Raw genomic sequence first — 72,089 nt, forward strand, 5'->3', positions numbered from 1 at the left:
ACTGCAGCGAGTCATGGACTCTTTGCTCACAACAGGAGAGGAAACTGAGCGCTTTCCACATGCGCTGCCTCCGACGCATCCTCGGCATCACCTGGCAGGACAAAGTTCCAAACAACACAGTCCTGGAACATGCTGGAATCCCTAGCATGTATTCACTGCTGAAACAGAGACAGACGCCTGCGTTGGCTCGGTCATGTCGTGAGAATGGATGATGGCCGGATCCCAAAGGATCTCCTCTATGGAGAACTCGTGCAAGGAAAGCGCCCTACAGGTAGACCACAGCTGCGATACAAGGACATCTGCAAGAGGGATCTGAAGGCCTTAGGGATGGACCTCAACAAGTGGGAAACCCTGGCCTCTGAGCGGCCTGCTTGGAGGCAGGCTGTGCAGCATGGCCTTTCCCAGTTTGAAGAGACACTTTGCCAGCAGTCTGAGGCAAAGAGGCAAAGAAGGAAGGCCCATAGCCAGGGAGACAGACCAGGGACAGACTGCACTTGCTCCCAGTGTGGAAGGGATTGTCACTCCTGGATTGGCCTTTTCAGCCACACTAGACGCTGTGCCAGAACCACCTTTCAGAGCGCGATACCATAGTCTTTCAAGACTGAAGGTTGCCAATACACAGGCATATTTGTTCATAGGTATAAATAAACGCCAAAAAAGGCTTCATGATATGATTGTACATGCAGCTACACAGCAAGAATCCTGATTACACACATACATAGAATCAATGTCAAGGTTACTTTTTTGCCCATCAGTAATGCAAGCATCCAGGAAAAACATGTTCTACCCTCCCCCACCCAGAAACACCCCCTTACCATTTTACTCTCCACCTTCCTTCCATTTTATTCTCCACCTTCCTTCCATCATCTGGCACTCCCCTCCCCTCTGCTGGTGGCTGATCCTTTGGATGCAGTGTTGGCAGGATGGCGCAGGCACAAGCCTCCCTGCTGGCACTGTTTACTCACTGTGCGATGCAATGTACCTTACGGTACATTTGCTACACATTACACCAGGGCAGTGGCTGCTGTGCCAGCAGATCATCACCTTAGGATTGCACTCTGAGGCTGAGAAGGAGAGGCTTCTCTAAGGTCACCTGATGAGAATACATGGCAAGGGTCAGATTTCAACCAGGGAAGTTCTGAATCACTGCTCAGGGTATAGCAGTGTATTTTATCTCCAAGCCTTGAAGTGACTTTTTCCCCAGCTCAGCATTCAACTTTGGGTCTTATTCAAACCACTGCAGTGATAACATTCCAGGGGCAAATATTTTTAACCAACTGCCTCTATTCTGTAAACTGGCCTGCAGGCCTGCGCAGTCTATCTGTGCTTCCTTTAGCAAAATCACTGGCTTGAGTGACAATCATGTACTCTGTTGCCCTAATTTGATGTCGTTGCAAAGTTATGTTCTCCCGAAACAGAGTAGAAGCTACTCCTGTTACTGATTTCTTTTCCATTTCATGCCATGGTGATGACTATTTGGTTGCCAAGGCAACCATGCCATACCAATGCTGTATCCTTTCCTTGCATTGTTGCAGCTGCAATAACAATGAAGAGCTTCAGCAAATGAATTATGGCTGCCAATCATACCAAACGAAATAAAGCCTTTATAAGACAGCACATCTGTTTCCAAGAGTGCAGGAGCTGGGACATGCAAAATAGTTCCAAGTGCTGAAGTCTTCCTTTCCCCGTTTCGATACTGGCGGTCACTCTCTTTTATAACGTAGGAAATTGTCTGTGGTCAATTAAAAACTTTAAAACAGTTCCTGCAGTTGCTTGGCATTATTACTGTTGTTATGAGACTCTCTTTATGATTGTCTTTAACTGTACCTATAAATCATACTAATTTAGATCTGTCAGGCAGAATATGCTCAAATTTAACTCTAAACAAGGCACTGCCAGGTATTCATTCTCAGTGTCCTTCTGGAAGAACATTGTTTAAGGTTGAAACCATTACTTTGCATCTCCAATCTCCTGCAGTCTCAGAGTCCAATCCTGGGCTTGGCGCAGTGGCTTCCCGCCGGTGCACACTGTCACAAACTTGCTGTAAGCCACATTTGCGAGGCTTACTGCCTCTCATCCTGCAAATCCCTCTTCCAAACACACCTTTTCTATGAATCCTGTGGCCCCAACCCCTTCTCCTTGTCCCTTAGTCCCAAAGCCTAAGTACAGGTGCATGAAATAATCACATAGTCATCCCTAACACTGCTTTTCTGCCCTTCCTCTGCTATTGTCTACCTTGTGTCAATTTTAGATTGTGAGCCCCTTGGGGCAGGGACCTGTGTCTTCTTCTGTTTTATAGCATCATGCACAGCAGATTTGTCCCAGGGATATCAGCTGTGATTTCATCATCTCAAATCTATTTGTGGTCAATGTCAATGTCCAAAAGACCGAAAGCTGTTACCTGCGCCTCATCTCCCTGCTACGTAAAACTAGTATCGCATAGAGAAGCCCCCTCCTTGTTTATGTCCCAAGGGCTCCCTCAGATCTGAAACTAGGCCTAACTTTGTCAGATAACCTTGGCTGATGGGCAGATTAAAGACAGTCTTTTTTTAGTGATCCCAAGCTGTTTAGGGCATTTAAGGTAATAACCCACACTTCTGAAATGGACCCATAGTCAGTAGAGATAGAACAGCATGCTCCTCATACCTGACACCAGCAGAGCTCTTGCAGCATCATTTTGCATTACATGACATGAATGCCCTTCTAAGACAGTTTCATGTAGGGCAAGTTACAGTCATTTCATTCAGACCTGCGTAACTATGCTGGTGAACCAGTCCCAACTGAGCAGAAGCATTCCTGACCACAAGCACCACCTGGGCATCCAGAAGCAAGGCTGGACTAAGGAGCACTCCCTAACTGTGGACATGTCAAGGGGAGGGCAGAACAGGACAACACTTTATCACCGGATTGGTTAGCTTCTTTGTCAAGAGCGCTTCTTCCTTGCCTGGATTACAGTCCAAGGCTTCCGAAGTAGCTAAGACATAACTGGATCATCTGTTTTGGGGGAACATTTTTTAAGGGAAAAAAAATTAAGCTTGATGGAAGCTTTTTCTGTATAGTACAATAGTTTTTTTTCCTTGAACAGTTGACTAAGGGCGCAACCCTAACCCCTTATGTCAGTACTTTCCAGTACTGACATAAGGGCAATGCAGCTCTGAGGTAAGGGAACAAACATTCCCTTATTTTGAGGAGGTCTCCATGAGTGACACCCAACTACAGGATGCAGCACATGTCCCATTGGCACCGCTGTGCCAGAGCTGGAAAGCACTGACATAAGGGGTTAGGATTGCATCCTCAATTTCCTAAATGTAGACTGAGTCATTTTGTATTGCAAAGAAAGAAATCATAGAGGAATAACCTCTGAACATGTTCTTCTCATCAGATGGTCCACAGCTGTTTTGCTCAGAGCTAGTCTGACACAATGTTATTTTGTTTTCTCTTCTTTCAGAGGAAGCTAACAACCTTCAGACACCTCTCTTCTCATGTTAACAAAGCGGATGGGTCCTAAAGTGAGATTTATATATTTCTGCTGGGAGTTGAGTGTTCTCCCAATGAATAAAGAAAACTTCAGAATGCAATAAAACCCCCATCCTTTCATTTCAAAACATTTTTGTTTTCGCTCACTTAGCTTTTGCCCTTGGTGATAATGTATCTAGCCGTTGCTGGACCTCCTAAACTCAAATCAATAAAAGTGGGGAGCTTGTCCAGACTTTTAGAAAAGACAAGCATTTCGATTCATCCTATAACATGAAAAGGCAGAAAGTTGAAGGGTATATCAAGATCAGTAACTGCACAATCTGGAGCTGATGATTTCACAAGGTGACACACTGATATTGCTGTTGTATAAATGGGGACATAAGTTTTGTGAGAGAATGAAAAACAAGACTCTTGCCTAAATTCATGCCACAAGTTGAGGGCTGAAGTTCACCCAGGTTCTAGAATACCATCAAATGCATATTACCAGTTCAACCACCAAAAAAAAGTGCATTTGGATGGAGGCACTTCCAAGTCTTGCTTGTCCATGAAGTGGTCTAAGACAGTCACCTCATGTAGCGGACTGGTGAGTGTAGCTTTACCACCATTGCACCTGCCTCCACCGTCTACCATTGTGTCCCTTGTTCCTCCTCCCACACTGGCTTTTTTAGTAAAGGAGAGGGATGAACAGAAAAGAAAGGGTGGAGAAGAAGAGAGGTGGCTGAGTGCTTCTCCTTAGAGATGCTCTCAGTGAGCACAGGCAGCAAATAGAGTGGAGCTCTTTGCATGCTGATACTGAGCCAGGTTAAGGAGGAGGGTGGTAGCAGGCAGAGGTGGCATTTGCACCCTGCATCAGATGCCTGGGGTTCTTCAGCTTCCTCTGGGCACTTCTTTCTAATATCTGAAGGATATCACTTATGTTCTGATGCAGAGACAGCTCATGTATAACCCAATTTGAGTTTCCCTCTGGATATTGCAAAGCACTACATTCGCCTAGCACAGCTTCACTTAAGCTTTTTTCACTATTTTAAAGCTTCTTTCAGAGAGAAGTAATGATATCTTCAGGACTTCTGCTCTTTCTCAGAAAAGAGAGCAAAATGCCTAAAGTCCAGTGATGATGAATAGCTTGGTTGGCTGCAACATCCTCTCAAGGGTAGCAGTGTGCTAAGGATTTTATTATATATCAGGTGGAGAGGTGAGATGTGGTAAATGGTTATCTATGGGCTGATAGAATGAATTAGAATGACTGAAGCTCCATGCTGGTCCCACGCACAGTTTGAATTGATATACATGGATATGTATGTACATTGGCAGGGATGGGAAAGTCCAGTGCGGCTTGACTTGAGTTGAGTCTAGCGTCACTGCTGCCCTGCAACTCAAGGAAAACATTAACCCTTCCCTGCCACCTGAAACTTCCCTGCTACTCGCCCGGTCTGAATGATAGGCCCACAAGGGTTTTCACACCGCGAAAGCAGTAAGCAAGCATACCCAGACAGACTCGGGTCTGCATGTGTGGGGACGATTGTCAAGTCAAGGGGCGTGTTTTTCTGAGTCTTCCACGTGTGCGACGCATGAGTCCTCGAGTCAGCAAATAAAGTGCATTTTTTGCAACTTGAGTCCGAGTCATCCGAGTTGAGTTCCCAACCCTGTACATTGGCCTGTGCGCTGATGAGATGTGAATTGAAATGTTTAATTATTACTTCTAATATGTGAAATGCTAAGATTTGGAGTCCTGTAACTACCCACTAAGATCTAATTATTTCTGAAACAATATGAACATGAAGAAATCACTCTGAACACCACCTACACACCCATTTTTCAGTAAACTCATGGGATAACATGGTGCTTACTTTGTTGTGTTATGTACAAATGAAATGTAATGACTGTTGTGTGACCCAGAGCAGAGAAATGCTAATATTAATATTTGTATTAATATTCAGTATTTGTAATAATTAGTATTTTTGTACTTGAAAGCATTTCTCTCCTAGTATTAGAGGTATATCTAACTGGGTATATGTGTTTGGTACTGGTAATTCTCTCTGATCTTTAAATTCTATCTCTGTGTTGGCAACCTTCAGTCTCGAAAGACTATGGTATCGCGCTGTGAATGGTGGTTCTGGAACAGCGTCTAGTGTGGCTGAAAAGGCCAATTCAGGAGTGACAATCCCTTCCACGCTGGGAGCAAGTGCAGTCTGTCCCTGGTCTGTCTCCCTGGCTATGGGCCTTCCTTCTTTGCCTCTTTGCCTCATGATAGAGCTGCAACCCTTTGGCTGGTAAAGAGTTGTATGGAACCTTGGATGAGCAGGCACACAAAACAGCATACACCAGCAGAGTTCTTTGAATGCAGTGGTTATATTTCAGAGCAAGGGTTATCACAAGTAGAATAATCAGTAAACATTCCTAGTCAGCACGATGAGCAGTCAGTCCATAAACAACAAATCCAAATCAGCTTTCCAAGATACACAGTCAAAATTCATTCCATGGTCAGTAACAACATGTATATACTCACATCCAGCCTCCCACATTACTGGCAGCAGTTCAGTAGTCTCCTACTACACTCCTACTGCTGCACTGGAGGCTCAACAGACCAAACATTAAGTAGTTGGAGTGGCCAATTGGTGTAGGCTATGCCACACCCAGGGTGAGGCAGTCACAGGTGTTTGCTGATCCTGCTGACTCCAGCAATCTGCACCTGTTCCTGAACCACCTTGTTGGCTGTGTTTCTGTCTTACCCAGAACATAGACCTGACACCTCAGACTGTTGGCCAAGTGTCTCTTCAAACTGGGAAAGGCCATGCTGCACAGCCTGCCTCCAAGCGGGCCGCTCAGAGGCCAGGGTTGCCCACTTGTTGAGGTCCACTCCTAAGGCCTTTAGATCCCTCTTGCAGATGTCCTTGTAAAGATTATATTTTCCAAGTAAATGCAACAAGTGTATTTTTGGGCCACTGATCTTCTTACATTGGAAGAGCTCCTAAGAAATACAATAAATGGCAGCTTGGAGACAAAGCTGTAAAAAGCAATCACACCCATCCATAGTATTTGTGAGGCCTCAAGGCATAAAGACCCTGCTTTCCTGGGGACAGGGACTGTTTCATAATTTAAAAAACAAACTGTTGCCAAGAACAGAGGGAAAGCAATTAAAGCCTTCTGTTGAATAAATGATGCCTCTTCAGGCACTTGTACTGTGTTTGGGCAAGTAAATGATGCCTTCCTCTAGCACACTCATATGGAAGCTTATTCCATTTGTAAGCATGGTTCAGAAGAACCTGGTTAGTACTTGGATGGGAGACCACCTGGGAATACTGGGTGCTGTAGGCTTATACCATAGTCTTTCGAGACTGAAGGTTGCCAGCCACCACCCAGAAGAACCACACCGTTAGGAAAGGAGACAAAGTTGGAAAAATAACCTTTTGGTCTTTTCTGATGGGCAGCCCAATCCTGAGCTACCTGGTGCGCAGGGCTGTTGCGGCACCAAAATGGCTGCCACGGTATCCAGCTTGCAACCAAGCAGCTGCTGGCGGCTCGTCAGAGGGAAGGGGACTTTTGCAAGAGAAGGGAAGCAGCTCCGCAATGGGACTATTCGATTCTACTGCAGCTCTGGAGCTGCCATAAAATCAAAGAGTCCTGTGTTGGACTGCGCAGTCCCACACGGGGCTCAAAATCTGGTGGAGTGGAGCTCCGTCTCTCCTGCCCCCTTCCTCCCTGCTCCCTTCCCCACACCACACCTCCTGTCTGCCCTCCACCTGCCTTCTCCTGCCTCCCCCACCTCAGAACAGCTCCTATCCACTTCACCTCACAGTCCCGCCAATAGGCAATCCAGGGAACCACCAGGTGGCGGAATGCTGGCCCAGCACTGGAACTGGCCCAGTACAAACTCGTGCATCTTCTTATGAACTTATGGCATGTTAGCAACAGTACGTACCAGCAGTGAGCCGGCTCACAGGGCTCTGTATCAGGCCCTTATATAGGCCTGGTCCAGTAGTTTTCTGCACCATCACACAAGTGTTGGTGGGATGCAGTGGCATAGCAACAAGAGGGCAGGAGGTACAGCCCACCCTGGTACCAGGCAAAAGAGGATGCCAAAGGATGCCTGTGCGCCAGACTGGTAGGAAAGCCAACAGCACTTGCCTCAGTCACTCACCTGCATGTGTGTCTTCTCTCCCTCGGTACATGTACCTGGCAGCTTCGTCCCTGCACATGCTCATCCTCTGGCAAAGTGGAAGCTTAGCAATCTGGAAGTTGCCAAGCCTCAAAACGTCCATATTCATATGGACACTACCAAACGCCTGGGTTTCCAAGCTCCACACTGGGTTAAGATACCCCTAGCAATGCCGCTGGTTGAAGGTAACCTGTCTCCCTCAGACCCAGCAAACCCCAGGTATATTCTTGGATTAGGAAACAATGAAGTTTTCTTGTCATTGTATTTATGTATGTTGTGTATTTATTTATTTTAGAGGTTTATACTTCACCTCTCAGATGAGGCTTACAATAAAATAAGAACAATGTAAGAGCACATATAGAATAATAGATCACAGCAATTAAAATGTATTAAAAAGAACACAGCTGATTAAAGCTGTGGCAAGGGGCACAACACAGAAACCCAAAGCATGTTAACAGTGTCTGAGAGAACACAATAGAGTTTGCTTGATGCTGAAAAGTCAGGAATGATGGCACCAGGTATACTTGTCTTGGGAGGGAGTTCCAAGGTTTGGGAACCACCACCAAAAATGCCTCCCCTCTCTAGTCACCACCTGCCTCATCCATTATGGTGGGGCAGCTGGAGAAGTACCTCTGAGGTTTATCAGTGTCAGGCAAGTTCATAGGCAAGCAGCCCTAAGTAGGTTAGGGCTTTATGGAACAATCCTATACTTACCTAGCTCCAGCGCTGAGCACTAGGAGCGGAGCCCCCGAGGGAGGTGGAGAGAGCAGCAGACTGCCACTGTATCCTAACACTCCCTCCCCGCCGCCAGGGTAAGAAACCCAACATGGGTCTCCTTGGTTCTGTGCCTGCTCAGTAGTGGGCACAGATTCAAGGAGACCCATTGGGGCCACCTGGGTGTTACGCTGAGTAAGGGAACATTTGTTCCCTTATCCTGACGAGACCTGATGCTGCTTCCCTGACCCCCACAGGGCACAGCAGTCACCATTTTGGCACTGCTGTAACCCTGGGTGCTAGAGAAGGATAGGATTGGGCTCTTATTTCTCAGCATCTATAGGTGTGTTCAGATCTAGTAAGATCTTGTGAGCAAGGTAGAAAGAGAGAGTAAAGTCTCCTGGTTTTAGAAGTAACCTCCTGGTTTTAGAAATAGTCTACCTCAGAATGCCAGGTGCAAGGGAGTAGCAATAGGTGCAAGTATCTTGTTGTCTTGTGTGCTCCCTGAGGTAGCTGCTGGGCCATTGTGAGATACAGGAAGCTGGACTAGATGGGCCTTTGGTTCTTAGAGCAATATGTAGAACTCTTGTTGCATGCAGTCATCTCATTAATTCTTTGAAAGATCAGGATCATTAGTACTTGTCTGACAGATATACTTGGTCATACCTTTTCCCCATTTCAACGCTTCAGTGAGAGAAAAGTATTTGGAAAGGATTTGAGGTGTCTGAATTTTTCTCTGAGCACACTTCTGAGTTCCAGTAATTTTAAGGACATGCTCTGCAGCCCTGCTGTGTTGTTTAAACTCTTCCTGCTTACAGTGGATCCTCTTGTGCAGTGGCCCGCCTGGAATCTGTAGGGCTTATTTTTCATTCCCGTGGCTTTGTCCCCCTAGGAGAGCAACACTTGGCCCCATGAAATGATGTACCTAAGCCGTCACAGTAGGAGCGCACTGTGCCTGCATAATAACCTTTAAATCACAATTTGTTAAATGTGCTGCGGTGTTCTACTTCTGTGCAGGAGTTATAAAAATGTTTTTAATCAGGTTTGGAATAGATAATGATTATGGGCTATGCAAACACATCATGCTTTTTGCAGCCAACAAAGCAATTTTGCTGTTGCAATCTCTGCTTTCAGCTCCTTTGATATCACCTCCAGTTATTGGGAATATGTTTTCCACAGCTGTCCCAGTGGCTTAGCAGCAGGAGGCAAATTCTGCTTTAAAACTTTGTTGCACCCAGGCTAGATCATTAGTGGCAATGGATTGCAAAGGCAGACAACGGCATGGCAGTTTATCATCACGAATGGACATTCTTATTCGAACTGTATCTTAAGTAACTTGTCATAGGACCCCACTTTTACCATGAGTGCATTTACTTGTATTTGCTTGTCCTTCAGATCTGTAGGACTCTATAAGGAGGTGGGGCTACTGGTGGCTCAGACACCATGACCACCTAAGCTCCCTCAGTGCAGGTTTGCTTGGCCCTGCCATGTTCAGCAACCTCCCAAAGCTAACAGGAGCTGCTGCTGTGCTGGAGGGCAGGACTGGAATGCCCCATATGATGCAAATGTGCCCGAGCCCCATGTAAAGCAAATGTGCTCAACTAGAAAAGGCCATACAAGTCTGCTCCTAGGAGAGGTCTGGGAGGGTGGAACCATATTTTTCCCCATCCTTTACCTACATAAGAATATAAGAACATAAGAACAGCCCCACTGGATCAGGCCATAGGCCCATCTAGTCCAGCTTCCTGTATCTCACAGCGGCCCACCAAATGCCCCAGGGAGCACACCAGATAACAAGAGACCTCATCCTGGTGCTCTCCCCTACATCTGGCATTCTGACTTAACCCATTCCTAAAATCAGGAGGTTGCGCATACACATCATGGCTTGTACCCCATAATGGATTTTTCCTCCAGAAACTCGTCCAATCCCCTTTTAAAGGCGTCTAGGCTAGACGCCAGCACCACATCCTGTGGCAAGGAGTTCCACAGACCGACCACGCGCTGAGTAAAGAAATATTTTCTTTTGTCTGTCCTAACCCGCCCAACACTCAATTTTAGTGGATGTCCCCTGGTTCTGGTATTATGTGAGAGTGTAATGAGCATCTCCCTATCCACTCTGTCCATCCCCTGCATAATTTTGTATGTCTCAATCATGTCCCCCCTCAAGCGTCTCTTTTCTAGGCTGAAGAGGCCCAAACGCCGTAGCCTTTCCTCATAAGGAAGGTGCCCCAGCCCCGTAATCATCTTAGTCGCTCTCTTTTGCACCTTTTCCATTTCCACTATGTCTTTTTTGAGATGCGGCGACCAGAACTGGACACAATACTCCAGGTGTGGCCTTACCATAGATTTGTACAACGGCATTATAATACTAACCGTTTTGTTCTCAATACCCTTCCTAATGATCCCAAGCATAGAATTGGCCTTCTTCACTGCCGCCGCACATTGGGTCGACACTTTCATCGACCTGTCCACCACCACCCCAAGATCTCTCTCCTGATCTGTCACAGACAGCTCAGAACCCATCAGCCTATATCTAAAGTTTTGATTTTTTGCCCCAATGTGCATGACTTTACACTTACTGACATTGAAGCGCATCTGCCATTTTGCTGCCCATTCTGCCAGTTTGGAGAGATCCTTCTGGAGCTCCTCACAATCACTTCTGGTCTTTACCACTCGGAAAAGTTTGGTGTCGTCTGCAAACTTAGCCACTTCACTGCTCAACCCTGTCTCCAGGTCATTTATGAAGAGGTTGAAAAGCACCGGTCCCAGGACAGATCCTTGGGGCACTCCGCTTTTCACCTCTCTCCATTGTGAAAATTGCCCATTGACACCCACTCTCTGCTTCCTGGCCTCCAACCAGTTCTCAATCCACGAGAGGACCTGTCCTCTAATTCCCTGACTGTGGAGTTTTTTCAGTAGCCTTTGGTGAGGGACCGTGTCAAACGCCTTCTGAAAGTCCAGATATATAATGTCCACGGGTTCTCCCGCATCCACATGCCTGTTGACCTTTTCAAAGAATTCTATAAGGTTTGTGAGGCAAGACTTACCCTTACAGAAGCCATGCTGACTCTCCCTCAGCAAGGCCTGTTCGCCTATGTGAACACCTAATTGTGATCCCATCCCCTTATCTCAGATGACATTGACCAAGGGCCCAGAACATCTATCTGGTGATCTGACTGCTCTCACTAGGACTCAGCTCTTGTTAGGATTGGAGAAAGAGACCTTTTGAGATAGACCCCAGGAGGCCAGTGATTCCACCCTTGTGGAGGAAGCACCTCCTATTGGTAAACCCATGTCAGTACCCACAGGTATCCTGTGTGATCTTCACCAAATAGACCAGTCAGACCCATCCAGTAAGAAGGGCTGCAACCAGGAGGGCCACATCTGGAGCCATGCAGAGATGTCTTCCACGCGGATTCCCATTTGTATCAAGGACATCAATAAAGCCCTCTGCTAACAGCAGCTTTCGGTAAGCTTCTCTCCTTGTGCATGCAGGACAAAAGAGTGCCCAGGCAGCCCCATAAACACCTCCAACCCCTCTGACAGAAAACTTCCCCCCTGGGATGAGGTGGGCTCTCTAAGGGCCACTACAGATTGGATTAAACCTTGAGTTATAGTGGATATTTCAGTGATAGTACCCTGCAGGTGCATTTCAAAGCAGTAATGGTGTTGAATGAAACTCCACCCAAAGTTTTCAAAGAGCCTGATGCCATGCTGTACTTCTCTAAGGCAGTAATACACAGAATTGGGCATCACAATCTCAGTGCCTATGCAAGGGCCTTGTTCCTGTGCTCTAGCACTGGGAATCATTGCCACCTCCACCCTAGACATATGCTACTGCATCGATTCTCCAATCAGCTCCTGAAATTCTTAGCTAGGCCACATATGCAGTAAGGAACCTGCACCTCGATGCACCCTGGGGAAAAGGTCCATGATGCTGCCCCCCTGCACCACGCCCCCCCCATACTTACCCAGTGCAACAGAGGTTCACATGGTGTTAGGGATGACTTAGAAAGCTTTCTGAGGCTTTTGGATAACTGGAAGTACTGTTTAAGACCGTGTCAGAAGCCTCTGACAGCTTCCTGTCTGGTCCACAAGGCTACAGGGATGTGGCACTCAGGGCATTCGCCTCCCTGCCCCCCCCCCCCCGCCCAGGCCTGACACTGAACAAAATAAGGCTTATTTTGGTTTAGGAAGTATCAATTCTGAGTCCATGTGCAGATTCAACATATTGTCAAGGGTATCCTTGGCTGGATGAGTACAATGCATCCAGCATTTTTGTAATCCGGGAAAGTTGAGGGTTATTGATTGTTTTGAACATTAGAGAATGTCATTTTGAAGTCCTTCAAAACTTATTCCACACAGTGCAAGTGGGACATCACTGAAGGCACTATCTTGAGTTACCCAAAGTAGGATTTTGCATTGGCTGAGACACACAGAGCTCACCCTGTTTAGAGGCAGCACAAGACTGAGATATTTGGTATGTATTTGTTCTCCTGACATGAGCATGTGATGTATGTCTTCTTCAGTATGTTCATTATCACAACATGCACAAAATAACATTTATTATAACAAAATAAATGTTATGTATGATTACATGTCTATCAGCTCAATCCAATTTAAATCCCCGCACAGTCATGCAGCAGCGCTAGCATGGAATACACTGCATCTTGCAGGAGATTTTTGGCTGCTGGAGGTCTTCTCATAGTAAGGGGACATTTGCTGCAGTGTAAATCTCAGCAACCGTAATGGGTCAACTTGGACCTGTGCCAGGGATATTGCTGTTGCATGTCCGCATTGATTCATGCGGGCAGATCAAGCCCAGGAAGCGCATCTGATCTTTCCTTCCTCCCACACTTGATCTGCCTGTCCCCACCCCAGTTGCTGCAAAGCACTTTATGGTGCTTTTGCAGCAGCCTGCACCCAGTGGACCATGTGTTCTACTGGGGCAGACCTTAGATAGGATTGGGCCATAAGGCTGGTGTCAGTGTCACACAGGGCGCAATCCTCTCCTGTGCTGGAACAGGCAAGCCAAGAGGCGTGTGCTTTATCCAGCACAGGATAGGGGCCCAAAGTGGCTCAGCCAGAGGTAAGGGGAAAAGTCTCCTTCTGGGTAAGGCACCCTGGCCCCAATGGGTCTCCTCGGACTTGCGCCACCTCCTGAGTTGGCACAAGTCCAAGAAGAGTGGAATGGCTTGATGCTGCTCCGAACTCCTTGGGAATGGGGGTTGGGATCCAGCATAACTGCTGGATCCCAGCCCCGCCTCCCTTTCCCCACCCACCCACCCACCCCCGTGTCTGCCCACTGCCCACTCCCCCCCCCACCAGCTCTAGAGTTTTGCGTCGGCTGAGCTTGGCAGGAGCAAGACCCAGTGCCTCCATCGGCGCATTGGCTTGTGCCAGCCCCTGCAGGCCTTGCTGACTCACGAGGAGGCGCAAACGTGCCTTACGCATGTTTGCGACCCTCCTGGGCTGGTGCAAGCAACTTGCACTGGCCCAAATACCTCTCTGGATTGCGCCCACATTTGCTTATTATTATTTAGTCACAATTTTTAGAGCAAAACACACAATAAAACTGACCGTGTGATATTCCCTATTCAGGTTTAGTTTCTTATCACGTGGTTGTTTCAAGGGCAAAGTCAATCCAGTCTAATTTTCTCAATTGCTAAACAAACACTGAATGGCAATCTGGGAGAAAGATGCAATTATCCAGCTATCAGTAGCTGGAGGGCAAAAAAGTCAAATGTAAAGACCTGTCCTCTTGTGTGTGTACCATATGAGATTATGCCTTCACATTCATTTCTTTATGCAGATATGAATGCATATCCACATCTGATACCTGTGGCGCTGTGGAAAGCTTCTCATCATGCCTCTCCCACAATACTGTACTGTGCACAAAGTTCTCTAGATTGAGGTAAATGGAGTCATGTCTGTAATAACCACAGCAATTTCTGAGTTATATTTAGTGGGATATTTCTACACAAAGTAGATTCAGTGCTTGAAGTATGTAAGTTTTACCTGCTGACAGAAGTTTTGCTAAAATGCTTGGAAACAGACTTTCTAAGGAAAAAATGGTCCCCTTTTTCTACATCAGTTTATCTGATTTAAAGAGCTGGAGCTGAGACTTCATACACTAAAAATCCTCAAGAGTTATGTTTGTAAGGCCTGTTCGCTTTTAGACTGCATCTTGTACCTGCTTGAAGTACATCTCCTTGGAAAGTTTGCCCGTGTGTGAGAATTCTTTTCAGCTTCAAATATCTGTTTCTCTTTTTTTCCATGCTTTGCATTTCAAGGATAGCAACTGTCTTTAGTTTGGCTCCAAAGAGACATCTTCCCCAGGCCTCTGCCTGAATGAGATAGAGAGCTCTCCAAAAGCATTAAAAAAAAATAAAATTCAGTAATCCAATATCACTGCAATTGTAATTCTGTGCACACCTCTTAGAGAGGAAGTCCCATTGAACTCAGTGGGACCTACATCTGAAGGGGATGAAATGACAAGTCATTAATGCTAACATCTGCTTGCTTTGTTTTAGAGTTCTCTTTTTTCTGTTCTCTCTCTCTCTCTCTCTCTCTCCCTATGTAGAATCCAGACTAAGGAATTTTGTGGTTATCTTGGAAATTCAGACATGTGTTTTCTCTTTCCCCTGCAGTTCCTGATGGAAAATAGCTGCATGTTTTTTCTTTGTGTTTGAAAACACATGGAGATGCTCTCTGATGTGATCTTTCTGGGTAGAATCTTTTACTTGATTTTCTAAGACTAAACTGCAGCTACTCTTGCTCCCTGTATGTGTGTGAATGTTGCAGAGAAATGAAACTCTCTCCAGGTAGCCTATGCTGTATTGGCTGAGATAGTGTGTCATGCAGGCAGAGCCCTAATCTTCCGCATGGTTCTGCTTGCTGCTGTTGAATAATTAAAGGTCCACTCACCATGATAAACAGTTTGTCCCTTGCCAGGGCAATGCCATTTTTTAAAAAGTTTTGCTTTAGGGGATTTAGTCAGATGGATTAGGGGAAAACCTGTAGTGCTTGTAGAGGATTAGCCAGGCTCCAATCCAATTTGATAACTAGGATGCCAAAAAAGATGGTTAATGACTAAAAGATGAATCGTCTGTGTTTATTGGAAGTTAAATTATCTGAAATTACATGGAACAGAGTGCTTTAATATGGGATTTAATGAATACTTGGCTTGGGCATTACAGGGTCCCCTCCCCCCCAGTGAATTTAATGAAGGATGAAAGGTGCCAGATGGACAGCTGCAGACCCCCTCCCCAGTTTGCTGTCTGGTTAGCAGATATATTAAAAGCTGTAACAGGCTAACTGTTTTGACAATTTTTCTCTAATATTTCAGCCATGAGATGGAAGACAAGAGAGCATAGGATAGCTTATACTGTTTCTCAAACATTTGCCCCAGTTTTATTAAAGATGGCACAGTCCATGGTTCAACCAACTGTGCCACTATTTCCATTATTCAAAGAGGTTTTATATTTGTCTCAAAAAGCAGCCTCCCTTGTCAATCAATTTCTGAAATTCAGGAGAGTTTCAAAAGCTGTTTGGAATATAGTATGGTGTGGTGATGATGGTCAGTCAAAACTGTTTTCTAAGAAAACAAGAATAATAAAATCTTTTAAGCCCTCATGTTAGCCAAAGCAGCTCTTCAGATTCCTGCCATGCTATTACAATGTTGTCGGCTGGTTCTAATGAGATTTAAAATTTGGTTATAGATATTTATGAGCTCAATAGTTCCAAGGTTTTATGTTTTCTACCAGCAAATTTTGAAAATGTAAGGCTTTATTAGTCACATGGCATGTAGTTTAATTGGGCTAAGCTTGCATTGATTTATGACCTGAAAGCAACCAATCTCAGTTTTATAGAGACATGAAATACAGAGAGATAGGTGTGTAGAGATAGTTGTCCTCATATCATAAATTGAATTTCATGAAGTCACTTCAGCTTTCATTTTGTTTATCTGTGCAAGATATACATTTGACGTTGACAAAAACTCTAAGGGCCAAACTACAGCAAGTCCTCACTTAAAGCTGTTGATTAGTTTTTGGAAACTTTAGCTTTAAGCAAATTGACTCATATCATAGGTTAATTGATATATGTAAATAAGAGCTAAGTTCCTTCAGCATATATCGGGTTACAAACATATCACCAGATGTCTAAAGAAAGACCCAAAACACTTCTAATATTAAACACTGAAATAAATGTGAGTTTTCTGGGTCAGAGAAAACCCACGTAGACATGGGGAGAATGTGTAAACTCCACACAGGCTGGGAATCAATTTTTTCCTCAACAACTGTAAAATAAAATGACTTGTAACAAAATGATCTGAAGTGAGGACTTGCTGTACAAATAATGTTTAGTGCTTCACCTCCCTTGATGTGGTTTTATGTTCCTGGATGAAGAACCACCAAAAACACAAGCAAAGAGTAAAGCTACAACCATAGTTTCTGGATATTTAAATCCAAGCCGGGGAGGAAGTCACATTTTCTTTCACTGAGTAGGCCAGGACCTCAAAGGTAGCGTTCTCTGAAGTGCTACCTGTTCCACACGCAGGGCCAGCTAGGCAGGCGGAGATCAGGGGTCTCAATGCATGGATGAGACGGTGGTGTAGGGAGGAGGGGTTTAGATTCGTTAGGCACTGGGGAACGTTTTGGGACAAGCGGGGCCTGTACAAGAGGGACGGGCTCCATTTGAACCAGAATGGAACCAGACTGCTGGCGCATAACATTAAAAAGGTGGCAGAGCAGCTTTTAAACTGATCCCTGGGGGAAGGCCGACAGGAGCCGAGGGGCATCCAGTTCGGGACTCCTCATCCCTATGGGATGAGGATGGGGAGGTTAGAGAACAACAAGACAAAGGCAGGGTAGGAGAAGAAATTGGCAAAGGTAGCGTGATGGGATGTGATAGACGGTTTGGCACAATGAGAGGATGCGGGGACAAAGGAGCGAATAAGCAGCCCATCCTGGGGCATTCCGTGTATAAATGCTTTTATGCGAATGCCCGAAGTCTATGAGCAAAGGTGGGAGAACTGGAATGTCTGGTGACAAGGGAAAATATTGACATAGTGGGCATAACGGAAACCTGGTGGAATGCGGAGAATCAGTGGGATACCGCAATCCCGGGCTATAAACTCTACAGGAGGGACAGGCAGGGGCGTGTTGGAGGTGGGGTGGCCCTTTATGTTAAGGAAGGGATAGAATCCAGCAAAGTAGAGATTGAAGGTGGGTCCGACTCCACCGTAGAATCTCTGTGGGTTAAATTACCAGGCTTGTGCAGCGATGTAATACTGGGGGCGTGCTATCGTCCTCCAGACCAGAAATCAGATGGGGACCTTGAAATGAGGAAACAGATCAGGGAGGTGACAAGGAGGGACAGGGTTGTAATCATGGGGGACTTCAATTATCCTCATATTGACTGGGTCAATTTGTGTTCTGGTCACGATAAGGAAACCAAATTTCTTGACGTGCTAAATGACTGTGGCTTAGATCAGCTAGTCATGGAGCCCACCAGAGGACAGGTGACTCTGGATTTAATTTTGTGCGGTACGCAGGACCTGGTTAGAGATGTAAACGTTACTGAGCCATTGGGGAACAGTGATTATGCTGCGATCCGTTTTGACGTGCACGTTGGGGGAAGAATACCAGGCAAATCTCTAACAAAAACCCTTGACTTCCGACGGGCGGACTTCCCTCAAATGAGGAGGCTGGTTAGAAGGAGGTTGAAAGGGAGGGTAAAAAGAGTCCAATCTCTCCAGAGTGCATGGAGGCTGCTTAAAACAACAGTAATAGAGGCCCAGCAGAGGTGTATACCGCAAAGAAAGAAGGGTTCCACTAAATCCAGGAGGGTGCCCGCATGGCTAACCAGCCAAGTTAGAGAGGCTGTGAAGGGCAAGGAAGCTTCCTTCCGTAAATGGAAGTCTTGCCCTAATGAGGAGAATAAAAAGGAACATAAACTGTGGCAAAAGAAATGTAAGAAGGTGATATGGGAGGCCAAGCAAGACTATGAGGAACGCATGGCCAGCAACATTAAGGGGAATAATAAAAGCTTCTTCAAATATGTTAGAAGCAGGAAACCCGCCAGAGAAGCGGTTGGCCCTCTGGATGGTGAGGGAGGGAAAGGGGAGATAAAAGGAGACTTAGAGATGGCAGAGAAATTAAATGAGTTCTTTGCATCTGTCTTCACGGCAGAAGACCTCGGGCAGATACCACTGCCCGAACGGCCCCTCCTAACCAAGGAGTTAAGTCACATAGAGGTTAAAAGAGAAGATGTTTCAGACCTCATTGATAAATTAAAGATCAATAAGTCACCGGGCCCTGATGGCATCCACCCAAGGGTTATTAAGGAATTGAAGAATGAAGTTGCAGATCTCTTGACTATGCAACTTGTCTCTCAAAACGGCCACGGTGCCAGAAGATTGGAGGATAGCAAATGTCACGCCTATTTTTAAAAAGGGAAAGAGGGGGGACCCGGGAAACTATAGGCCGGTCAGCCTAACATCCATACTGGGTAAGATGGTGGAATGCCTCATCAAAGATAGGATCTCAAAACACATAGACGAACAGGCCTTGCTGAGGGAGAGTCAGCATGGCTTCTGTAAGGGTAAGTCTTGCCTCACGAACCTTATAGAATTCTTTGAAAAGGTCAACAGGCATGTGGATGCGGGAGAACCCGTGGACATTATATATCTGGACTTTCAGAAGGCGTTTGACATGGTCCCTCACCAAAGGCTACTGAAAAAACTCCACAGTCAGGGAATTAGAGGGCAGGTCCTCTCGTGGATTGAGAACTGGTTGGAGGTCAGGAAGCAGAGAGTGGGTGTCAATGGGCAATTTTCACAATGGAGAGAGGTGAAAAGCGGTGTGCCCCAAGGATCTGTCCTGGGACCGGTGCTTTTCAACCTCTTCATAAATGACCTGGAGACAGGGTTGAGCAGTGAAGTGGCTAAGTTTGCAGACGACACCAAACTTTTCCGAGTGGTAAAGACCAGAAGTGATTGTGAGGAGCTCCAGAAGGATCTCTCCAGACTGGCAGAATGGGCAGCAAAATGGCAGATGTGCTTCAATGTCAGTAAGTGTAAAGTCATGCACATTGGGGCAAAAAATCAAAACTTTAGATATAGGCTGATGGGTTCTGAGCTGTCTGTGACAGATCAGGAGAGAGATCTTGGGGTGGTGGTGGACAGGTCGATGAAAGTGTCGACCCAATGTGCGGCGGCAGTGAAGAAGGCCAATTCTATGCTTGGGATCATTAGGAAGGGTATTGAGAACAAAACGGCTAGTATTATAATGCTGTTGTACAAATCTATGGTAAGGCCACACCTGGAGTATTGTGTCCAGTTCTGGTCGCCGCATCTCAAAAAAGACATAGTGGAAATGGAAAAGGTGCAAAAGAGAGCGACTAAGATGATTACGGGGCTGGGGCACCTTCCTTATGAGGAAAGGTTACGGCGTTTGGGCCTCTTCAGCCTAGAAAAGAGACGCTTGAGGGGGGACATGATTGAGACATACAAAATTATGCAGGGGATGGACAGAGTGGATAGGGAGATGCTCTTTACACTCTCACATAATACCAGAACCAGGGGACATCCACTAAAATTGAGTGTTGGGCGGGTTAGGACAGACAAAAGAAAATATTTCTTTACTCAGCGCGTGGTCGGTCTGTGGAACTCCTTGCCACAGGATGTGGTGCTGGCGTCTAGCCTAGACGCCTTTAAAAGGGGATTGGACGAGTTTCTGGAGGAAAAATCCATTATGGGGTACAAGCCATGATGTGTATGCGCAACCTCCTGATTTTAGGAATGGGTTAAGTCAGAATGCCAGATGTAGGGGAGGGCACCAGGATGAGGTCTCTTGTTATGTGGTGTGCTCCCTGGGGCATTTGGTGGGCCGCTGTGAGATACAGGAAGCTGGACTAGATGGGCCTATTGCCTGATCCAGTGGGGCTGTTCTTATGTTCTTATGTTCTTATGAGTAGCACTTCCTGTAGCACTGGGACTTGTAAGTTTGGGTCCTGCATCTCGGTCTGCATCTAATGCCTGCATATGTTACTTGTGCCAGGTTCCTGTTCAGATGTTAACAGGAAGTGTGACCTGCACTTTAGGGAACATCTAGAGCTGTCCTGAAACTCCTGGTTAAATTTTGGGGAATGTTTGTGATCCTTATAAGGAGAAAAAAGTTTATACCCCTTGAAGAAATTAGTCTGTATTGCAGTTGAGTTGCTTCTTTCTGAAAAGAGAAAACATTTTTGTGACGAGATGTTATTGTCAGAACGCGAAAGTGAGTAGCAGAGCATGAAAGCACAAGATGCTAGGTGCATAGTGCTGTATTCCTTTAAGACATTTCCTTTGAATTTGACTTGTCAAAGTAAAACAAAAAAACTACTAAATGAGAAAGTAGTTTCCATTGATTTGAGATGACAGCAAAGAACTATATACATTAAAAGGGTTATTTTAATGTACCTGAAAGACTGTTTAATTGAACCTGTGTTATGGCTGGTGAAGAGAGTGCAGGCCAATCAGTTGTTGGGAAATGGTAATTTATCAGCCTTGTGCTGATAATTTTCTGAGTGCATGGAGGGGGAGATTTCAATTGCAGTGCTAGTCCCACTTGCCTGCCCACCCAACCTTAACAATTGGATGTGTGCGTTGTAACATATGCACATAGACAGCAACTGAGTGATCGGTACACCCAATTTTCCCACTGTATGTGTCAAATAACTGCGGTCTAGTAACTAACTTGCCTAGTGGTAACTAAGCAGATGCTCTGACCCATATGCAGAGGTCAGGTGCACAAAAAGTTTGAGATCTACTAACGTTGTCAAGACCACCCCCTCTCTACACATACATTGAACAGTTGCCTAAGGCTCGTACATTTGTAATTTGAACACATAATGGAACAAACCTTATTAGACAAGGAAGATCTAATTTATGGCCCAATCCTAGGCAGCTGCTGCACTGAGAGTGCAGGGCCATTGGTGCAATGTCTGCTGAATGCAATGTGCTGTCGTGGTGGAGAGGCAGGTGAAGAGGGATAATAAGGGTAATACTTACCTGTGCTTCCTGCTGACACATAGCCTCTTATGGGATTCCCCAGAGCTAAGCCAGCTCTGTTGCTGGCATAGCTTTTAGGAGCCACTGGGTTGTGTCTGGTTCAGGAAGAGGGTTCAGTTACCAGCTACTGCTGATTCCACCATGACCCACCCAGTCTCGCTTTCTATCCCTGACTCTCTGCTGGAAGGGTTGTTCCAGCAGCCAATCTGAACCCCATTGCTGTTGGTATGGGGATTTGCGGCTGCTACGCTAGTGTCTGTGCAGCTGCTGCTGGATGAGGAGCTTCGGCAATGGCAGGGTTGCCTTTGCGCTAGTGTACCCGGTGGTACTCTGGCATTTCCCAGGTATAGGATTGGGTTGAATGCATTGCTTTTAGACTCTGCTATGATACTGCTTTAATCATTGCCGAGTTGCTGGGGTGCCCTGCACAGAACTTCCCACAATGCACCATGATGGTGCATTAGACACTACCACTGGCACTGCGGGTTCATTGTTTAGTTCACCCAAGTAGGCCCTATGATGGGTGTGGGGTGTTGGTCAGTATCCAACCTGAGCAACCTCCGAGGCTAGCCCTGTTGAGTTCCTTTGAGATAGAAATTGGCATCTTCCATTATCAGAAATTTTGAACACACTGTACAAAAGTGATTCACACTGTATACTGTGCATATGTGGATGGCAAAAAAAAAAGGGTATCACCTTCCTTGAGAGCGGAGAAAGGAAGAAAAAGACTTTCACATTTGAAGTTTATATGACAGAATTTTTAAGGAAGACAGCATTGTTCCCGAATTCTGTTTTCTGACTGACCCTTGATCTGTGAGGAGAAGAACTTTCTTTACATACTGTCAGTCTTGCAAAGCAACAAACAATGAGCTTCCACCACTTGTCAAGAGCATGACACTACAATAATCCTTATTCCTCTCCCAAATGACAAATGGTAAGAAAAAGACACATGCGTGCAAGTGAATAAATTTCAGCCTGGAGATCCTCGAACTGTCCATCATAGTGCAATAACTAGGACTGCCATTGCTGAACATGTCACCGCACTGTATGGTGAACTTCACCAATTGACAATATAGAAGGATGGATGGGTGGAAGGATGGGTGGAAGGAAGTATTTAACTCCTGTCAATAGCTGTGATCCAAAGACAATGGTGAAGTGACTAGAAATACAAAGAGAAGAAAATTTGTGGCCTTAATAACTGACAGCCGAGTCCTCCACATAGGGACTGTTTGCTTATATGAGGATATAACTTGACATTTCCACTCATACTGTCCTCTTTTCAGTGTTAGTCATATCTGTAGTCTCTTAGGTTGCTTGTCAGTGGATAACAATAGTTACAGAATAGCTCTGCTGGCTTTAGAAGAAAAAAAATTCCCTTGTGATTATAGCAGCTTCATATTATAACTGCTGCGACCAAGATCCATATTAAGATCCAAATTTAATGATCTGAAGTGTTTACCAAGAAAATTCTAAGCCATCAACCTCAAAAAATGGATGTTGAAGCAAACCATGTTTTTCTCATGGAGTTCCTCTTCATCAAGGAAATGCTCTGCAGCCTTATTTTAGGGCCTGATCCTATTGGACACAGCACCGGCAGTACGCTTGCACTGCCGATGCCAAGTGTTGTCACCAGCACTTGACACTCAGCACCTGTGGAGAGGCCAGCACCAGTTGTTGTTGGGATGTGCAAGGATGACACATCGCTTGAGAAAAGGCAAATTGTAGTAGTGGAGCAAAAAATGGCAATCTCTAAGTTTGTTTTAGATCAGCTATTGAAACATGTTTCATTCTCTTCTTGCTTTTGTTTATCTTTATGTGTGTGTGTCTTGCCCTTGTCTCTTTCTACCCCATGACTGCTCACCCAAGTTGCTCGCCCACTGGTTTTAACAAATAACAAGCATTTAAATCACGGAAGTGGCAGCTTCCTTGGGAGCAACCTTTACAGGAAAAGGCAATGTTGTTGCTAGTGGAAGTTGCAGAATGAACCTAATTTAGAAATGTATAATTGAAGGGCATGTACGTTTGTATGAAATGTCAGGGGCTCTATCTGCTGGCAGAGAAAATGGAAACTTTACAAAAACCATTGGCAAAAAGGGTGAAGGCCAGATAAGTAAAGGACAACATGATTGAGACATACAAAATTATGCATGGGAAGGATAAAGTGGATAGAGAGATGCTCTTTACACTCTCACATAACACCAGAACCAGGGGACATCCACTAAAATTGAGTGTTGGGAGTGTTAGGACAGATAAAAGAAAATATTTCTTTACTCAGTGTGTGGTCAGTCTGTGGAACTCCTTGCCACAGGATGTGGTGACAGCATCTGGCCTGGATGCCTTTAAAAGGGGATTGGACAAGTTTCCGGAGGAAAAATCCATTATGGGTTACAAGCCATGATGTGTATGTGCAACCTCCTGATTTTAGAAATGGGCTATGTCAGAAGGCCAGATGCAAGGGAGGGCACCAGGATGAGGTCTCTTGTTATCTGGTGTGCTCCCTGGGGCATTTGGTGGGCCGCTGTGAGATGCAGGAAGCTGGACTAGATGGGCCTATGGCCTGATCCAATGGGGCTGTTCTTATGTTCTTAAAGCAACTTGGAGAATGGCTGGAACCACATGAGCATGCTTTGAATTCTTAAAAGCAGTGGAATGTTGGATTCTGAAGGGGATCTATGACTTTGAGGCAATGAAAGTGATGAAAGGAAGAAAATAGATGAAGTAGACAAAGGACAGAGTTGGCATCCTTTCTGAATTCAATAGTGGCAAGATTTTTAGCAAGAGTTAAATACTTGGGTTTTATTCATTACATAATTATGGCAGTTCATTGCTGATTGACACACATTGTGGTTGGCATCTTGGAGAAAAGAGAATTTGTACTGACAGGCACATTTGAAGGCTTCTCCATATTAAAATGATTGGTTTATGACAAGAGCAATGAGGAATAATCAGATGTGGAACATGAGTGGGGTGATGCCCCCCAATCATACTCCAAATGGTGCCTTTGAATAGGCTTATTGTTTTGTTGTTGTTGATATGTTCTATGTAGGTAATTATATGAAGTCAATCTACTCATGAACTCGCTGCACCCAGAAGCAGTGAATGTGACATTTTCTGACAATTTGCTTCCTCGTGAACCTGAACCTCAACAGTTTGTTTCATTACAGTTTCCCAAAAAATGAATACTTTTTCTTTTTTTGTTTACTGTCAGAGAACAAAAATCTCTGAAATGGATGGAATGTTCAGTCCTACGAGGATATTCATGCTTTTAAAACATGCAAATGCAATCCATCTCTGGAGCAGATGCATGAACCTGGAAGGGGTAGAATGTTTCATCTTCTGACAGACACTGGCCAAGGAAGGCGGCATGGGAACCTATGAAATTGCCTCAGCATGGGTCATTCCCATTGCTACCTCAAGGTCAATATTGTCCACACTGGCTGGCCGTAAGTCTTCAAGGTTTTCTCAGCCTTACCTGTGGATGCCAGGGATTGAACCATGAGCTTTCTGAAATGTGAAACTACTGAAGCACAGCACCTCCTTAATGTACTAATCCCACAATGCTTGATGAGGTTGGATTTTGTCCTTTGCTTACTAGAACAGAGGCATTTTAAAGACATGGAGAACATGGAATATGTCATTTATAATCTCAGCAAATAAAGCTGAAGAAAACTGTTCATACTTTTTCCAAGGCCCTCTGTTACTTTAGAATGTAAACACTGTGTGGCTTTGCACACTTCCGGAATGCATTTTACAACACCAACAAGTCTGGTCCAACAAGAAGGTGACGGAACATACCAAGATCCAGATCTACAGAGCTTACGTCTTGCGTAACTTCTGTACTGCAGCGAGTCATGGACTCTTCGCTCACAACAGGAGAAGAAGCTGAACGCTTTCCACATGCGCTGCCTCCAACGCATCCTCGGTATCACCTGGCAGGACAAAGTTCCAAACAACGTAGTCCTGGAATGAGCTGGAATCCCCAGCGTGTATACAGTGCTGAAACAGAGATGCCTGCATTGGCTTGGTCATGTCATGAGAATGGGCGATGGTCAGATCCCAAAGGATCTCATCTATGGAGAACTTGTGCAGGGAGAGCTCCCCACGGGTAGACCACAGCTGCGCTACAAGGATATCTGCAAGAGGGATCTGAAAGCCTTAGGAATGAATCGCAACAGATGGGAAACCTTGGCATCTGAGCGTTCTGCTTGGAGGCAGGCTGTGCAGCATGGCCTTTCCCAGTTGAAGAGACACTTTGCCAACAGACTGAGGCAAAGAGGCAAAGAAGGAAGGCCCATAGCCAGGGAGACAGACCAGGAACACACTATACTTGTTCCCAGTGTGGAAGGCATTGTCACTCCCGAATCGGCCTTTTCAGCCACACTAGACACTGTTCCAGAACCACCATTCAGAGCATGATACCATAGTCTTTCGTGACTGAAGGTTGCCAACAAAGCACATTCCACCACCAGGATACTAGTTCCTGTGGCAGATTGCTGAAATAGGATTGGGCCATAAGGATGATAACACCTTAATATCAAATCTGTGAGTTTTAAGTTAGTGCAGAAGATTGGACTGAATTGACTTCTTATATTTCCAGAACAGGGTTTTGTTTTTTTAATAATTTTTTGTTTTTTTTTAATTCCTTTGTCTAAAAAACTCAATGTGTGTCTCACACTTTCAGTCTGTGTGAAACCTTCAAACACCATCTTTATTCCTGAGAAACTGCAGGCTATTGAGGCAATTCCAACATGCCTCTCCTTCACCCCTGAACCTTTTGCCTACTATTTGCCTGATTTATAGGTCTCACAAACTTGCTGATTTTTCTGTTATTGCTTTTTGTTGTCATAAGAAATTTACTCTACTTTAGATTCTGGATGTTTTCCCTGAATGATGAACATGGCCATCTACAATTTAAAACCCTGGCGTTGATTGAACAAGGCACTCAGGAAATGAAGTTAAGCAGAATCTGAGGTGAATTTTGTTAAAATGACATTTATTTTCTCGAGAGGCTTTTGCCACAGTAAAATGAACGCATTCAATTTTTTGGAAGCACTTTTAAGCAGGATAAGATTTATAAACTAAATTAAATTGACATAATGTTAAATGCTGATTTCTAAACTGAACATCATTAGCTGCCAAATGTCCATTAGAGTTACAAAACATTCATTTTAACTACAAAAGCATTGCCTCCCAATGGCCAAAAAAATGGACATTGAAGGACCTTAGGAATATGACTTTTAAAGCGAGATGCAGCGTAATTGCTGATGATCAAACCAGTCTGGCTTTTTGCTTTGGACTAGAAGAGGGTCTTCTTAATGGAAGAGTTTACAGTGAAAGCAACAAGTCCCATTAGGAAAACAACAAAATTTTTAATGCTCATTTCCAAAATGATGATGAGTTTTCCAAAGCAGAAAGTGGGATTTTTGGTGTACAACTCCCAGAAATATTAATAGAAGCTTCACAGTGCAAATCTCTTAATTTACCTTTCCTTACCAAAGCGTTGGATTTGGAACATGGGACATATCACACAACTATTCTCCTTTTTCCATTTACAACAATTGGCTCAATCCTAATTGGACCTTACGTTGCAGGAACTAGAGTTCTGGCAGTTTAAGACCTTCTATGGCTGTTGCAAAGCCTGGGGTCACGATTGCATGCCAGTGGACAAGGAAAAAGCTACAATAAGCCAGTGGTGGGAGGGAGAGAGTTAGGTTAGGCAGAAAGGACTGGGGATGGGGTGGAGACCAGGTCAGGGAGGAGGGCAGATTGAAGCTGGGAAGGGGGGTGGAATTGGTGGCAGCAGTGCCACTGATATCATACCTACCTTCCCAGTCTTGATCAGCTTTCCCAGTCCACTTTGGCTTGGGCCAGCTCTATAGCTTGCAAAAATCCAAAAAAATCCAGCAGCGCAGTGAGGGCTTACCTCGAGGCAAGGGAACAAATGTTTCCTTATCTTGAGGAGGACTTTGCAGCCCAAAACATCCCTGTGGGTTGCAGTGCATGCACCGCTGGTGTAGCTGCCTTGCAGGGAATTAGATAGGATTGGGATGTTATGACTCAGTACATCTGAGTTGGTGTCGGGGAAGATATTGGAGAAAGCAGGCTGAATGAGGGGAGTAGCCCTTAGTGGTTAGCATGTATGCACATCTACCTGTTCCATATTTTCCCTTTACTGAATCAGCAGCTGACCTGCGCCTTGGTAGTTTCTATCGATGGCCACCATCCCAGGTTATAGAGATCAGATGGGGGGAGGGGTCTGGGAAAAATCCCCTCCCAGGAGAGCACTGAAGCCCAGAGTTCCATATTCTAAAATCAAAACCACAATAGCATTTGCAGGGCATAACAAAATGCACAAAATGACCCATGAACATCAACTAGGCAAGCAAAGAATTAAAATGTAACCGGTTTATTTTTAAAAATCCAAAAGGAAGTAAACAAACAAAAGCAAACAAAAAACACAGAGCATCTTTGTGCTTGGACTTCAGTAATTTAGGTTTGATGATTTCATCAAACTACCTGATTGAAGTAGTGGGATTGGTCTTCCTGTGACTGGCTCCTGACATGTCCAGTCACCACAGATTGAAATGCATGCCTGCATAGCTGCCTGCATAAGTACACCCTTCCATACTAATCATATACCTCATTTTCTGCAGCACAGATCACACTGATGAAGTTTACACATGTAGGGAACATCCTCTTCAGTGCCATCCTCTTGGCATTCAGTGCCAAGAGGAACCAAGGATGAGTGACTCTCCATGGTAAGTATAAGATCAGGTTCAAAGGCACATTTCAAAGCTATGTTTTTCAGAATCTGTATATAATTCTAATAATCTTTTATCAAGCTGTGTATTGCAATCTAGTTATTTCCCTGGGCTCATAAACAGTCAGGGTTCATGAGCTTTCAATCTCAGGTAGGTTTATCTTTCATTTGCTTATTATAGGATTTTCAGTCTGTGCATATCTTCAGAAGATCAGAGCCAAGGCCTGTTATAGATTTTCTCTCGAATGAACCTAATCATAAATGAACACAGTATTCCTACATACTAGATTCGTCACAACTGCTTCCATGCACTTATTTAATTATTATGACTTCTCCCCTCCTCACTTGTCAACTTTCCACATGTGGTGTGAAATTGCAACTTTCCACAAACCTTTTGTTGATTACTTGGGGGAGACCTGGCATCTAATTCATAGGGGGCTTTCAGGGCATGTGGTGTTTTAAGATTCCTTCACGTGAAAAAAGTCAGTGTTCTACATTGGTAGAAAATTCTATTATTGAAAACATATCTGGGTAAGAGGTAATTCTGACAGCTGCAAATCTGCTTGCTCCTTTTCATTTCATGCTTTGTCGTGTCTTTAATCCCTTGAGAGAAAGGATACATCATATTGTCGCCAGTATTCATATCAGGGATTTGTCCCTGTTCTTCTGATAGATAGGCTGCCTTTGCATTATGTCAACATGGTTCGCTACACATGTGGTGTCTTTAAGACACTGTCTGATAGATAGATAGATAGATAGATAGATAGATAGATAGATAGATAGATAGATAGATAGATAGATACTTTATTTACGGTCATCCGACCAGCTAGACACAGACAACAAAACAAAATACACAGAATTAAAACCAACACCCCTTTACATATATATAAAATCATAAAATCAGAGGTTTACACTCTCAATTTTCTCACTGTCTTATAGGGTTAGAGAAGGACTTTTGCATTATGTAGAAACTGTGTGTGTGTGTGTGGGGGGGGGGGAAGCTAGGTATATGTTATATATACCTGTCTATTTCCCGTTATAGAACACAGTTTCATTTTTACAAGATACCCACATTTCCCACTTTTTTTGAATCCTTCTCTGAAGGTTTTCACTGAATTACAGACTAATATTTTCCTGACAGATGGTAGGACACTTCCTAACATTTTCTTAAATACTTCTAAAATTGCTTATTATAAGCTACTCTATTATAGTGAGTGTATTTATTCAAGTTGTCTGCACAATATGTCTACAGTACCAGAGTTGCAGAGATTGAACATGTTTTAGGTTTCCTTTCGATCTGAATGCATATTTTACATGTATGTGTATATGTAGGCTGAATGTATATGTAGGCTAAAGCCATCTTGGATTTCAAAATTTGTTCTTTGGTATCTTTGTTTTGGAGCAATATCCAAAATCAGACACATTTCAGGCACATGGGAAGTAGAATGGACATAATTGCCAACATTTATTTAAGGCATTTTTCCAAATTGTGTTTGCCTCATGTTTCCACACGGATCCAGTTTCTTGCTATTTCTCCTCTGGTTCTATTTCTCCTTTCTTCTATTCACTCTGCTTCATTCTCTAACCTGCTTTTATGGATGATGGCTTCCTGCTGCAATCCTAATCATGACAGTATGTAAATTTGTGGATTGTCAGCAGTAAGAAATATATGTTAACACCTTTTGCATGTTTATTTATGGGGAACACGGGATTACATTTTTCACACAAGTACAGTTGCATAAAAGTACAGTAGTATCAAAATACTGACATGCACATATAGCCTCATGTTCTTTCTCATAAATAGCAAGCACTGTCATATGTCATATTGTTTGAGGGCATCCCTGGATATAATGTGGGTCATGCTTTTATAACTATCTAAAATGGTTGCCTTTGTGTTCAGTCAACAGGTCAATCCTATTTAACTACACCCCGCCGATGCAGCCATGCCATCAGAGCATGTGCTGCATCCCACGAAGGGGGCAGACCTACCTCCTCCAGGCAAGCCTCTGATGGGCCTACTTGGATGTGAACCAGTGATTTTGCTGGCAAGTCTGAGTTGACTCAGGAAGGGGGGATAACATATTAGAGGCACTGCTGCTACCAATACAACCCCTTGCCTGCTGATACCCTCTATCCCTACCCCCGTCTCCACTTTGTTCCTCTCCCTTCCTGCCATATTCTGCCACTGCCTCAGGTCTCCTGCTCTTTGGTGTCCTGGTTGGCAGGTCCAGTTTCCAGCCTGATCTGGGGACCAGGGGCTGGGCCCAGGACTGGCCCTTCTAACTTGACTAATCCCTCCTCATCTGGTTCATACTCTGTTACTCTCAGGTGGGGGGGTCATGACATCTACCATGAGTGCAGTGTCTAGTCCTAGATGGATTTCATTGACTTGGTGAAAGGAGTGGACTCTGCATAAACTCAAGATTATACCCAAATGCCAAGATTCAAAAGCCAATCCATCCTTTCCATCCATAACCACTCCATAACTAACTTCACTGTTTCCAGAAACTTCAGCAACTTCTTTAGACTGCTTCTACTGCAGTCCAGTGAACTGTAGTTTGGGAAAAGAAACCTGGATCAGAACCTAGTATGCGTGCCAATTTTTTCGGTACTGTTTGGCAGCTGGAATCCAACATTCCTGCATTTGATGATACTTATGGATTACAGAAGAGGAAACAATCATGGCCATGTTCTAGTCATGATCATTCCTGAAAGGGACAGAACAGTAGCAGTGCATCCGGAATTATGTAGCAACTGATGTGAGAATTGAGATGTCAGTGGTTTTGCTAAAGTCTCTTTGAAGGAAAATCCAGAAACCACTGTAAAGATTTATTACACGACCTGTCAGCTGAAGCAGCAACCACAGAAATTATTTTTGTTCATTGTCCATTTGATCATAATTGCTGAAAACCGCTAGCAGCTGCAGCTACAAGATTGAAAGGAAATGAGCTCATACTCTGTGCAATCCGAGAGAAGTAAACCGAACATCTCATGCAATACTCTAGTTACTAATATGGCTGCAAAATGAAAATGGTAGAAGGTTTCTTGGCATGTTTTTAAAGCTCAGACCTTCTACTTCCTGTATTGTTGTAATTTTGGTCATTCATTGCAAAGCAGAAATGGAGACAGGAAATGACACCAATCAAGAATAAGAATGTTATTCAGGGAACAGGTAATTCAGGTAAAAATGAAAACTGTTATGTTTAAAACACCCAGTACACATTATGCCTGACAGCTTGTGAAAGCTGATCAAAGTGGCTGAGTATTATACAAAACACTGCACATTTACTCCATATCCCCCAATAATGTTGAAGGAAAGTACAGAAAGAGATTTACCACAAAGTTTTTAACCCCGGCTAGGTGGTTTAGTTACTAGTAGAAAAGGCATTGGCTTTAGTTTATGTATTTCATTTGGGATTTCTACAACCTTTCATAACTCTGTATATTAGATAGCATGGTTTTATCACAAGTTTATTAAATCATTATTTGTAGCCCAATCCCAAGTAAGTTTACTCAGCCAACAATTTTGATGTTTTGTTTAGATTATTGCCAAATAGTCCAAATTCTGTCCTGGTTGGACATTTCCTGTCCCAACACCACCCACAGTGCAATCCCCAGTGTTACTCAGAAGCAAGTCCCATTATGTGGCTTTCGGCTCAATTCTCCGCAGTGCAGAAGTGCCATAAAGCACTTTGCAAAATGGCATAAGAGTTGTCAGCATTGGCAGAAGAAGTGGTACGCAATGGATCAGGGAAGATCTGTGCTGAGCAGTGTGGGGGCAGAATGGGGCAGGGCAAGGGTGGTGTTGGAAGAAGGTGGTGGGTGAATCGGGCCTGGGAGGGGGCAGGATTGACAACAACCATGCACGTCACATCTTATCCCTCTTCTTGGGCCCGATCTGCCAACATGGATCCATTCAGCCTTGTGCTAGCTATTTAGCTCATGCAGGTCTGAGTAGATCCTGTTGCACAGGCTGTCCCCTTACTTTGAGGAGACCTCCAGCTTTCCAACTTCCCTCTCACATTACACTCTCATACCTACCTTACACTCTCACATAACACCAGAACCAGGGGACATCTACTAAAATTGAGTGTTGGGAGGGTTAGGACAGACAAAAGAAAATATTTCTTTACTCAGCGTGTGGTTGGTCTGTGGAACTCCTTGCCGCACTATGTGGTGACAGCATCTGGTCTGGATGCCTTTAAAAAGGGATTGGACAAGTTTCTGGAGGAAAAATCCATTATGGGTTACAAGCCATGATATGTATGTGCAACCTCCTGATTTTAGAAATGGGCTATGTCAGAAAGCCAGATGCAAGGGAGGGCACCAGGATGAGGTCTCTTGTTATCTGGTGTGCTCCCTGGGGCATTTGGTGGGCCGCTGTGAGATACAGAAAACTGGACTAGATGGGCCTATGGCCTGATCCAGTGGGGCTGTTCTTATGTTCTCATATGATGTAGCGCAGTCCATGCTGGTCCCGCTGCATCAGTGCAGAGGAGGAGGGGGAAGGTGGGTGAGCGGGATTGTGCTGTTACTCCTAGTACGGTGGGCATAGGATTGCAGTACCATATGCCCTTAATGTGCCATGTTAGCATATTTATTTTTTGATATTTCACAAAGTATAGCTTTAATGAGCACCCTGTGGTGATCAAGCATGACCACCATTTGTCCATACTGATACCTTTTTACTTCAAGTTTAATGGAACATCACAAAGAAGTTTTAATTGCACAGGCAGAAGTGCTGTAACAAAATACAGGCTTGCCCCGGGATTTGTGGGGCTTCCGTTCCAGAACTCCCCATGGTTCTGAAACTGCAGATACTAGGGAATGCCCACCTAGGGCTCCTAATGCCTTATAAGGCATTAAAAATGTCACTTCTGGTTTCATGAAAAAATGGAAGTGACTTTTTTAAACTCTAAGGCTCAGTCTGAACCCAGCAGAGTCTGTGGACAGACATGCACAGCCTCTGCTGGGCTCAGAGGACCCTCTGGAGGCAAGGAGAGCAGAGCGCACCTCCAGAGGGGGCGTGCATGGGGGGGGCCTCGTAGACCTGATCTGCGGATAAGTGAATCGTTGGATAAGGGAGCTGCGGACCCCGTATCCGCAGATATGACACTCCCCGTATCTACTGTTTTTAGGTGATTTAACAACGGTGCATCAAATAATAATGCAGTGAATGAACAAAAGTCAATACATACATAAAAGAAAGAGAAGTTTCAGAAGCAAGTAATGAGTGAATGTAAAAGTCTAAACAGCACATGTTAAAAAAAGAATGATAAAGCATAAAAGCCTAGTGCTTGTGGTGAGTGATCTAGTCATCGTTGAATCTGTTGTCCGGCAAATGGTTCCATTAAATATGATTTTGCTTGGGCTTTTATTTTATTTAGAACACTAGCTGCGTGCCAACGAATGAGCACATTCAGAGCAATTTACTGTGTCCATTACTGGGAATAAAATAGAAAGTGGGTCAGGAAGATTTGGCTGTATTACAGCTCAGACCTAAACTACCCAGCACCCAGAGGAACAGTGGTGCTGAAAAGGCTACCACTGCATCCTATGGGCACCGCAGCAGCCACCAAAGTCTCCTTGGGGGAAGGGGACATTTGTCCCCTTCCCCCAGGTATGGGCACAAGCCCCACAATGGGTCTCCTCCAATCTGTACTGGTTATTTTGCGAGTGCAGACTGGAGGAGCTCTGTGTTGGGCTTTTCAGCCCAACCTGGAGCAGGGCTCCACTGGTCCCGCCCCCTTTCTACCTCAGTTCCTGACCCCTCCCCAGAATGCCTCCCCTCACCCCAACAAACCTGAACCCCAGAGCTTATCCCTTGCTCCAGGCAGCAGCCATCTGGTGCTGGGCTCAGTGCCAACTCAGGCTGGGCTCAGGGCTGATAGTCCCTACACAGAGGGTGCTTTAAACATGCTTTATGGCACTTTTATGACACCCAACGCCAATGGTACACTTGTATTGCCAGTGCTGAAGATCTCAGGATTGGGCTCTTAGTCTTGAAGATATCCTCATTACTCTGAGTAGCAGGGATGGGAACTTGAGTCAGCAACTCAGACTTGAGTTGCAAAAATGCGTGATTTGGGGTGACTCAGCAACTTGTGAGTCTCACATGTGGAAGACTGACAAAGATTGGAGTCAGGGCCCCCCTGACTCAGCACTCATCTCCATGTGTGCTGACTCAAGTCTGCCTGTGTCTGGGTGTGCTTGCTTACTGTTTTCGCAGTGTGAAAAACTTTGTGGGGACAGCATTCTGATGTGGCAAGCAGCAGAAAAATTCCAGCTGGGAGGCAGGAAAGGGTTAATGCAATGAATGGGCGAAGGTGGGACTGGGATCTCCTTTCCAGTCTCTGATAGGAAGGAAGGAAAAGATGATCATTGGACAAAGGATGGGCATTCTGATATTTTCATTGGCTGAGGGAGGGCAGGAGGAGGAGCCAATGGGGTGGGGGAGGAGGCAGGGATGGGGTTCATATTGATCATGCTTTGCACCACATGGAAAGGGAGGGAGAATTTTGCCAAATTTCCAGTCCAAGCTTCACCTAGAGAACCTATGCCCACTTTAAGCTAATTAGCTCTCCTGGTTTCCCCAACAATGGCCCTACTCCTGCACTGCAGCAGTACTGGACCCCACCACCAGAGTAGCTTGCCTGTTCAACTTGCAGAGGTCCTCCTTCCTTCCCTCTCCTGCCAGCAGCTTCTCCAGCCACCACAGCAACAACTTGGGAGTGGCAGCCACACAGCAGTCTCTGTTCCAGCAATCTTCAGAAGTCCATCTGCACATCTGTCTATTAGTCAGTCCATTGGTTAGTCAGCAGGTTCAGTAGTCCATCGTCAGTCCATTAATCCATCAGTTTAGTTCTCTCTCCAACAAGCTCCTACCTTCTGCTCTCTCAGACCTCCTTAATTCTATACCCACCAAACTCTCCCTTCTTCAGGTGCTGCTTCTATCCCTTAATGACCTGGTTGTCTTTAGTGGCTGCAGCTCTGCAGCATACCCACTGGGTTAACCCTATGCTTGCCTGCCAGAGCAAGGGGCCACTGCTGACACCACACCCTATCTACTTGAGGAATCTTGCACATTTCCATTACAGAAGCCTCACTGAATGACCAGCTACAGTGGGACTACTTCTGACTAGGGCTGCCAAGCATCAGGTCATCCTGGTAAGTCTCACAACTGTTGCACATGGTTCTCCTTCCTCTTGCTGTTTCAGTCCCTGCTCTCTTGCTGTCAGTCCTACCCTCTCCAGACCTGTTTACAAATGGAACAGGGCAGCAGGGGAGTAGTTAAAGAGAACTCCAATAAACACACACACACCTGGCAGCAGCCCTGTTTTTTCTACAGTGGGCTTTTTAAAGGGGGAGGCAACAACTCAACTCAAACCCTTTAGAGTCACTAAAGGGTGACTTAGCAACTTGGAAAGTGCCCCCGTTATGACTCGTTTTCTAGTCAAGTCACAGGGGGGATGACTTGGTGACTCGACTTGAGTCCAAGCCATGCTGGACTTTCCCATCCTTGCTGAGTAGTCTGTATGTGCCTTTTCAGGCCCACTTCAGAAATCATCTTGAAGAACAGTGTCTTTCAAACAATGTAAAGCAGCAAATGTATTGTATCTCTGCAAACAAAGCACCACTCAGCTTTAGAACATAGAGAAATGGAAGCTCCATGCTTATTCAGTTGCTATCAAATGTCCTTCAGTAGTTATCTTGAATAAGGGTTCAGTCCTATCTGGTACTGAAGACACCTATTCACATAGGTGGCCTAGGGAGAGATAAGTAAAAAAATTCTCAGCCTCTCTCAGGCTGTCTTGTCACCCTCCCCTCCGCAGAGCGGCTGCATCACGCAGGATGGTGGGGGATAGGATTGGGGTCCAAGTCTGCTAGCTCAGGCCTTTATTATTATTTTTTTATGAACTGGATGACAACCCATGTCCCTGGGTCATGGGACTGGGGTGGTGTTGTACAGAACCCATGAAGATGCTTTCTGTCCTCATCTCATGTTAACATTATGTTTGTCACAAATTGATGAGAAGTTCCTGTCGCAGAAATTTAAGTCTGTCTGAATTAAAAGTTAAACTATCAATTCTTAATGCAGAGGAGTTAGACGTGGGAGAAAAGAGTTTTATGTTTTTGCAGATTTTGGTGTTTTCCAAAGAAAGAAGTACAGAAAACAGTGTTATGTGTTTTTATTCAAAATTTACATTATAATTATAAACACTGAAAAAGTGTACTAGGTAGGTGATATAGGTGCATAGAGTCTGCAGATGCAGCCATAGTCATTACCCATGTGCCTTCCATTAAATAAAAACCAAATAAAACAGCTTTTTTGTTGATTTCACAGAAAGGTGTTTTTATTTCATTGTCACTGTTTTCTCCCATCTCTGCTCAGAGTTTAAATTTACATCATCCATTTGTGACACATTCCATTTGTGACACATTATTCACATCGCATGCTGTTGGCAGCTTGGCCACTCACATGCATAAGATGCCCATGTCTACCATTTGGGAATCTCTGTGTTAAACATTTTGCAAAGGGTTTGCAAGACAGACCGCAATATGCCGCTCCAGGCCTGGTACTGACTGTTGTTTTGACTTTGGGAGCTAGTACTCATGATTAACCATTAATAGGTCATTAGCATAATTCAAAATAGTTTAGACAAGTGATACTTTGTTGTAAAAATGTATACCCAGTGAAGTAGAGATGGCTCCCTGATTGCACTAATGGCTTCCTCAGTAGTGGCAAAACCCTAGTGAATAAAGGAAAATAAAACTACACAAAAAAGAAATTAAGCAGTAAATACTGATGGCAGTGTTGTCTATGGAAGGGTTGATGAATATTCATAAAGAATAGCAGAAAGTGATTGCTGGCATAGAACACTACTCTCTTTCTCAAATAACAATTAGCAATGAGGTTGTAAAACGGATGCAAATTTTTGCACTGGTGACAGGAGCTAAGAAGACTTGATAAATTGAGGCTTTGTGTACTCTGCAACAAACTGGCCTGTGAATCAGATTGCAAGACAAAGATAAAATCCCTGTGAAAGCTGCTAGAAATGCAGTCATTCAGTTGCAAATTGGAAGAGATCTTAAAAAAAAAATACTGTTGAGACAGAGGTCAGCTGTGGAGTTGTACACTGTGGAAAGAGAAATCTTTTCTGACATTCAGCCATGTTGGAAGACTTGCATACAGAAAGGCAAATCCTCTTGAGTCTAACTAATTCAGCACTTCCTTCCTCTCCCCTCTCTTCCCCTCTCCATAAAGAATATCTGCTCATGGAAGAGCAGCATTGATAGAAATCCTTTATTGAGGATTCTTTGGCAGCAGGGATCTGACAAACAAGATTTCCGTCATGCAGAAGACAGTAAAACTTTGACTTAAGATACATGAACCCACCATGTAACATGTTTGTTTCACTTGCAGAGAAAGAACTTTCAACAATCCACAAAAATATAGGAAATGTGAGAAACCAGGGATACGAGCCTCTTCCCTATCATAATGGTCTGTAGATAAAAGAATCTGTTAGACCATATTGCTTACTTTGAGAGATGAGTGCATATGTCCCTTGTATCAATAACTCATTGTTTTTATTATTTTCTATGGTTTGTGGTTGATTTTACAAACATAAATGGGAGATTTTCATGTAGCTACAGGTTAGTTGGCAACCTTCAGTCTCGAAAAACTATGGTATCGCGCTCTGAAAGGTGGTTCTGGAACAGCGTCTAGTGTGGCTGAAAAGGCCGATTCGGGAGTGACAATCCCTTCCACACTGGGAGCAAGTGCAGTCTCTCCCTGCTCTGTCTCCCTGGCTATGGGCCTTCCTTCTTTGCCTCTTTGCCTCAGTCTGTTGGCCAAGTGTCTCTTCAAACTGGGAAAGGCCATGCAGCACAGCCTGCCTCCAAGCAGGCCGCTCAGAGGCCAGGGTTTCCCACCTGTTGAGGTCCACTCCTAAGGCCTTCAGTTTGTGGGTCACAATAACAACCCAATCCTACACTGGGGCAGTGCCGGTGGCCTGCACGCTGCCCTGGCAGTGACTGTGGTGAAAGTGCCGTAAGGCACTTCACACTGGTGGGCAATGTGCAGCACTTACAGAGAGGCCCATGAGTTAGTGCTGGGCCTCCACAGTGGCATTAGGCTGGAGAAGAGCATCTGTTGGTAAGTATCCCCTCCAATTGGCCTTCCAAAAGGGAGGAGTTTCAGGGAGGGTGGGTCAGAGGGTGGCTCAGGCCTGGGAGAGAGTGGGGTCAGTTGCAGTTGCCAAATCCCAAGCTGCGGAGCCTGGCAAGGGTCTCCTCAGTTCTGTGCCAGCTAAGTAGCCAGTGCAGATCCAAGTAAATGCATCAGGGCCAGCATTCCACATGGGGTAAAGAAACCCACCTCCCCCTACCCCAAGGAAACCTCTGGTTGCTGCTCTGGCCCCGTAGGATACAACAGTGGCTGTTTCTGCAGTGCTGTACCATGCAGCGCAGCCAGAGCATAGGATTGGGCTCTAAACCTGTTAGTTGCTAAGATGGCAATGAGGCATTTGAACATTTTTCACATGGTTGAAAATCAGCTTTGGAGTGGCCCAGATCAGTTTTGTTTGGACAGTGTTAGTTCCACAGACACCACTTGGTTTCATCCAACTTCCTTACAGATTCAGACCATTTGCAGTAAGATAGTAACAGAAAAAGGTTAATAACATCTCAAATGACTACCTACAGTTATTGTAGCTGCCTACTCCTCATCCTATTTGAGAGATGCAAAGTAACTGTTCATCAGGCAAAAAAAGTCCCTCAATGTTGAATTAGTGATAACAATAGCTCTATTCAGGAATCAGACTTTTGAATATAATGGATCTATGAAATGAAACCAGAATGGAATGGAGAAGTGAGGAAGGAATGAAGAGAATCAGGACTAGAAAGGGAGAAAAGCAGTGGCAGTAGTTTAGTGAAAATGTGAGAATAATTGCACAGCAGTTACAGAGTTGGTTGCCCTATTTAGGCATATACTTTTGGTTGGAGGGGATGTGAGAAAATCCAAATCAGGTATGCCTACCCTGTTGAGACACTCCATGGACATGCTCCCACTTTCCACATTCAGCACTTGTCTGCAGAGTTTCTCTCTGTGTTCTGGAAGCCTAAATAGCCAGGAATTCTTTCCCTAAGATCCACTCTTCTGCGCCTGTATCCAGTCTGTTGCTTATCACTAGTATTCCTGAAAATGGCTTTCTTGCCATATCAATCATTTCTGAAAGTCTCTACTAATATCTTATCTCTCTCCCATGGTACAACCATGCCACTCTGCTGCTTACATCTCAGCCATGACGCCCTGCTGCCCTCTGCATCAGCTTCAAAGTTTTAGTCTTATGTTTACAGCTCTTCACATATCTGCCCTCCCATCCCCTGGTACCTTTTCTTGTTCTTGATCTCTCTGCTCTGTGCAGGTTCACTGACCTCATGTTTGTCTTCTCCTTCCATTCCTGTCTCTGTGCCATCTTTGATGCCTAGCACAAGGCTTCCCTTTCTGTTCAGCACGATGCTTCCTTTCCTTGGGAAAGGGAACAAAGACCTAAAAGGTCTAAAAGCTTTTGTTTCCGCACTGTCCAGTGAACACTCGAGACAACATATATGGGAGAAAGGGCCACTTTATTTAGTAGTTACAACAGAAGAGGAGGCTGAGACCTGCAGCATCCGAGGCAGCGAAAGCCCCCTGTGGTGCGGAGGTGGGACCTCTGGGCGGTACCAAAACACCTCTGCCCCCCAGGCGGGCATGCACCTGACTCCAAGTCGCGCCCCATTTTGGGTGGCACATCTCATCCATGTCTGTCCCTTAAGGGGAAGGCAGCCGGACCGTGGGCTGTACCACCTCGAGCCGCTGAGCCTCTGAAGTGTGCCCCGCGGTCCTGGCCAGGGCCCCGTCTACATCCTTGTGCCGCCGAGCCCCTGAAGACTGAAATAGGGTTCTGCCCTGCCTATGCCGCCTGAAGGTGCATGCCCAAAGTCCCATTCATGCCTCCTAGCCCGCACCACCTGCCACAAGGAGGGGTCAGCCTAGCGCTTGACCCCCCCCCGCTCCCAACCAGGAGGAGAAGCGCCTTAAGACCGTCCTGCAGGTCCTTAAGAAAGATGTCTGCACCTTCCTCAGACAAATGAACACCATCGCCCCTATACAAGTAAGGTAGCGAGAACACGATTGCAGGATGCATTACCAACCTGCCACCAGCGCGGGACACAAAGCGGCCAATGCCCTTGGTGATTTTCCTGTGCATCCTTTCAACCTTAGTGCAGCAGAAGGCCCCCCGCCATACACGATGTTGCAAGAGATCTGACCAGACCAGGGTGATACCAGGCAGCCAACCCATTAGGGTGGTGATGTCCTCGCAGGCTATGTTCATCAGAGCCAGACCGGACATCCTGCATAGGTCATTCTCGCCCAGGTGGCGCACCAAAACGTCCGGTGGGGGGTTTGCATTCAGAAACTCCATCATCGCGGGCAGCAGCTGGCCCCATCTCATCCCTCGCTTGGCTAACCAAGCAACCTGCACTGCCGGGCTGAGGCCCAAGTGCGATCCAAGGCGGGTTGTGGCCGCCCTCTTGCGGGCCCAAAAGACAATGGAGTGGCTGCAGATTAACACGCGTACCGGACTACCACAGTGTTCTGCAAGATGAAAGCAGAGAGGTTATTGCAAGGCATTCCCTTTGATGCTGTCCCCCCACAAATTGGGGAATGCCCCGAATGCCAGACCCACATTAGTTGCGGACGTAGCGTTTGTAAGTTGATGAACGCCAATGACCTATCCTTTGAATGTCCTCCCCTGATAGACCCAATTCGGCCGCTGCAGAGGCTGCCCCAATGCGAAGGGAGTGCAAGCCAAACTCCCCAGGCTGCAGCCCTAAAGCCCCCAATGCGTGTGAAAAAATAGCCCGAAACTGGAATTAAGTGAGAGGACAGCCATCCATATGCTGGAACAGGCCCCCCCTGCATTCCCCAGAGAGCGCTAAATACTCCCACAATGCCGTAACCGAGCACAATGGCATCCCTACCACCTCCTTAAGGGTTACTGAAAAACCTATGCCCCTTTGGTCCGTCTTAGACCTCCTGAGATAAATTGAAACTCCTCTGGGCACCCAGGTTAGGTCTGCCCTTTGGAGGGCCCGGGCAGATCTATCAGCCTTGTTTTTCGCCAGGAAATCACTTTTTGAAAAGCGCTATAAACGTAAAAAAGTGGTCAAAGAAGGCCGTAAACAAGGCGGCCCTGAAAAGTCAAACCTCACATGGTAACGAACAGAGGGCCATGAAGGTCCCTGCGTTGCCCCTGAGTAACTCAGGGGTGATGGGATGCCTGCGGTCCTGGACAGGGGGTGTTTTCCTGGCGAAACCCTCTAATATCCTCCTCACCCTGAAATCCTGAGTGAAATCGGGGTATCCTGCTGCTTTGGAAACAAAGGCTATAGCAGACATGAAGCCTGGAAGGGAGCTAACCACCCTCCCAGACCTCTGTAGGTGAAGCAGGAAGAGCAGAAGATGCACCTGAAACCTGAAATGCATTTGGATCGCATTGAAGATTTCCAATTGCGATCAATTTTGGGCTTACGCAACATCTGATGTTCCTGATTGCACTCCCCTGGCCTGATCTCAGGTTCTGGCTCCCTGTGGAGAAGGCTGAAGAGATCTACATACTCACTTCTCCATATCTTTTCTTTAACTGCAGGGGCCAGATGATCCCCAAGTGGAAGAGCCTCCTCCCCGTAAGGCATGGGGGGGAGCCCCTTGAACCACCACCTTGGAAACTGGCGACGATAGGGGCCAGGCACCCGCTGCTGGCCCAGCCCCGCTTTGCGCAGGCAGCCCCGCATGCCAGGCTTGGGCTGCACTGGCCAGCTGCGACACTGAGTAAACTTCCCCTTTGTGCAGGTGGGAGCTCACCTGGCACTATAACACCTGCAGCAAGTTGCACGCTTGCCCCTGGGGCACCATCCTGTACTTGAGAGGGGCCCGAATGCAACACTGCCATCGCTTGCTGGGGAAGAGCCACTTGCGCCATACCACCTTGCTGATATGCAGCCTGCTGGGCGGCCCAGCCCTTTGGGGAGGCTGGTTGTCTGCCCTCTGGCAGCTGTATAGAAACTGACTGGCAGCGGGGCTGCGGAGTCTCCCCAATTGCCATGACAGGTGAAGGCTGAAGCAATCTTGGTTGCCCCTCTGGGCCATCCATCATGGCCCCTGCATGCCCTCGCTGGTTGTGCGGGACAGCACAACCTCCCCAGACTTCCACAACTCCAGCCAAGCCTCTCCCTCCATACTCACCCGTGGTGGCCTGGGCCCCCATGTTGGGTTTGGGAGCATCGACATACACAGATGGAGCTGCTGCTGCAGTGTTGTCCGAAGAGGCCTCTGGAGATTCCTGCGCCGGGGTCAAAGCTGGGCCTGCGGAAGGGCTTGCATCTGCCACTGGCATCGCCACTGCCGTAGGCCTGCAGCTCTCCAAGGCTGTAAGCCTATCCAGAATCCCTTATCGGACAGAGAGGTGCATACACGCTTCTCGGGTGGGGCATTGCCCCCCACTCGGGGAGTACCTGATGAAGGCACCATCTCCCCTTGTAATGCCATGACCTGTGCAGCTATGCTGCCCAGACTTGTCGTGGGGACCACCTGCCCTGCCGTGGGAGCCTCCGTGCTCCCAACTGGCACTGCGGCAGCAGGCGCCTTGCGGCTGCCTCTGCACTGAGACCTACGCATGTTGACAAGAGAGACTGAAGCAAAGAAACAAGGAGCTAACCTGGAAGGAAAGTGATGAAGACAAGTAGTTAATGCCAGATAAGCTCTCATGCATAAACCCACAGGAGCAGTAAATTGCCCACCGAACTGTAAGGCGGCACCTGCAGCAGGCAACCCTATATTTGCCCATTCAGAAGCATGCTACATGGAGTTCACCAATTTGAGCATGACACTGAGTCTCCCAGCACTCCATTCACTGACGGAGCCTATCCCAGCCAGCTCTGAGGAAGTGAATATTGCCCAACCCACCGGGCCAAGCAGTTGTGAGGAGGGGAACCCCCCTAGCACCTGCATCACCAACCCCGTTGCATCACCTGGAAGGGTGGGGGGGAAGCATCCCCTTCAGCCTCAAGGGGGGGAGTGTGACACAAATCTCCCCTCTGACCCCCCCCCCCGGCTGGACACAACCCTCTTGCTGGGCCTGGAAGGGTGAAAAAAAGGAGCCCGACCAGCTCTGTAGGGGGGGCACCCCAAAGGAAAAATCCACACCACATTTGCGTTGCCCTTCCACTATGGGGGGCAGTGTTTAAGGAGCCTCAACCAGCCCTGAATGGGGGGAAGACCCCCCAAAAAGGCCGCCTGGAAGGCACCCTGATACGCAAGGAGAGGGGAATGCCGCTCTCCCAGGGGGGCCCATGGCAGCCAGCCAAGTGCCCTGAGGGGGTTGGCCTGCTACCACACCCCACAAGTGAGCGGAAGGGGCCCCGCCCCCTCCAGGCACCAATCACGCTGTGACCGGCGCCCCAGAGGGGCCCGGCACTGGGCCACTGCTGCGGCCTACCATGCATGTGCAGGGAGGGGAACCTCCTCTAGATGGCACCTGCAAGCACCAGAGGAGGTCCCTCCAAACATGGCACCAGCCACGCATGCGCAAAGCCAGCGCCAGAGCTCAGAAGCTGCAAAGGGGGGGCGACCTTCCAAACATGGCGCCTGCAACCGGCCCGCGAAACCCCCCCATCATGGCGCCAGCCACGCATGTGCAAAGCTGGTTCATGCATGTACAAAGGCCAAGACCATCCCAAGATCGCACCGGCTCCACGCATGCACAGAAGCGCCCAAAGGAAGAGCAGAAGAAGAAGCCCTCCCTAAGATGGTGGCCACCATCCAGCCCCCGGAGGTGGCTGCCCCCATCCACGCCGAGGCCGTGGACACCTGACGACCAGCCAGCGGCTGAGGTGGCGAGGCCCCGCAGCGGGCTGGCGTTGAGCGGCCCAGAGGCCAAGGCCCAAAGGCTGTCCGGAGGGCGCCGGCCCCCGCAGAGGCCATAGGCCTGGGCCCAGAGGCCGCTCCACAGGCCGCCAGCCCCCACGGAAACCAGCAACCGGGGCGGCATGCCCCGCAGCATGCCGCCCCATAGCAACCCCCTGACCCACACACTGGAGCGACCAGCCAGGACGCAACAACGTGGAACCCACCCGTGAGCTAAAATTTGGGGAAGGCAGCCTGGAATGCTCCCTGCACCCAGGCTGCGTCTGTGGGCAACGGGGGGAAGGGGCGCGATCGGAATGCTGGCGGGTGAAGAGAGGAGGACAAAACCAAGGTCGGGCTGGGTCTGTGGGCACTGTGGGAAAATGGTGGAGGGGACAAAATGCGGGGGGGGGTGAAGCAGGCAAAATGCGGGTGGGGGGGTGAAGCGGGACAAGAAAACCCCTGAAAATGCCCCACACCCCCACCTTACCACGAGTTTGCGACCCAGAAATGTGCTGGAACGCATGACCTGCTGCTATTCCCACGGTGCCCACGTGCCAAGGAGGAAGAGGGCTGGGACCTTCACCTTTTAAAAGGCCCGCCGTGGCTGCCAGACCCAGCCCCCCTCCACTCCACACTGGGAGGAGACTCTCGTGTCGCAGGCCAGGCCAAACAAACTCCGATCACCCGTCAATTGGGCGATCGGGATTCTCAAACCACGGCGACTTTATCTCACCTGCACATTCAGGGCCTCCTGAATCTCTCTCATTCCACTCACCTGCCCTGAATTCTTTCTTCACAGCTCTCTTGCCTTTTTGTGGACATTCATGGCACAACAGATTGTGGGTATTCATGGCACAACCTCTGTGTTCTGTATGGTGCCCAGCATCCTTTGGATATGAAATAAGTAATAATAGTAATGATAGTAAGCAATTTCTTGCTGTGAAAAGGAATGGAACTTTTCAGGTGAAAAGGATATAGTTCAACACACCATGGTGCAGAGAGACATCTTTAAATCACACATTTTATACTGACTGGAATGACTGTAATCCAAGAATAAATCCGAATCATTCTGGCAATATTGCTAACTCCCACAGATTTCCCCTCATGCATACAATTCATCCACAATGGGGTGTGAATAGCAAGGTATGTATTTTTGTATTTCAAATCTTTGTGTTTGTACTATGGTATTTGTTGCTTCAGAGAGCTATTGACTTTGTTAGTATAATGAGAACCACCCTCCCCCCCCCCCCGCTAGCTGATAGGGGTGAAAAATCATTTGCAAACTATTTTTCCTGTTGGTTCAGATTCCACTGGATGCAGGAACTAGGAGGGGGGGGTAAAGGGGGTAATTTGTACCCGGGCCCAGGGTCAAAAGGGGGGCCCAGGATCCAAAAGGCGGGGGTTCAGAAATTTCCTGAGATCTTACATTTTCCTATCTACTCAGACTTGTTGCCCACACGGGATGCTAGGGACACTACCATGACTGGGGATGCTGGGGACACTACTGATGCCACATGGGTTGGTACACCTGGGTTCCAAAGACTTTTCCAGCTGTCTCTACTCTCCCCCCATGCTGTTTCACCCCTCCCTGCCCCTATTCTGCTCACCCGTCACCACCGTCCCCTGCTCTTTCACCCCTCCCCTTTTGCAAAGGGGCCCAAAAGAAACTTTGTACCCCCTGATAAAATTCCTCTCAGAGGCCCTGACTGGATGGACATATTCTGAGTCTCTATACTTTTTAGAAGCCAATTGCAGGTGTTAGAAATTACTTTTTTCTTTGCCAAATACTGTTCATTTGATGTAGAGCATTTTTCAGAGTTTACAGATCTCACTGTGAATGCTGTCCAGCACATATTCTTCTGTACGCTGGCATATAATAATGTATACCATAAGAAGAGTGAGTGGGAATTTATCAGACTCTCAGTCAGTTGGCAAAAGTGGGCAACATTAGCTATTGTGCAGCTTGTCTCATGAAATAGTATCTACATGCAATGCTAAAGCATTTTATTGCACTCATTATTTAACTGTTACCAGCCATGGACTTTTAGCTTCTGGGTGTATGGAAACATTGTTAGTTGAGCAAATGTCTTGCTGTTTTGTCTTCTGATGCATGATTGAAAAATAACTTTTGAAGACATCTGAGCTAAAATGCGTATATTGATTCAGATCTCCAAAGAGTCTAGGACACAGAGAGAATCACAAGCAAACTTCATCACATAAGCATCTGTTACATCACAACTCTTCATAGCAACTCTTATAAACACTTCCATTAAGGCAAGCTCTTCTCAATGGACAGCTCAGTCCAACTTAACTCCCCACCTGGTGATGCAGCAATGCTAATACAGCACCGGCTGAATCCCATATGGGAGTTTTGGCCTCCTCAGCATAAGGGAACCCCATCTCCTCATTCCTCCACCTCCTGCCACTCCTGGCTCTGCTCAAAGCCCCTGTGCTAACTTGCTAGAACCAGTGGGCATCCCTAGTCCACTGGTGTGTGGACCCAGCTGTTAGCCACTTGTGGCAAAAGCTTGGCTGCATCGAATGGCTTGTCGCCTTCTGTGACAGTTGTAAAGAGCCTTATGCCCCCAGAATGAGCAGTGGTGAAAGGCCCAGGGCGCAATCCTAACCAAATTTCCAGCACTGACATAGCTGTGCCAGTGTGGCGTGCACTGCATCCTGCAGTGGGGAGGTAGTCAAGGGGGCTCCCCAAGGTAAGGGCATGTTCGCTACCTTACGTTGGGGATGCATTGCAGCTAGGTCAGTGCTGGAAAGTTGGTTAGGATTGTGCCCTTAGTTATTGACTTGCAGGTCACAGGCAGGTCTTTTTCCTGCCACATCCAAGATCTGGAAAATCATAGTAGTATTGTGGGTAGCAGCTACCAAAACTCTTTCCGACTTCTTATATGAACTGTGCTTCTTCAGAGAAGGCATAGAGGATTGCAACCAAGACTGTACTTTCTAGCTCAATCTCTCTCATTCTGGAAGACTGAAAAGTCACCCACAGCTATATCACTGTGGTTTCCAATAAGAATATTTAATGAAGACTAGCTCTTTCCTCATTAATGAAAAAGCAGAGTTCCACATGTATATACTGTGGTCAATTTCAGCCTTCAGATGCATGGGGACTGGGAGCCCAATCCTATGCCTGTCTACTCAAAAGTAAGTTTCATTATAGTCAATGGAGCTTACTCCCAGGAAAGTGTGGATAGGATTGTAGCCTGGGTCTATTTCTTTATACTTTGAAATAAATAGTGTTTATACTTTATAGAAAGTGTTTATAGAAATATAATATAAGAAATATAAGAAATAGTGTTTATACTTTGAGGTCTTGATGCACATTCCTAAAAATTCTGTTTGAATCAGGGGACTTGTTTATCTCTGATTCAAATAGGATTTTTAGGAACTTGCATCAAGACCCCTTTTCCCTTTGCCAGCAACAACTTGCACTGCATCTGAGAGTATCATGAGTTTGAGGGTAACTTTTCAGGCAGGGCAGAGGCCTGGTGTTGGGTTTAAGAAACTCAGAAGCTTAACCACACATGTGCTACTCTTTGGATCAGATCCGAAGTGCACTTAAGATAGAAGTACTCTGTCTTCATAGATAGAAACCAATTCATAGAATCGTAGAAATGTAGAGTCGGGAGGGACCAAAAAGGTCATCTAGTCCAACCCCCTTCCTGTGGCAGGAAATCCTCCTAGAGCGTCTCCAGCAGGAGCTTGTTGGGCCTCTGCTTGAAGATTTCCAGTGAGGGAGAATCCACCACCTCCCTTGGCAATCTGTTGCACTGCTGAACCACCCTTACCATCAGAAATTTTTTCCTAATATCTAATTGGAATCTCTTCTCTTGAAGTTTGTACCCGTTGGATCTAGTTTTACTTTCAGAGGCAGCTGAGAACAAATTTGTCCCTTCTTCCATATGACAGCCCTTCAGGTTTGAAGAGCGCTCTCATATTTCCTCTCAGCCTTCTCCACTCCAGGGTGATCATACCAAGTTCCCCCAACCTGTCTTCACAATGTTTGTCCTCCAGAACCTCTGATCTTTCTCGTTGCTCTCCTCTGAACTCACTCCAGTTTGGAGCAGGCTGCTACACTGCCAAGTTGGATGACTTATTTATAAAAATGGATTGGATTAATACTACTCTATATAATTTTACAGTTTTCACTGTTTTATTTGTTTTAGCTCACTCAAGGAGGAACTCAAACATCAGTCTGCGGTATGATGGCAACCCATCAAAACTGGCAGGCCATAGCTGTGTAGTGTTTTGCTTAAGAAAACCATTCCGTGGCCGAGACAGAGCCAACCTACTACTGAGTTAAGGTAGTAGCCTTTACATCATGTGGTATAAAATCACTGAAATAATCACTTTTGACAAGGACAGTGAGTCTGGGACTCTTGCTCCAGTGGTTATACAAGATGTTACCTGGCTTAACCTCATGTCTATACAGATATCACCAGCCGATGCCCACTCAGCCACTTCCCCTGTTCTTGAGAGCTCTGGTTTTATCAAAGTCAGAAGTATCCTTCTAACAGGAGAGGTCCCCTGTGAGTACAGCATGATCCAGTCAACCTTCAGCTCTTGCCTTACAAGCCAGCGTTGTCTGATTTGCTCGGTGTCCTTGAGTAACCTATCACTATGCCTGTGCTTGCCTTGCGCGGCCTCCAGTTATCCTGTCCTCCTCCTCCTCTACATAGGACTCTGATTCTTGACACAGCTTGACCTTTGGCTTCAGTCCTTGGTTCTACAACTTTGATTTGGCTTTGGACTTTATTTCTGTTTGGATTTATTTTGGACCACAATACTGCTATGATCCTTTGAGCTGAAATTGGCCTCTGGGCAACTTCCAGATTCTATCAGAGAAGGGGAGAATTGGAATAAAGTCTGTGAGCCAAATGCACATCTCTTTACCCATAGTGACTTTCTGACAGTAATTGGAAACATCGTAACTCCATAGCGGAGTGCAAAGCAAACCTTCCCTTTCCCCAAATGAAATGCAGAATTGTCTAGGTGTATTTAAATGAAAAAAAGAATGAAATTGCTTTGGGAAGATTAATTTCCAGATAGGCGTAAATTGCTTGAATTGAATTTGTTCTCTGCTGTCATTGAAGTCCATGTACTGTAGAGCCAGGAAGTCAAAAATCCAATATTTCAAGAACTCATATTGCAGGGAAAACAAAGTAAATATGGAAATAATCTCTTGATCAGCAATTTTATTCCTAAGACGCATCACTGTTGCTCATACATCACAGATTCCTCTTCTAGAAATCAAACGGTCCAAATTCCCCTTCTTTTCTTGTCCTTAAGTTAGAGCTGGGCAGCCCAATTCTAACCAGTGGTGGTTTGGCAGGGTCATCCTGTATCCTATGCTGATTAGGAGCAGGCTGAAGGGCCCTAGGTAAAGTGCCAACCTGCGCAATGGGGATAATCAGATCTGTGCCAGCTAAATTGGTTGTGCAAGTCCAAGAAGCCTCATGTCTGGCTTTCAAGCATGGGAGTGGAAACCGAGTACGGCATGTGCTGCTGCCGCCAATTCCGAACCTCCCTAGCCTAATCTGCCCCTCGCCGCCCTCTCCCACCCCATTACATCCCCTCTCCAGCCCTGTTTCACTCTTCCCCACCTCCCCCCCCCCACCCCTGTACTGCCTGGAGGGAGCTCACCTGCTCCGTAGGGCACTCCTTTGGGATTCAGTGCCGCTGTGACAGCATAGGCCTTCCCACCAGTTTGCTGGATGTCACAATGTGCTTTATGACACGTTTGCGATACCTTAGGCCAGCACAGCTGCACCATTGTAGGCACCCGTTAGTTGTTTTATTTTTTACTTTGCTTGAACATTTTAGAAAGTGAAAAAAGTTGTGTACAGAACTTGCCTATTTGAAGTTTTATCTATATATTTTTAAATACTACAGAACACAGGAAAATATAAATAAACTGCAGTGTCCAAAATGAGGGGGGAGGAACAGAAATGACCAAGTGTCTGTACATTACAGGAGTGATCCGATTCAGCAGATAATACTTTGAAAAGACAATGTGATCGCAAGCATCAGAATTACTTGAAACTAACCTAGTGATGTCTTCTGCCTTAAGAACTCAGAAAATATATTACATGCAGCAGGGGGAGGCAACCAACGGATATACCTGAGCTACTTAACAAAATGACTAACTGCAGAAGATCTACTGTGACGAATGAAGTAGTAAAAATAAGATTTTTTCGTTATTTGCATACTTTTAAAAAGCAGAGTAAAGATAAATTATGTTTGAACAGTGGGATCGGGTGCTAAAAAGTGCCAAGTCTAGAGTGTATGGGACACTGTGCCACACATGCAACACTGTGGAGCCAGGGTGCTCCAAAGACTGGGAAAGAACAAAAAGACGCTTGCTCTGTACGTTGAGTGAACATACAGTTTGGATGCTGGAGGAATATGCAAGTTGGGGTGGTTATATGGAGACGGATGTATAATTCAGTCCACCAAAAGGTTGCAAGTATACAAGAACAACATTACCTGTGGAAGCCACTGCTTGTAGAGAGGCGACATCTCAGGAGGAGTCAGAAATGAATGCAAAGCTCTGATACGAAATGCCATCACAGCCATTAACTGCCATTCCTGCTGCGTGCTACCTAGCCCAGCCACCAGCTCATTGGGGTGTGTGAACAAGCTGAAGCACACAGTCTATTTGCCTTCTAAGCACCCAGGAGACATTCGGGTATTTCAGCGATAGGGACCAAGGAGATATCCAAGTAAAGAGTGATGCCTGAAATGCACTGTACTCTGCACACACGCAGAGGCAATTCCATTTTATTATTGCTTCACACATGCCTGCCATCCAAAACATGTCCTTAATAAGCTCTGGTTTACATTATATGCTGAAACACCCAAAAGTAGCTCACACAGCTGTGGTAAAAGCATAATGTTTTTCTCTTTTTCACCCCAGGATCTTCTCAGAAAGACACAATCAGCCCAGGAGCAACTCATCCCTTTTCCTGGCTTGTAGCACACACACATACATTCACCCCAAAGCAGCAGAAGTAATTTAACATGGAATAGGGATCTCAGAGCCAATGGAAGGAGGGTAAGGAAATGTTTCTGGATTGCAGCAAACACACTCACCCAGAGAATCCTGCCACAACCTTGCGTGCACGTGGAGAGGGAGAAGCAAGCACAAGTTTCTCCTCCCCTCCCAAGTGACCAGCTGCTGGCCAATCAGCTGCAGAGGAGGTGGCCAAAGTCCTTGTCTGCTGCGAGCTATGCAAAACAGGCAGGCGAGCTACTAGTTGCCTACCTACGACATACAGTATATGTATTAGAAACATTGTAACAGTTATCAGATCAGAATGTATTTAAATTTCCAACCCACACTAGTACAAGGACTTGCAGTGGAGAATACCCTGTTAAACTAGTTACTAGGACATGTGAAATATAGCTGGACAAAATAAAACTACCTTCAGTCTGTCTAACACTGAAAAGCAATTCTGAAAAGCAATTCATAATTTAAAAAAATCATTTAGCACTTTTGGAAAACTTTCAAGCTCAGGGTTTGGTAAATTTCTGTGATAAGGGAGTTCTAGAACAAGTAGACTTGGACATAGTTCAAGGTTGATGCTTTGTTTACTATTACATTTTGCTGTATGGCTAACAAAACCAAAAAAATAACTGTTGATCAGTCTTAAAGATCATTATGTAGCATAAACAAGAAGGGTTTGTAGTTTTAAAGTATGTAGTTTTTAAAATATAAACACAATTTGCATTTCTCTCTTTTTGTTTTCTAGTTACTATTCTACATCAGAGTAATGATCATTTCTGCATTCTCTTATTCCCTTTTTCCAGTACAACACTTGAAAATATTTTATGATATATTTTTGAAGCTTGCCATTGCGTCACTGCTCTTTCTAACTTCTCTCATGACTTCTGTCATTAACTCTTTATTTTAAGCTTGATCAGTCATTTGTTTTACCTACTGGAATTTTTCCCCCCTCCCTGTCTTGTCTGTCATGATGTATTTGTGTCTATGTTTCATAGTGAAAAACTAATCATGCATACTCCATAAATGCAATATGACAGAACTCCAGGGTGAAGAAAAGCATGCCACTAATTATTACCAGAGAGCTGGAACTAAATAGAAATACATGTAATCCAGAAAAAAAATTGGTCAAAAGTAGTTTGAGCATGCCCCAATATCAGCGGGTGTTCCATTCAGGAACCCCCCACTGTTAATTGAAACCGTGGATACCAGCGAATGCTCTCCACCCTCCAGAAGGTCCTCTGAGCCCAGGAGCTAAAAAAAGCTACTTTCAATTTCTTTGTGAAACTGGAAGCAATGTTTTTAATACCTTATAAATCATTTGGGGGCCTGGAGAAGCCTGAGGCTTCCCTGGGCATCTCAATGCCTTATAAGGTATTTAAAAAGGTACTTCCAGTTTCATGGAGAAATCAGCTTTTTTATTGCTGGGCTCAGAAGACTCTCTGGAGGAGAGAGGAGTAGAGCTCCCCTTGCCTACGGACGGGGCATGCATGGGGGGCGTGTGGGAGGTCCTGCGGACCAAATCCATGGATAAGTGAATCCATGAATACAGGATCCATGAATATGCCCCCCCCATACATAGCACTAGTTATTTTTAGATAAGATATTTGTGTGGCATACTGGTGTTGAAATTCAGTCATGTATCTTGCTGGGTATCTTTAGGCAAGTCCCTTGCCTTGATGCAATAGCAGTTGGAGCTGTAGATGTATATAGATGTCTGTTTTGGTGTGCCTGCATGCTATAGTGGGGGGGGGGAGGGGGGAGGATAGAATTGGGCAACCAGTCAGCCAATACCATGGATGGCTGGTATTACTGTAATGATCTGACAAGAGCTACAGCATAGCTCTGTTGCATCAGTGTAGGACCCAAGCACGTAACATGGGCTTTCATGCTGGTTTCTTGCCCAGCTCAGAATACATGCATGGAAACCTGCTTTTACTAGCATATCTCCCCAGTGGAACTGAGGTGCTCATCATTCATTTTTCTAAAATGTGAAGCAGGAATAAGAATTATCAACTTAAAAGAATTTATGTGATGTTGCAGGAGATGTAAACACTTTGAATATGCTGAAGGCTATATCTTTAAAAGGTTTCATAAATGCCCTGCTATTTCTCATTTATGTTAAAATGCTTTTTTAAAAAGTCAAACTTTCCACAAAATTGTGTTTCATATCTTTGAAAAAAATGACAAACTTTTTTTTTAAAAGTTTGATAAGCTTGAGAAAATATTGGCATAAATTTAAACATGGAAAGCTTCATTACAATGTTTCATTATTTTGACCCAGTTTATGGTCCAATCCTATCCAACTTTCCAGCCCCAGTGCAGCCACAATGCAACCCTGAGGGTAGGGAACAAAAGTTCCCAAACCTTGAAAAGGCTTCTGTGACTGCCTCCTCACCACAAGTTTCAGTGCACACACCATTGGCACAGCTGCACCAGTACTTGAAAATTGTATAGGATTGGTCCCTTAGTTAGGTCATTATCATGTTTCTTTTCCTGCAATAGTTCATAAAGGCAACAGGGAGGTACAGCAGAAAAGAGAGAGATGAAATCAAAGTACAATCACTTCATGCATGGTTAGGCAATCATCAGTCTACCTAATCTCTATTATTTATTGTTCAGTGAACAATCATCATTACAACATCATTCAACCCACATAAAATATGAGATTGTGGAGTATAAGGAAATAATTGAATCTGTTTTGAGAATAGTAGGGTACAAAGAAAAAAACTGGTGGCTTTCTGTTTGGCAAATAAAAAAATAGCATTGATTTGTTCTTAAAATCTTACTACTTCTCTAAGTTTTTCTTTAACAGAGCGCCAGGGATAGGGCTATTAATAAATTTTAAAAGCAGATGTCAACATTTGCTTAACTGAAACAGACATTTATGAAAGAGGCGCTCCTGCCAAGATGAGTTGGGGACAAAAAGCTACAGATACTTTCTCTGTTGCTTCACCATCTGTATATATATATATTCTGTTGATTCCTGTGCTGGAGTGTATACATGTTTTATGTATGACTGGGTTATATATAGCATGCAAACTTTGCTAGGACAGAGAGTGGCTTTGCTATCATGATGAATCTGATTTCCAGATGCCCTAGAGCATGTCAGCTATGTGATATGGCCATTCAATTTTATTCCATTTTTAACCACTTTGGTTCTTTCATTCCTGGCGAAGAAAAAAGGCAGCCTTTATTGGTCTATGCTTGTTCTGTTATCATTGTCATAAATCACCATTAGTGGGTTAAGAGCCACTGGTTTCATTACTGAGGGGGAATAAGAAGGGCCAGTCACAATGAAGAGAGGTGAAAAGCAGTGTGCCCCAAGGATCTGTCTTGGGACCAGTGTTTTTCAGCTTGTTCATAAGTTGAGACAGAGAGAGAAGGATAAGCAGCAAGGTGGCCAAGTTTGTGGATGACACTAAACCTTTCTGGGCGGTGAACACAGGAAGGGATTGTGAAGAGTTCCAGAAGGATCTCTTCAAACTGACAGAATGTGCAGCAAAATGGCAGATGCGTTTCAATGTAAGTGTAAAGCCATTCACCTCCCTTATGAGGTAAGGATACAGTGTTTGATGTTCTTCAGTCTAGATCAGGGGTGCCCAAACCCTGGCCTGGGGGCCACTTGCAGCCCTCAGGGACTCCCAATCCGGCCCATGGGGAGCTCCCAGTCTCCAATGAGCCTCTGGCCCTCCGGAGATTTGCTGGAGCCCATGCTGGCCTGATGCACCTGCTATCAGTGTGAGGATGACCTCTCATGTGACCTCTCATGTGAGCAAGGGCTGCTTGCTGTTTGACATCTGTGATGCAGTAGCAACAGCGAAGGAAGCACCTGCCTTGCTTTGTGCAAGGTCTTTTATAGGCCTTGAGCTATTGCAAGACCTTCATATAAGTTCCATCTCTAATATATTCATTTATGTAAATTTATTCAAATTTTATTCCCAGCCCCGCTACAGTGTTAGAGAGATGATGTGGCCCTCCTGCCAAAAAGTTTGGACAGCCCTGGTCTAGATAAAAGGTTCCTGAGAGGGAATAGAGGGATGTTCTTTCACCTCTCACACAACACCAGAACCAGAGGACATCCACTAAAATTGAGTGTCCAGAGAATAAGGACAAAAAAAAAAAAAAAAAAAAATTTCTTTACCCAGTGTGTAATTAGCCTGTGGAACTCCTTGCCACTGGATGTGATGATGTATCTGGCCAAGATGCCTTTAAAAGGGGAATGGACAAATTTCTGGAGGAAAAGTCCATCAAGGTTACAAGTCATGACAGGTATGTATAAACCTTGTGGAGCCTCCTTGCATAGAGGACATAAATGTGACATTCAGTGTAAACACTGGATAGCCCGGGGTCAAACAGGGCTGTGTCTTGGCCCCCATGCTTTTCAATCTGTTTCTAAACGACCTTGCCCCATCCCTGAAGGAAATAGATAGCCATTGCCCGAAGCTTGGCGCAAGCCAAGTGCCGCTACTTCTGTATGCGGATGATGCAGTACTGATATCCCGTACTAGGATTGGCCTAAAACGTCTGCTGAATCGCACTGAAGAGTATCTTCTGTCCAACAAATTGCAAATCAACTATGCTAAATCTAAGATAATGATATTTGCCAATAGATGGAAGGCTTTTAAGTGGTCTTGTAATGGCAATAAAATGGAGCAGGTTAAGCATTTCAAGTACCTGGGAATCAACTTCCATTACAGGCTCACTTGGGCTTTTCATCGTAAGGCAGTGCAGAACGCATCCAAACTGGCGTCCTCAGCTATTTCCCGTTTCTTTTTTACCTGCGGCAATGGTTATGTTCCAGCTGCTCTGGAGGCATTTAAGGGAAAGATTCTTTCCCTGGTCCTTTATGGCTCTCCCATCTGGTATAAGGCTATTACCCAACCATTAGAACGCATTCAAGCCTCCTTTCTGCGGAAGATTTTGGGTTTACCCAGGTGCGTTCCCTACTCGGTTCTGTGTCTTGAGGTGGGGTTAATTCGGCTAAAGACGACTGCTTGGCTTAGATTATTGAAATTTTGGTTTAGGACTTTATTTAACCCTACCCCCTCTGGTCTAATGCTCCAATTATTGTCGGATTCAGTCCTGCCATTAGAGATCACTGATCTTCTAACCAAGCTCAAGTCAATAGGGCTGGACACTGCAGAGCTAGGCATGATTGGGTGTGATGCTGCTTACAGAATCGTCAAAGAAAGAATTCTTGACATCGAACAACAAGAGCTGTTTAGTGCCGCCAGAACCACATGCTCTCCACTCTATCTCCATGTTCCAATCAGTTTTGGGAAACTGGCCTCCTTCTTTTATCACTTGGAGTGCCCACAGGCTCGGAGAGCATTCACACTTGCAAGATGTAATGCTCTTCCATCAGCCGTGTTATCGGGCAGGTTCAGTGGTATTCCCTACTCGGAGAGGAAATGCAAGTGTGGTAGGAATTGTATTGAGACCATAACACATACCCTTTTCTACTGCCCACTTCATGATGTCTCACGCAAGAAATATCTAGGCCCTTTGCTAACTAGGATGCAGGGCTGGGAGGACTCAATCATGCTTCAGTCTCTCCTTTCCACATCTGACTCTGAGACCCTTGATAGGGTCGCTGCCTTTTTATCTGGGGTAATTGCCAGGCAGAGCTCTGGAACTCTGGACAGTATGTGAGGAAAAGACTGATGTCTATGTTGTGGTGTCTTTGTATATTTTTGTTTTGTTTTGTTCTTTCTCTGTATTTTATGCCAATAAAGGTCTACTGAACTGAACTGAACTGGATAGCCCTCACGCTGCTGCTGCTGCTATCTGTCTGTCTGACTGCATAGTTCTGTGTTTTTGTTTTGGGATTCGTAAGGAAGCTTACACTGGTTTGCTGCATCTCTTCTCAAGGGAAGTGTTTGGGGCCCTGGCTTCCTCATCTGGCTGCTGAACTCGCACACATGTTTAACTCACTCTGTTTTACCTTGGTAGTCTATCCCAGGAACTTCATTCAAAGAAGGCCACTCAGCTCATACAGAGGCTTACTTGTTAGCATGCCCTAGCTATATTATGCCTTAGCTAGTTTCCCTTCCACACACCCCCCTTTCTGGCTTATTGAAAAGGGTTGGTCTTCACAAGTGAGATCTGCAAAGATCAGGAGAACAATAGATGGCTAGTTACAGCCCTGGGAACTGCAGAAACCTCCTGATGAGGTTAACCAATTTGCAAACTCCTGAATGGGGTATCTAAATTTGCAAACACCTAGAAGGTTAGCTGACTATGCTAAATTTGCTGGTTGGGAACCTGCCCTTCCTAGATCCTTGTCCTCTTAATTCAGCTCTCTTTTGGTTGGACTGCATTTAACACAAATCTGGTCCTTACTTTGAATTTAAACTGAACTGGTTTTAGAACTTGGCAGAATCGACACGCTAAAGTTTAAATCCTGTTTAAAGTTAAAACACTTAAGTGTGCTTTCCCCCTTCTTTTATCCTCTTTCTCTGTTTTGTTTGGGCTCCTAATCTCCAGCAAGTTCTGGTCCAACTCAGTGGACCTGTTTAGACTATAGCTGTAACTCCCTTCAGAATCAGCTTCCTGTCCACATTCTACCTTACTGCTATTCATTCATTCATTTCATTCATTTCATTCACCTAGCTCCTCTGCCCTGTGTTCCAAGTTACTAGACCTTCAAATTATGTTCTAACTTAGATTAAGTTCTAACTTGGGTTAAGTATAAGCTAAATTTAAACAATGTAGAAAGCTTGCTTTCATCCTTCTTTAACCCTCCTCTGTTTTGTTTGTTTTCCAAGTACCTTGGGCTCTTACTCTCAAGTAGACTCTGCTCCTATTCAGAGTAGACCTATGTAGACTAGAGCTGTACCTTCCTTCAGAATAAGCTCCCATCCTAATTCTGCCTTGCTGCTTTTTTGAAGTATGCACTTATGTATTTATATTTATTGCTCTCACTTAGCTCCTGTGCCCCAAATTACTGGAACTTCAGAATTCCCTCCTCAGGTTAGATTAAGTACTAACTTCAAGATCAAACTAAATTTTAAAGTTGTTTTAAAGTTAGACAAATGAGAGAGTACACTTATCTTCACCTTATCCTCCTCCTCCCTCTCCTCGAACAGATGTTTAACTCACTCTGTCTTACCTTGGCACTTTGTCCCAGGACGCAATTTGTCCCAAGGAGGCCAGTCGCAGCATGCAGTGCATGCACAAGTTCAGCACAAGGAGATAGTTTTGCCCCTTTGAAAAAACTAGGAGGTGAAGGTGATAGCACCAGAGAGGAAAGCTTTCTTCATTCCTGTCTTTTTCTGTACTTTACTGCTGGGAGAAAGACTTCACGTTGTCTTTAAGATTTTGCTATTATTCATCTAAAGATGGAACCGTCCACACGTTGCTTTAAGAAGATTCCTGGGCATTTCTAGAATAAAAATGGTTCAAATTCAGCCTCCTCTGGATGCTGTGTCACATTTTTGACAAGAGCTCAAGCTGCAGGTGTCAAACACACTTGGTTTGCTGCTTTTGATTGGGCTTTTTAATCTTTGCCCTCTGAAGAACCTGACGGGATGGTGTGGGTGACTTCATATACCTTTGATACAAGTTCAGCATTATTGGTCAGGGGAATTTGGGGAGATACATGGTCTGCTTTTAATCATGGAAGGACGGCATGCAGAATTCTGTCTAAAGAAGCAGTATGCAGACCCCTCTAACATTTCTGTGAACTGATATCCCCTCCAATTACAGACCAGTCCCTTATCTTCGTTTTTAGGGAAGTGAATTGCTTGTGTGGATCCAACTCTATTTTAATATTAATCTTCCCATTTCCCTATGATTGTGCTTGACTTATTAAAAGGGTTTATTTGAATATTTTAAATCCTATTACTTAAAATAGTTGGGAACTGGCTCTCAGTCTAGATGAGATGAGTTATAAATTATCTAAAAATGCTCACATAGCCTCTTAAGGCAGAACCCAGCTGAATGAGTATGTTCAGAAATTGGAGTTTTTAATATAGTAAATATTTATCTCTTTCTATTAAAAAACCTAATGCAATATTCCACTTTCTGACCTCTTTGTACAAAATTAAAATTATTTTATCATGTATATTTAGTAGTGCATTTAAGATGTTTTATAGTGTTCACCATTTGCAAAGCACTGCACAAGCTTTAACCAACTCCTCCTAATTAGAACAAATCTATTAGGTTTATAAAAGCTCATTTTCATTTAACAACAAAGACTCTTATTCCAATCTGCAAGTTCCAAATTAGGAATTGCAATTTCCATTGACAAATGATGGCAGTCACATTGGTGGTTCTGTATCCTTGGAAAAACTCTGCACACCAAATAATGTTGAATCTTATATTTTGCACTGATGGGATTTCTTCAGTTCTTCTCATCTGCTTCAGTACAAGATGTTTACAACCCCCCACTCCAAATATAAAGTCTAAATCTATGGAAAAATTTACCTTCTAAGTTTGTTGTGCCATACTGGATCTGCGTGCCTCTCTCCTTTTGGAGTTTGTGACCCTTCATTTGATTCTGTCCATAGAAAGGATATAAATGATAAGGCAATCCTTATGATCACTTTCTTACATTTCTGCAGTTTTTCTGATTCTATCAGAGAAAAACAACTTAAACTTCTGCAACCCTGCATCTGCTTATTACTTCATCGCAATAATAATAATAATACAGGTATTTCTATACCGCCTTTCTTGGTCCTCAGATTTCTCCTTAGACTTTATTCAAGGCGGTTTACATAGGCAGGCAAATTAAATCCCAGTAGGGTTTTTTACAATTTGAAAGAAGGTTTCTATCTTTCAAGAAACCACAACATTCAGGTGTTTCTTTCTTGATCTGGCCGCACATTCTGGCCTCCATCCTCCCACGCTCAGAGCAGATGGAATAGCTCGGCTCAGCTTGTCAGCTGCTTCAAGGTCGCACGTTGCTGGTGGCCTCGAACTGGCGACCTTCGGATGTTATCTTCAGGCAAATGGAGGCTCAACCCTCTAGATCAGACCTCCATCGCAACAGTGCTAGGCCATTAAATCAACTTGGACATCAATTAAACTTCAGAGCATGAACAAAAGTAACAGATTGTGATGAATTCATATAATCTTCACACCAGAGGGTGCAGAGCAGTATCCAGCACCAGAGTTAATGTCACTCCCTCCCAAGTTTCCCTGGGAAGATACCATAAGACTCTGTTTCCTGACCATCATTGCCCTTGTAACTTGGATGCTGTGGAGACCTTAGTCCATATCTGCTTCTGTTGTGTAATCCATGTGGATTCTCAGGCCATCTATTTGGATTCTGTCCTAGAGAACAAACTAGCACTCTTGGACACAGAGAAACTGCTTTTTCTCCTCAGTGATGGCCTCCCAGAAGTCACTGGGTGAGCAGCGAAATGCCTTTTGCTAATGGACCAGAAGTTTTGGGCTAGACCTCAGTAAACTATCCATTTGTATAGTTAAAGCCTCCTTGGAGGGAGTAGTTTGTGTGCCAATAAAGGTCTATTTGAAAAAAATAAAAATATAATCTTCATACTGAATTTATTTTTAGGGTGGTTAGGAATGTGTGCAAACCTCCAAAATGAAATGAAACTAGAGAAGTCACTCTGGAGAATGTGATGGAATTTTTTTAATACTTTTTCCCAATTTTGACTAAAAACCACCCAATACAACAGTTGGTAAACACTAAGCGGGATTTTTTTTTTTTTTTAAATATAGGTATAGATACTATTACCTATCTTGAAACGGACCAAACTAAATTATCAAATACGGAAACTTACATTAAGGTGGCTAGAAAATATTCTAATTATAATCTCCCATCCCTGTTTGCTAGTTTAGCATCACAACTGTGAGCTGTTATTCATACAATCATCTGCTGGAATTCTTACAACATTTAAGGTATTTAAGGGAGGTATTACTATGCTTATTTTGCTGGGGGGCGGGGGTTGGGGGGAATAGAAAGCTTGAAAGAGAGCATTTTGCCTAAGGCCACCTAGTAAGTTGGTGGTGGAAGCAAGAATCAGAAGCAAGAATCAGAAAAGTCTTTATTCTTTCTCTAGAGACCAAACTAAACATGCTGACAGAGATGTGTGAAGGCATCTCTCTCTCTCTCTTTAATTTTTTTTTTTTCCAACTGACTTTTGTGAGGGACCTGATTTGGATTAGGACCATGGTGCATTCTCATCTCCCCACACTATTTTCTCAGTGAATATTGACCCTCTGAAGCTATTTGCCCTGGTAGGCAAAATATATGTCTCCCCTGAAGCTGGAAGGAACATTTTCTATCAATGGTTTACTTGTAATCCCTACATTATCAGTCATTCCAAATCTTTGAATAATCAGGAGAGTTCAGAAGTGTCTCACATATGAGCTTTCTATGTCCCAGATGAAAATCATCCAAGTGGCTTAAAAAAGAAATACAGAAGCTTACCTGAGTACTGTCAGTGGGACAATAATTGGTTCCAGAAGGTTATGAATTGTTAATCTATGCATGATTGTCCCAATTATTGCTCTTGTTTTATAACCCATTCAAAAATAATGGGGACTGTTTTTTGTTGGTTTTTTTTTTAACAGATACTACAATATATTTTTATTTCAGTCTGAAATTGTATTCCTATATAATGGAATTCCAAAGAGATTTTAAGTCCCTTTGGAATTCCACTATATAGGAATGCAATTTCAGGTTGAAATAAAAATATATTGTGGCATATTATTTTAAGAGTTCTAAGGCTAAGAGCTGTGTGCTACATCCACATTTCACAGCACTTAAAGTATCAGGCGTGGCATCCTAAAGTGTGCCAGATAAAGGTGTCCATATCAGAGGATGTGAAATGATTGTCTGTTACAGTTTATCAGTTATGCAGGTTTAAACCTATAGACATTTTCAGATAAATGTTCTAAACATGACAGATTGCAAAGTAGATTTAAGTCAAGCATACAAAGATGTCATCTTCCTGGTTACTTTCCACATAATTCAGCTAACATTTCTCTTATTTCACTGACAATCTTTAAATAGGATGGATTTTTTTAAAAATCACAATTTGTTTTTCATTTTAATATCCCAGTCCTGTTTCTTCAAACCTATTATGCAGAAGCTATTCACAGTGTCATTTATTTAACTCATAATTTATAAGCTAAAAATTAAACGTTATAGTGTATTAGACCTAGCTCCTGTACAATTGAGGCATAGTGAAGGTGCTCTGTTAACCACAACAGGTCATTTAAGGCTCAATCTTATCCTCAATATATGCTGGTTTATTTCAACATACACCGGTGCAACAACAGCCCTGCTGGTATAGAAGTCTACCCGTGGACAGGCTTGCCACTGATACCAGAGCAACAGCAGAAGAATGCTGAGGTGAAATAGCTCAGATGTCACTCAGACACCAATGCAACTGCACCAGCCAAGAGGCCAAATCAGGGAGGAGACTGGGGTTGGTCATGGGAGGGACATAGGAGGGATGTGGGAGGAATGAGGAGGAGTTGATGTACACCACTTCCTAATCCCCCTTCAGACCACAGCCATGTCCCCGATACTGGAAAAGTGCTATATCAGTGACAGAGTAGGCATAGGTAGAAATAATCTCATAAGGAACAATGGGAAAGGAATTAAAAAAACAACAACAGCAGAAAATTGCACCTAAAGTCTCCCTTCCCTGCCCACTTTCCTGTGATGGAGCAGAGGATTCAGACTACATTTGGCAGCCAATAACAGGACAAGTACTCCAGTTACCAGGGAGACTACATTTCAGATTATCAATTGCAGAGCATATACCTCCCTGATAACCCAAAGGGGAACTTTGGTGATGGAAACTACTGTATGATGAAAGGACACTTGGCAAACAAAGTTTGTGTATGTTCTGACAAACAACCTCTTGTCTATTGTGGCATGTATGGCAAGGTATTTAAGAACATAGGAAGAGCCCTGCTGGATCAGAGCTCATCTAGTTCAGCTTCCTGTATCTCACAGCGGCCCACCGGATACCTCTGGTAGCACATAGGACAACAAGATACCTGCATCCTGTTGCCACTCTCATTCAGGGCTATGTCTGAGGTTGCATATAACTGGCATGGCAGGTAACCTGTGATGAACTTTACCTCCATAAATGTGTCCGTTCTTCTTTTAAATGCATCTAGGCCAGGTGATATGGGGAAAATGCATAGTAACATGAAGGCTTAAGTGAACCTTGGCCACACCGCAGGCAAACCTTCGCTTTTGCTTTCAGAACACATTCTGAGACAGCCTTGATTCACTGCTTTGTACTTACGTAGGCAGGATGGAGACAGTGTTGTAGAGACGCGCTTTTTATCTAGGAATGTGCCTTGTGGTTAGCTAGAGTCTTAGCCAGTTGTAACTAGCAGCTTATCAGTATGGTTTCATGTGTTTAAGAGTAAATAAAATAATAATAATATACAGTATTTATATACCGCCTTTCTTGGTCTTTATTCAAGACTTTATTCAAGGCGGTTTACATAGGCAGGCTTATTAAATCCACGCAGGGATTTTTACAAATTGAAAGAAGGTTCTTTCTTTCAAGAACCACTACATTCAAGGTGTTACACTCCGATCTGGTTTAACATTCTGGCCTCCAACCTCCCACGCTCCGAGCAGATGGAACAGCTCAGCTGCAGCTTGCCAGCTGCTTCAAGGTCGCACGGTGCCGGTGGCCTCGAACTGGCGACCTTGTGGATGTTAATCTTCAGGCAATGGAGGCTCTACCCTCTAGACCAGACCTCCTGCCCCAAAAGCTTGAGAGGCTGGCCGGACAGCACACACTCTTTCTTGATCTCACTCCATTCCGCTTCTGGCTTCCTCCCCTGCATCTACATTTGAATCCTTGTCTGCGTCTCATTCGTTGCTCTGACATCCTGCTGCTCCAGCCCCACTTTCAACCCTTCAGTGCTCTTTGCACTCCCTCAAGCAACAAGGTCCTAACCTTGGGTGCTTCCCAAAGCAGCATCTTGCGCTGCGACAAGGCACTATCATCACAGTCTGTGGCAAAAAGTTTCACACATGAATTATGTGCTGGGTAAAGAAATATTTTCTTTTATCTGTTCTAACTCTCCTGCCACTCAGTTTTAGTGGATGTCCCCTGGTTGTGGTATTGTGCGAGAAGGAAAAGAACTTTCCTCTATCCATCTCATGCATAATTTTACATGTCTCAATCAAGACTTAGGCACCTTTCTATACTGAAGAGACCCAAACATTGTAGTCTGTCAACTGAAGGTGCCCCAGCCCACTAATCATCTTGGTCACTCTCTTCTGCACCTTGTCAAGTTTCAATATATACTTTTTGAGATGTGACAACCTGACCTGAACACAGTACTCCAGATGTGGCCTTACCACATAAGAACGTAAGACCAGCCCCACTGGATCAGGCCATAGGCCCATCTAGTCCAGCTTCCTGTATCTCACAGTGGCCCCACCAAATGCCCCAGGGAGCACACCTGATAACAAGAGACCTGCATCTTGGTGCCCTCCCTTGAATCTGGTATTTGGACATAGCCCATTTCTAAAATCAGGAGGTTGCACATACACATCATGGCTTGTAACCCATAATGGATTTTTCCTCCAGAAACTTGTCCAATCCCCTTTTAAAGGCATCCAGGCCAGATGCCGTCACCACATCCTGTGGCAAGGAGTTCCACAGACCGACCACACACTGAGTAAAGATATATTTTCTTTTGTCTGTCCGAACTCTCCCAACACTCAATTTTAGTGGATATCCCCTGGTTCTGGTGTTATGTGAAAGTGTAAAGAGCATCTCTCTAGCCACTTTATCCTTTATGCAATAGTGATAAGCTGGAACTGACATATGACCTGTAGCCTGGAGTCAGGCTGGTGACCTGTTGCAGAAGGGGGAAGTTATGACAGGAGCTGTCTCCCCCAAGGTCAGTGTCTGCACTATTGGGGTGGGTATGGAGAATTAGCAACCTAGTCCTATCGCCCATCACCACCACTGATGCAGCTGTACCAAAAAGATGCATGCTACATGCTATGATGGGGAGGGCAACCCAAGGGCAAATGGTCCCTGGGGCCACCTATGGGCTCCTCAGACATACACCACCTATTTTGGTGGCATATGACTGAGGAAGAAAAGGAGGTGGGGAGGTTTACAAAAGGGGAATAAAATCTGGCATATACTATTGCTGCAGGACCCACCACTCTCACTTCTTCCATTCCTCCTGGTTCCTCTCCCCATCCAGAAACGTCTTATTCCTCCCTCCACCAGCCCCAGCATCGAACTTACCAGCGCTGGTTACCCCTCTGCCGTCCAGCAGCCTACAGAACACCATTTATGCAGGCATCCTTGCACTTGCATCTGGGGATAGAATTGGGCCATAGGTGAATTACTCTCTGTTGGAGAGCATTAATATCTCAATAAAGTTGTGAGCTGTTTATATTCCAAGCACCTCTTCTTGAGGTGTAAGAGGGCAGAATGTTTTTGGTGGTGGGAGGAACTGCAATGGATTGGAAAGCAAAAAGACAGCCTAATCACCAGAGTGTCACAGAAGATGCAACTAATGCCTGAGATGATGCCCAGATGATTCTGGGCAGGCAACCATACACCTTTAATTGCTACAGAAGGAAGAATGTTCACTGGATGTTGTTTCATGCGCTAAGCACATATTCTGCTGGGCCATTCCCAACCCCCAGTCACTTGAGGTCTGAGCGTCTATGTTACACAAGCCCTGAATTACACAAGATTACAGATAAGGAATATTTAAAAAGTTAAGATAATGCAGTACAGAATGGGCTTTGTTCACTCTTCAAACAATTATAGCTGAGCTTAAATTTTTTATGATGCTCAATTATTCATGATAATACTTATACTCTGCTACTAAATGTACTGTTGTAAATTCTATGATAGTAATTGTAATGTAAGATCTCTCTGCAATGAAGTATTGGGAGAGCTTAAAGGGATAGCACTGTCTCTTTAAGCTTCCTCCAAAGTGTTAGGAATAGCACAGCATCCTTTTTTTTTTTTTTTTTTTAAATGAAGAATGCAATCCTGAATACCTCAACAGGGCTATTCCAGACTAAATGGTTTGAGGAACATAGCCACTGAATGCTTTTTCCCCAATGAAAATACCAGACATGAACAGTTTTATCAGAGGCCAATACAACTAGTCAAGCCTGACACAGCCAAGTGTCATCACTTACCCAAATAGTCAACAAACCACATGGTTTTGCTGCCTGCTTAGAGCTGCAAAAATGGGGCTTGTTACTGGAAGTGCTTTTTAAAACACATGCAACATGTGCACACTGGAGAAAAACTATCATGTGCAGGGGCCATGTGTAGTGGCCATTGGCAAAGCTATGTAATTTGTCAGAGAAAGGAAAATGGAGATGAGGGTGAAGGTGCAAAATAATTTACTTCTTAAACACCAAAAAAGGGGGTTCAAACTGGGCATAACTAAGGGTGCAATCCTATCCTGCACTGGAACAGGCAAGCCAAGAGGCTTGTGCAAGTGGCTGGGTAGACCTGGGCTCCCATTCCAGCCAATCTCGCCAACGCCCCATCCAGTGGGCATTTCCTCTTCCCAATTTTGCTCCCCAGCCCAGCAGGCACCCTTCCCTGCAGGCAGACAGTTTGGGAGGGCCACGTGACTCAAGTTGCCATCCCTGGCCTGAACTGATGGCTACAGGCAACGGGTGAGCCTAGCCACAGGCTATGAATGCCCTTCACCCACTTGTAGTGGGGGAACTAGTCTCTCTCACTGAACAAATCTCCCTCACTGAAGGGAGATAAATCTAGATTCTCCAATGGAAAAGCCCCAGTTTGGCCTGTTTCTCTCATGGAATCTCATGGAACCAAAGCTCTCGAGGAAACAGTTTTGGGGATTTTTGGTGAAGGTTGAGAAAAAGGGAATGATGGAAATGGGACTTTAAGGGGAGAGGTGAGGGAAACAGAGGAAACAAGTTTCTTAAGGAAGAAGTGGTATAAACTATTATGAGAGAAGCCTCCTCTTTTCCTGTCATTACATGGTTTTAATCAGGCTCTACCTTAGCACCACTGAAGGCAAAAAAGTTCAGTTTTAAAAACTCACAGAAGTTTTTGTACAGCGCTGGATGTAAAACAGCATAATTTTTTGGAAAGATAACATTGGTAGCAAGGGCAGGTGCACCAAGTAAGTTTAGGGTAAGGCGAGTCCAAGGTCTGAAATGAACCCTTGTTTCCTTGTGTTGTACACAAAGAAGCTTGTTGGAAAAAAGAGTACTTTTGCCTGCAACATACAATTTCAGGAGTGTCGGACGCTAAAAAACAATTTTCCAATCTTTTCATGCTGCTTTTCTCCAACCTTGTGATTATGGTGTGGTTTGGATTTGGGTTTTTCAAGAACTCCACTCCAGGTAGCAAACTATAGGGGGGTCACCTTAATTTTAAAAGGCTTGTATATGTCTGTCATATATCACTCTCTCTTTTGGGAATCCTTATAGAGAGGCTCTTTTTAACTCATTGTTAAAAACATCTTTCTTTGCCATTGGTGGCTAGGCAACCAATGCAGGTGTTTTATGAGCATGTAATCTTCGATTATGAGCGGAGGGTGAACACATCTTTGGAGCATAGCCAGACCTCCTCTGGTAAAGATCTTGTCAGAAACATGCAGCATCTGTCCCCCACTGAATGGTTATAAACTGAATTGTTATAAACTGGTAGGCTTAAACTCCCTGGAAGGAAGGATAGCATCATGGGGCTATATAACAGGCATCCACAGAAAAGGTGGAGAATTTAGATATCCCAGAATGCGAAACCACAACAAAGGGAAGTCTAAAGGTCCTGCTGAAGCATATAATATAAAAATTCCTCTGCACAATATCTTTGAGGGTGCAATCCTGAGGAGGAGATGGGCCGACATGAGTCCCTTGCACTGGCCCATCACTGTTGTGAAAGTACAATCAAGCAGTTTTGCGCCAACTTAGAAGCAGGGAGGCTGACGTAGGACCCACTCGGCCAGGGCGAGAGGTAAGCCTGCGCCAGCTGAGCTAGGCCAGCATGTGGGTCGGAGAGGTGTGGGGAGAGTGGGAGGGAGGTGTTTTGGGGGAGGGCAGGCAGCGCCCCCCTTTGGGAGGGGGGTTGGGAAGGGGGGGCAGGGCCAGGATCTTGCACTCTTTAGGTGGCGCAGATCTGAGTAGCCCTATTGGGGCTGTTGCTGCTTTACCTGGGGTAAGGGGAAGCCCCTTGCCCTGGGTTAAACAGCTTTCCGCTCCAACCCTGCCTTGGACACAGGGCAAGCCTGCTGGCCTGCCTGCTCCAGGGCAGGTTAGGACTAGGTGTAAAGGTGGTTATTTTTTGAATAATATTTTGGTGAATAAGAACCTGTGCTTTATGCTCTTTGATAGGATTTCTGGAGTTATTAGTAGTATTATTGGACTACCTGACCATTTGTCTGATATCCTTACTTTTATATACATGTCATTTAAAATGTTCTACGGCGAACAGATGGGGCTCTGGTGCAGCTGAGCAGGGGAAGCTTCTAATAAAATACAGCAAGTGGTGATGTGGGAGCCTACAGCAAAGAGACCAAACTACTGACATCCAACAGAGATTTAGGACCCAATCCTATCCAATTTTCCAGTGCTGGTGTAGCCTTGCCAATGGGTGTGCACTGCATCCTGTGATGGGGAGGCAATCACAGAGGCCTCCTCAAGGTATGGGAACATTTGTTCCCTTACTTCAGGGCTTCATTACAGCTACACCAGTGCTGGAAAGTTGGATAGGATTGGGCCTTAATTAGACTATTAGTAATTTGGGTTAGATTCTATCTGAACCAATGAGCAAAGGTGCTGATGGCTGATTTAGGGCACAAGCCTATACAAGCCTACTACTAAGCTCCATCATGTTCAATGGAGTTTACTCCCAGGAAAGTGTGTACAGGATTGAACATTTATATACTTTATATACATTTAATATATCTATAGATTTTATCAGGGCCAGCCCAAGACCTCCTGATACCTGAGGACAGGGTTACCAGATACAATAGAGGACAGAATGCCTATACCTTTAACCATTTTTTAGAAGAGGGAAGTTTTGTCAGGTGCATCTCAACATGAAAGGGTTTAAAAAGCTGCATCTGCCAAAATTCCATCTTCTATATAATGGTTAAATGTATAGGCACTCTGCCCGCCATTGTATCTGGTCACCTTGCCTGAGGTGGCATGCCAAATACTGCCCCCCCTTACCTGGTGATGTGCCAGTTGATTCCCTGTAAGCCACCATTCCCTTCCCCTCTGTACTTCCTTTTCCTCTTCCAATCCAGGGAGGTGGAGGAAGAAAAGGTTCAGTGGAGAAAGGCAGGCAGATGGTAGTGGGCACTTTCAGCCAATCAGCTATCTGAGGTGACTGCCTCCGTTGGCCTCATAGGTGGGCTGGGACTTGGACTTTATGCACATACATGTAGAAGAGATGTCAATATAGAAAATATATAGATTTTGGCGCACTATTTAAGGGACTTCAGAACATCAGAGTGAAGATAGGAAATTGTTACAATGTTCCATTCTATGAAGAACTCTATCTAGTGGGAAGCTTAGTAGTTAAGGGAAATGGTGTCGAACCTCCTCTTTGATGTGCTAATTTTCTTTGTGGAAGGATACTTTTGTGGGAGACCATTCAAGCATAAGCGTTCCAAGAAGGCTGTACTGTGTATGTTTTTTTTTCCCTTCTGAATATGGCTCTGAGATTGCAATCCTATACTTACTTACCAGGGAGTAAGACCCACTGAACTCAGTGGGCCCTACTTTTGAATAGAAGTGCACAGGATTGTGCTACAAAACATTTTTTAATATGGCAAATGAACTCTTGAACAGCACTGAAGTATTACTACTAACATTTACTCTCCACATAATGTCATACATTATTTCAACAAAGAAACCACAACACAGCAGTCCTGGAAGGAGGGAGGAGCAGTCCTGCCTTTGGTAGTCCTGCTGCATAGTACAAGGCCCTCAGAATGAGGATCTCTCAGCAGCAGGCCCAAAGGCTGTTCTTTTGCAGCAAACAACTGTAGTGAGCTTCTTGAGTATCCCTGGACCGTGGCTTGGCTCAAAAACCTTTTCATGCTGCCCTCGTTTAATAACGACATTAATCATTCTAATTAATAATTGAAACAACATTTCAGCGAATTGCACGGTAGCAGGCGACTCTAATTCTGCTAATAAAGTATTTAATATTATCACTCATCTTGGAACAACCTAATAAAGCTCCCATTTATTTGGAACAAACAGGTATTATTTTAATTGGCAAGGCTTTCAGCTGACACCCAGCATCTCTGGAAGGCAGGCATCAAGGTTTACGTCAGCTTCCACGCAGCACGGTGCTAGCAGTTACTTTCCGAATGTATGAAAAATAATGAGCTTTTTAAAGGCATGCCATAAAAATCACAGCCTTTTGTATCTCATCTGTGTGGCTTGCAAAATGCAGTGACGATTTTCCCAGAAGGGGAATGTATATCTGAAATTGCAAAATGGGAAATAGATGAACAGTGCTACAGAGCTACAAATCTGATCCACATTTTTCCATTTTGGAAGATATTTATTCTCTTGCTGCTGGGCAGAATAGTCAACAGATGTAGTCAATGGATCAGGGGAATACTGTAATTGTACAGTTCAAAAAACACTACCCGATGTTGTACTGACACAACTTTCAAATCTAGAGATCTGCATGTGGGATGCACAAAATGTCCTGTACATATGTATTTCTTTTGTGCTCTCATAACTTTTCAGTTAAAACCAGTTGGGAATTCTGGGTTTGGATGGGAACTGAGTATCCCAAGGCGGTTTGCTGCCTGAGATTAAGCACTAGATCAGACATGTCAAACATAAGGCCTTATGTCAAACAGAAGGCCAGTGGGCCAGATGTGACCCCAGGAAGCAATTTATCTGGCCCCTGTTATAATTGGGCTCACCCAGTATGATAATTGGGCTCTCTCATATTTTGAAATTATGAACAAGATTTGCACATTTGCTGTCATTTGCAGCTGAGTTTTTATGTGAGTGCATATTTCTGGTCATCATTTGCTTAATGATGTCACTGCCTGCTTAATGATGTCACTTCTGGCCCTCAGCAGCCACCATTAATGCTAACTTTGGCCCTCTGTATGAAACAAGTTTGACATCCCTGCACTAGATAGCACCCTCATTCTTCTCTTCTCTTTTGCTTTTTTTCTGAAAAATGTCACACCCTAACTTCCTTCAGTTCTCTTCCCTTTCCTTCTTTTTTTTTCCTATTAAATTGTCGGCCCCCTCCTTTAATCTTTTTAGGAGAGCCAATGTGAAATTAAGGATTTCTATTTGATTCTCTGTGCATACTTACAGTGCAATCCTATGCATGTCTATTTGGACACATGGCTCACTGAGTGCAATGAGACATTCTCCACAATAAGCCTATATTTAGTAGCTTCAGAGTTTCTAAAAAGCACATAGGGCAGCATTTCATCCTGTTCTCCAGGTGGTTGAACAAGCATGTGCAGAAGATAATGCTTGGCAATGAATCAGAGCCATAATACACTGCCCTACTGCCCGGGACAGAGAGGCCACAAAGTCACATGATGTCACCTTCCGGTTTTCCCCAGAAGAGGGGACGGTCACTACAGTGTCTTCACACCCGTTTCAGGCATGTCCTCCCTCTCTTAAATATCTTTGAGGCATGCAAGGCATAATTTCAATTGATGTAATACTCCATGCTACTGCATATTTTCATGTTTAGAATGTTACCATTAGTTCTATTATTACCAAGGTTATTTATTAAAACTTGCAGTACAAAGACTAAGCACCTTATCATCCTTCTCTCACTTCCTTATCAGACAGTGTAAGGGGGAAGGAGCAAGCTAGTCTGGTCTCTGTGATTTTGGGCCTCCACTTTTTCAATTGGTGCTCCTCTTATATTTAGCAATGGGAGAGTGTCCCACTTCACACCAGCGCAGTGTCTTTTCTAGAGGCTGTTCGCTAAGAACATAAGAAGGGCCCTGCTGGATCAGGCTAAAAGC

The sequence above is a fragment of the Tiliqua scincoides genome, chromosome 1, assembly GCF_035046505.1.
Source record: "Tiliqua scincoides isolate rTilSci1 chromosome 1, rTilSci1.hap2, whole genome shotgun sequence".
Taxonomy (NCBI): Eukaryota; Metazoa; Chordata; class Lepidosauria; order Squamata; family Scincidae; genus Tiliqua; species Tiliqua scincoides.